The 72,089-nt window shown below is 43.3% G+C and overlaps 1 protein-coding gene across 1 annotated transcript; it reads left to right on the top strand.

Annotated features, from left to right (window-relative positions):
• The first annotated feature begins 5,752 nt into the window (after nt 1-5,752).
• Nucleotides 5,753-39,982, top strand: LOC132833751 (solute carrier family 2, facilitated glucose transporter member 1-like). Its single transcript, XM_060852281.1, has 10 exons — nt 5,753-5,973; nt 17,799-17,894; nt 21,761-21,921; nt 27,828-28,068; nt 29,068-29,230; nt 31,297-31,484; nt 32,568-32,672; nt 34,151-34,252; nt 36,812-37,015; nt 37,886-39,982. The coding sequence occupies exons 1-10, from the start codon at nt 5,959-5,961 to the stop codon at nt 38,087-38,089; spliced, it is 1,479 nt and encodes a 492-aa protein (XP_060708264.1). The 5' UTR covers nt 5,753-5,958; the 3' UTR covers nt 38,090-39,982.
• Nucleotides 39,983-72,089: the final 32,107 nt, after the last annotated feature.

Consider the following 72,089-nt stretch of genomic DNA (forward strand, 5'->3'; position numbering starts at 1 on the left):
TCAAATAACTCCAATAAATGAGTTAAATGTGATTTCCCTTTGACAAATCCATGTTGGCTCTGCCTGAATACCTTTGAACTTATCTAAGTGCCCTTTTATAAAGTCTGTAATCACAGTTTCAAACATTTCCTGATAACTGATATCATACATATTTGTTTCTATTGGAGTTGGCATTTCATCCATTTTGTAATTATTGTTTTGTGCATCTCTCTGTGTCTTCTATCCTTTTACTATTTTGCAAACTCTGGCCTTATCCGCTGGTGCACATTTCACTGTGTGCTGTCCTGCCACTCTCTGTTTCCTTTACTGCAACCTTGAGCTCTTGTTTGATTTGCCTATTCTAGCCTCATGTGATCCCTTGTCCCCAGTGTTTAGTTTAAAGCTCCCACTGATCCTGGAAACTAAAAGCAAAATACTGTGGATGCTAGAAGATTCTGCCTGACCTGCTGAGTTTCTCCACCAATTTCTGTTTTAATTTTTATTTAGGTAAAGACCGTCACAATAATACAGTTCGCAACTGAATGAGTACGGGCTAACAAGCAAGTAATGATAAAACAAGTATATTTGCCATGTTTGGGTCTTTGATGAGGCACTGTGGGGTTAAATAGAGTAAAGGACCTGAACATTATTTCATACGTTGAATGATTTATGGTGTTGCAATATTAAAATCAAAAATCCTAGTTGCCAGAACTGAATACTCAAAGATCTAATCTTTGTGAAGGCAAAGATCTTTTTAATAATTGAAACTGATGTTGAAGCATTTACTGAGGCTGTGGCCAGTTTGCTGAGACTGAGCAGTGAAATTAAATGCAGGATAATTCAATATAAGGGAAGGTTATGGTGAGGTAATGTCACTAGACAGGCTTGTCAAGGACTCAGATGAATATAATAAAGCAAAGAACTGTGGATGCTGGAGATCTGAAACAAAGAAAAACAGAAACTATTGCAGAAATGCAGTAGAATCTGGCAACATCTGTGGAGAGTGACAAGGGCTCAAACATTAACTCTGTTTCTCTCTGTGCAGATGTTGCCAGACTTGTTGTGTTTCCCCAGTAATTTCTGGTTTTGTTAGGCCCAGACAAATATCCTGGGGATGTGAGTTTGAGTCACTATAGCAGAGATCGAAATTTGAATTTTAAAAAATCTGGAATATAGAGCTGGCCCTAATGATGACTACCAATTTTTGCAAAAATAACCCATCTGGATCACTTATTTATTTTAAGCAACATAAAAGCAGAGTGTAAGATCTTCTATGCGAATGAAAAATGCAAAAAATTATTGAAGACAAATGCTGGCAACCATTCATCAGACAGTTCCCTAAGATGGCAGGTTAGTCAGGTGATAAGAGATTGGGCCTGTATTCACTGAAGGTTAGAAGTAGGAGACGGGACCTTATTGAAACGTACAAAATTCAGACAGGGCTGGAAGACAGGATGTGGGTATGATGTTTCCCCACAGCAGGGGTCCAGAACAAGAGACAGCATTCCCAGGATACAGGGTAGGCCATATCTGGGCAAAAGTGAGGTGCTGGAAACCAGAGTCTAGATTAGAGTGGTGCTGGAAAAGCACAGCAGGTCAGGCAGCATCCGAGGAACAGGAAAATCGACATTTCGGGCAGAAGCCCTTCATCAGGAATCTGACTGAATTATGGAGAAATTTCCTTGGTCATTGTGCGGTGATCTTGTGGAATTCACGACTGCAGAGGGCTGTGGAGACCTGAGTGAAATCATGAATGACTTTATTGTCACGTGTATTTTACAGTGAAAAACTTTTCCACTGTCATTACAATCTGATACCATTTTGAATAGTTTAAGACATAGAAAAAAAAGAAAGATATAGCTTAAAAAGCCAGCTCATCATCAACGACGCCTGCACCTCTGTCCCTCGGCCACCATCTCTCTGCCATCTACACTGGACCAAAGCAACATTGCAGTTGCTACTCTTCAGGGGCTATCTTTCACTGATGGGCTGATTGTCCTGTATCACCACCTCACCACTGTCTACACCTGACACAACCAACATCTCTCTCACTCATCAGTGTCGACTCAGCCCAACTCATCCATGTCACTAAGATGTCCTTCTACTTTACTGCCTGCAGTGCCAGACCCAATCAATGAGAAAGTTACTGATCCTCAGGCACTATCTTTCACTGCTGGGCCTATCTCTCTGATATCGCCTCCATCGACATGGACACTGCTGACTCTGATGCCAGGTCCCGTGCTGTCACTGGAATATAAAGTTGTCCACATTGCGTTCCGTCTCCACCACCGATGCCATCTGAACTCAGCACAGGGAGCAAGAAAAGGAAAAGAGAAGAAAAAAACACAAGAAAAGAGAAAGAAAAACAGTGATCGCTGATAAGCCCCAGCTCAGGAGCCATCTTGATACCAAGTCACTGAATATATTTAAGAAATGAATAGATTGTCCTCTGAAAGCCAAAGATGTTGAGGGGGAGTGGGATTATGACATTGAGGTAGAGGATCAGCCATGATCACGTTGAATAGTGGATCAGGCTCCTCCTACTCATATTTCTTCAGTTTCAGAGTTTCTGTGAGCCCTTGTCTTCCCAGGAGCTCACAACAGAAGCAGTGTCCTTGAGATCAGTGCCTCAGGGAGCTCGCAGCCTGCCAGTGGGACAGCCCCCACATTTCACAGCTGCAGCCTAAAGAGCATGTCACGTCAAGGTGAAACACAATTCCACTTCCTGATTCATAACTGCAGTATAACAGAGAAGGGGCAGGCTCACACATTGCCTCATGTTAGGGAAAGGTGAGGGGAAGCTGAGGAAGATGTACAGGATACACAGCCGGAACCAAAGGAATGAATTAGTATGACAACACCTGAGGAGGATTACTCGGTCTCCTCTGTTGAAATCTCAATCTCCCCTGCATTAATACCTCTGATAACCTTGGTTTTCAATCATACATTAATAAGATTCAGATTTGCTAAATTGCTTTTAAATCTCTCTGTAACCTCATTCTCCCCAACTTCGATAAACACATCCCTCTCCCAAATCCTCCAAGGTTTCTGCACTCTTCCAAATCTGACCTGGTGGTCATCCCACCCCCGATGGTCATCCCTCCCCCGATGGTCATCCTTCTCCTGATGGTCATCCTTCTCCTGATGGTCATCCCTCTAATTGTGTCTTTAGCCCCTTGTCTCTAAATTCTGAAACACTCTTGAAGCCTCTCCATCTCTTTATCTCTTGCTCCTTCTTTAAGAAGCTTTTTAAAATCTACCTCTTTGTCCCCATCCTAATCAACTCAAATTTTCTGTCCAAAAAGTGATGAGGTTGATGGGCTATAACTAACCAGTATCAAGAGTGTGGTGCTGGAAAAGCACAGCAGGTCATGGCAGCATCAGAGGAGCAGGAGAATCGGCGTGTTGGCTATTAGCCTTTCATCAGGAATTAGGCCCATTCCTGATGAAGGGCTTATTCCTGAAATGTCGATTTTCCTGCTCCTTGGATGCTGCCTGATCAGCTGTACTTTCCCAGCACCACACTCTTGACCCTGATCGCGCGCATCCCCAGTCCTCACTTTCTCCTAGTATGATTAACCAGGGGAAAGTTAATGTTAATGGCATAAGAATGAATCTGACCCAAATATATTGGAATTAAAGATTAGCAGCAAAACCATAATGGTTGCCTTTATTGAAGAGGTATACTCCTGTGATGAGGAAAGGTAAGCTCCCTGGGTGACAAAGATAGTAGAGATTAAAATGAAGGCAGAAAAAGTGTATTTATGTCAGATGTTGACTGGAGAATATGACTGTAAGTGGGGCTAAATGTAGAGGGTTCATAGTAGAATGGAAAACACAAACAACAGAAGCAAAGAAATAAGAAAAATGACAGCTAACATGACAGGGATCGAAATTCTTTTGTTAACTTCCAAATAAGGAAAGAGGCGAGATACCAATGAGCAATGACAATGAAGTTCCCACATGGAAGAGGGACCATGACTGAGTTATTAACTGGATATTTTACATCTGTCTTCACCCGAAGAAGAAGTTGCCCAGACCATGAGTGACAGAGAAGGTGCTTCAGACCTTTGAAGGGCCAGAAGTTGATGAGGAGAACACATTCAATGAGCTAAATGTATTTAATGCTGATAAGGCACCAGGAGTGAATGTGATGGAGCCCAAAACTGCTTAAAATATTCTAAATATAGCCTCACCAGAACCTTCCACAGCCTCAAAAGTACACTCCTGCTCTTGCACGTTCACCGTTCTGAAATGTATTTGCCTTCCTAACAGCCAGCGGAACCAGTGTGTTCACCTTCAAATAATCCTGAACCAGGACCACCAAGTCCCTATGTGCATCAGTTTCCAAAATCTTTTCTCATTGAGAAAATAGTCAATGCCTCTACTCTTCCCCCAAAGAGCATAACCTCACACTTCCTCACATTGTATTCCATCTGCTACTTCTTTGCTCACTCTCCCAGTCTGTCCAAGCCCTTCTGCAAGCTCCCCACTTCCTCAACACAACCTGTCCCTTCACCTACGTTTGTGCCATCTACAAACTTAGCAACAATGCCCCCAGTTCCTTTATCCAGATCATTAATGTATAACATGAATCGCTGTGGCCTCAACACTGAGCCTAATGAAACTCCGCTAATCACTGGCTGCCACTGTTGGAATATTGTGTGCAATTCTGGTCTCCTTCCTATCGGAAAGATGTTGTAAAACTTGAAAGGGTTCAGAAAAGATTTACAAGGATGTTGCCAGGGTTGGAGGATTTGAGCTATAGGGAGATGCTGAACAGGCTGGGGCTGTTTTCCCTGGAGCGTCGGAGGTTTACAAAATTATGAGGGACATGGATAGGATAAATAGACAAAGTATTTTCCCTGAGGTCGGGGAGTCCAGAACTAGAGGGCATAGGTTTAGGGTGAGAGGGGAAAGATATAAAAGACATATAACAGGCAACTTTTTCACACAGAGGGTGGTACGTGAATTGAATGAGCTGCCAGAGGAAGTGGTGGAGGCTGGTACAATTGCAACATTTAAGAGACATTTGAATGGATATATGAATAGGAAGGGTTTGGAGGGATATGGGCCAGGCGCTGGCAGGTGGGACTGGATTGGGTTGGGATGTCTGGTCGGCGTGGACAGGTTGGACCGAAGTAAAAACAATGTCTGCAGATGCTGGAAACCAGATTCTGGATCAGTGGTGTTGGAAGAGCACAGCAGTTCAGGCAGCATCCAACGAGCAGTGAAATTCGCTGTTCGTTGGATGCTGCCTGAACTGCTGTGCTCTTCCAGCACCACTGATCCAGAGGTTGGACCGAAGGGTCTGTTTCCATGCTGTGCATCTCTATGTCCCTATAACAAAGTTATGAAGAAGTTTTGGTGTGTGATTTATACTCAGGGAGTTGGCAGGCTAACCAGTTCGGATCAGAGTCTAAACTGAGAAGGACCAGGAGGCAGAAACTGGCCCCTCCATGTAATCCAGTGGAGCCAGTTCCTGGTCAGGTCTCATGTTTATAAATATATTGTACAATGACTTTCAGCAGCTAACCCTCATGATCCTGTAATTTTAGAAATGGAAACGGCTGCTGCCAATGGACAGTGTGTAAGGAGATCTGTAGTGGGGTTGGGGAGGGCGTGGGTGTGGAGGGTTTTGTCACAGTCACTGGAGACTGGTCCATGAGATCCTCAGCAAATAGTAAAGGGGCAAACCCTTCACACACCCCTCAGACGTCATCCATTGACATCCAATCCCATTCAAAGCACTCACACAAAGAGCAGTCCGTTCCTCTCAGCCGATTAATACATGAGCGTCATAGGAAGGAGGGACACAGAAGGAACTTTCAACACAGGGAGATTATTCTGTACTTTATTACAGATATTGGAGGAGCATTTGTGCCGAGGACTCAATCACAGAAGGATTTGAATAGCGTGACCCAGAGAAATCACCCAAGACCCAGCAATCCGCAGAGTCTTCATCTGAGAGAGAGCAGCATGGCCGCAGACAAGGTATAGTTTATAGTATTTTACTGGGGATCCCCTCCCCCACAACACGGTTTAAAAATCAGTGACCAGTTTCTCTGGACGAGACCTTAACCTGTTTGTAATGTTCTGGGGGTGCCGATCTTGCAATGCGGAAGAAGTTGGCATTTAATGTATTTCATTTCCAAAGTCCCAGGTTTGAGGGGGTTGTTGGTGTGTTACAGTTTGTAATGAGCTGAAGAATGAGGGTAGTCAGATAAACGAATGTTTAAGGTCAACCTCAGAGAATGCTGGGGAAGGATCTGTGAGAATTCGAGTGTGGTCAGAGGTTCTCAGAACAGGAACCGGCTGGAGGGGAACACTCTGATAGTTGGGGGCAGAGCTGAATCACACACACACACACAGAGATACACAGAGACACAGACACACACACACACACACACACACAGAGACTGGGGGAGGGAAATATTCACTGGGAGAAAAGCAAAGAGACCCGTGTGACCAAAACAATGGGTACAAGGCGTGTTTAAATGATACAGAATCAGGGCATGTTCTTTTCACAGAATTCACAGTATGAGGAAATGTTTTAACACTCAGTGGATCATTTGTCTCTCAGGCAAAAACAAAAGTCTGGATGTTTAAGGTTTTTCTGATTTCCCAAGAAGACATTGCCTGGGACAGTGAGGCAGTGTCAGATTTAAAACTTATTCAAATTAATCTTAATTTTCAACCGCTCCGGCCACATCTTGGAGTTGGGCAGTGTTTTAAAATAGGTTAATATCGCACTAAATGGAAAGAGTAATAAGTGTTAAACATTTATGTGAATTTCCACCGAAATTTAAACAGTGATCCCCAAGAACAGAGCTGTAAAACCAGTGAATACCCTCCTGCAATCATTCTATTCCAAATGTCTCCTGTACCCCTAACCACAGCCCGGCTAGATCCCCGGGCAGATCCAAAGTGGGTCCTGTAACTAAACCAGCAATGGGATTTCAAAACATCAACCATTTTACATTTTAAACTCCGCCAGGCAGTATATTGTTCGGACTGTTGTAGGGGATGGAAATGTCTTCAGATCCCAGCCCGCCCCCTGGAAGCTCAATAGTTACCAGGTGAGACTGCAGCCCGAATGTCTACATGACCCAGTGAACGTACACACCTCTCAGCTCGCCTGCATCCAGCTCGGGGGGAGCTGCTGATTTACGATGTGGATTTCAACAATCTGCAACTATTCTGTTTCCTCTTGAATAGTTAACACTTTATATCCTCCCTATTCTCAAACCTACTCGCCATTTATAACTTTCTCACACCAGGCTGTGTGTGTGCGTGTCTCTGCGTGTGTGTGTGTGTATCTCTGTGTGTATCTGTGTGTGTGTGTGTGTGTATCTGTGTGTGTGTCTGTGTCTGTGTGTGTGTCTCTCTATCTCTCTGTGTATGTGTGTCTCTGTGTATCTCTCTGTGTGTGTCTCTGTGTATGTGTGTTTGTGTCTCTGTGTGTCTGTGTATCTGTGTGTGTGTGTCTCTGTGTATCTGTGTGTCTCTGTATCTCTCTGTGTATGTGTGTCTGTGTATCTGTGTGTGTGTGTCTCTGTGTATCTCTCTGTGTGTATCTCTGCGTGTGTGTGTCTCTGTGTATCCCTCTGTGTGTATGTGTGTCTCTGTGTGTGTTTGTGTATCTCTGTGTGTGTGTCCCTGTGTATATCTCTCTCTCCCTGTGTACGTGCCTGTTTGTGCGTCGAGCAAATATCCCAAACTACATCACTAAATCTCTGATTTTGAAGACATTTGTTGTGTAAATCACAAGCAGCAGCGAATGCATCGGCTTTAATTTCCGCATCGAAAATGATTTTAATTATTTCCAGCATCAGCCCATTTTCCCATCTGGGGTTGGGGGTGTTGGTGGTGGTCGTCCGGTCACGTGGAAGGAATGAAAAAGCTGAAGTGCTTTCACGGATCTGTTGCTGTAGCAACAGTGAATATCTTAAATTCTTAATCAGCAAAATTCACAAACAACTGGACCAGCAAAAAAAACCCCTTAACTTCATTTAAACTGAAATAGCTTGGCAAAACATTAGAAAGGAGGAAAAGGTGAGGACTGCAGATGCTGGAGATCAGAGTCTAAATTCGAGTGGTGCTGGAAAAGCACAGCAGGTCAGGCAGCATTCCAGGAGCAGGAAAATCAACATTTTGGGCATAAGTCCTTCATTAGGAATGCCCAAGACATTAGAAGATGTTAAAGAAATTAAAGTTATGAGAACTATTTCCTGATGATTATCAACATTTGAATGTAACACCAATTAAAAATTAAAACCAAAATATGTTTGAATTCAACATTTGCTATTGCAGACTGGTGCCAGCTGTATTTTGTTGTATGACCAGTTTATGTTGAGTGCAGTGTTGGCAGAGACACATTCAGAAACCTTCCATAGATTCAGCTGCTCAGTAATACTCACAATGAAAAGCTCACATAGCTCCTTGGGTTTTCTTGCATTCCTAAAAAAAGCCAACAAAAAGTTGCATTTTTAAAGGGATGGAAACAAGGAGCAGGAATAGGCCATTCGGTCCACTCTCCCATTCTGTATGTTCATGGCTGATCATCCAACTCAATCTGCTGTTCCATAGAATAGAATCCCAACAGTGTGGAGACAGGCCATTTGGCCCATCATGTCCACTCCAGCCCTCTGAAGAGTGACCCACCTAGATCCATTCACCTACCCAATATTTAAGGAGAAAGTGAGGGCTGCAGATGCTGGAGTATCAGAGCTGAAAATGTGTTGCTGGAAAAGCGCAGCGGGTCAGGCAGCGTACAAGGAACAGGAAATTCGACGTTTTGGGCATAAGCTGATGAAGGGCTTATGCCTGAAACGTCAAATTTCCTGTTCCTTGGATGCTGCCTGACCTGTTGCACTTTTCCAGCTACCCAATATTTACCCCTGATTAATGCACCTAACCTACACATCCATGAACACTCTGGGCAATTTAGCATGGCCAATTCACCAAACCTATACATCTTTGTATTGTGAGAGGAATCCAGAGCACCTGGAAAACATCTGCACTAATACTGGGAGAGCATGCAAACTCAACAGAGTCGCCCGCGACTGAACTCGAACCTGGGTCCCTGGCACTGTGAGGCGTGCTGCCCCAGACCCTCTCTTCCCCCATAATCTTTGAAACATGTTGCATTAAGAAATCTGAGGAATTATCTTGGTAGCTGCTAAATACCGTGTGGTTGAAGAATAAAAAAAATCAAAACAGCTCAGTGCTCTTCAGCTGTTAATGAATAATTTATGTACTCAAAATCTAGCCGGCTTTAAAGGATCAATCTTATCTAATGTAAGGGTACACAGCTAACCTACACACATACACGCACGGGAGTTTTAAATCAGGAATTGCAAAAGGATTTGAGAAGAACTAAAGTGCAACCATGGATAAGAGAGCACTGAAAGTTATCATATTTCTGAGTGGCCGAAATAAAAGCTTGCAGGGTGTTAACAGGAGATAGAGGCTTTAGGCAGACTGCCTCATATACACACTGCTGGTTCTGATACTCGCTGCATGAACTGGCCAACACACAATCCCGCAGAACTAGAAATCGGAGATTGTGTTTTTCCAGGCTATACCTCTGTTCGATGGAATGGGTGTGGAGCTAGAAACAGCAGGAATTTGAGTTGTGGGTCAGTCCTTGCAAGTCTGCACTTATCAGTGCTGTGTGGTCTTTGGAAAGCAGTCTCACCTCAGAGATAGAAGATTGCAAGTTAATGTTCTACTGCAGAGACTTGAACCCATTATCCAGGCTGACCCTGCAGTGCAGCACTGGGGAAGTGTTACTGTGGCAGAGATGCCATCTTTCAGATGAGGTGTTAAACTAAGGCCCTCTCTGCCCTGAAGGTGATCTAAAACATCGCTAGGCAATATGTCACAGAAGACCAGTGGACTCCCCCACCCCACCCCCATGGCTGAGCCAATGTTTACCTTCAAAACAACTTCAGTAAAAACACTTCATCTGCTCAGTGTACTGCTGCTGCGGGATCAAACTTTGCACAAATTGGCTCTTGTGTTTCCTACATACCAGTAGTATAGTACTCCATCAGGTGGGAAGCAGTCTGGGTCTTCCCAAGTAAGTGGAATGTTTAAATATATCCAAATACTTTATTTACTGCATCACAAAATTGTGTTAAGATCATCAGAAAACTGATCACATGGGAGACATGTTATCTTAGGCATTTCTCCTGGGAAGGCTCTAAAAAAGACCCAGTCGATTTCCACAATTGAAGTTGTGATGCAATTTGTTGTCTATGTAACATGTCTTGTGATAAAAAGTGCTCGAGCCGTGAGTGACACTGAGTAATATCGGTTTGCCTGCTGCAGGGAAATCAGTTGACTCGCTCACATGCAGGGCACTGCCAAGGTTAAAAGGACAAGATAAATCAGGAGCCTGAGATTAGGTGACGATTGGGGGCTGTTGGGAGAACTTTATTTGGAACAGTTACTTAATGCAGTGTTTAATAATTCAATCGTGCATGGTGATGCAGCAATAAAGCACTGTACTAGAAAGATTTTTCATTGCCAGACGGTTTATAGAACATAGAACAATACAGTGCAGAACCTTCAGCCCTCAATGTTGCGCCGACCTGTGAACTAATCTAAGCCCATCCCCCTACACTACCCCATCATCCATGGGCTTATCCAACGATTGTTTAAATCTCCCCAATGTGGTGGAGTTGTCTACATTAGCAGGTAGGGAATTCCACTCACTGAGTAAAAAACCTGCCTCTGACATCGTTCTTAAATGATCAGTCCTCAATTTGTAGTTATGCCCCCTCGTACAAGCTGACATCGTCATCCTGGAAAATTCTTGGTTTCAGAAATGAAGTTGCTCGGTCTTATTAACATGTGAATGATGTTGGGGTTACTGTGGACCTCGGCGTATTTGATGAACGGTGGTTGTGTGTACTGGCAGTACAAGAAGAGAGTTTCAATGTGAGTCCTGCAGTAGTGATTGTGGCAAGGTGGTTTTAGGGAATAGGGAATGTGAGATAGTGAATAAATCAGGGCCCAGGTGAACTCCTCCTGGTCCCTGGACATATCTTACCCAATTTGTTTGCTTCTCTGTTTGCCTGGCTATTTCCTGGTGTGAGGGTCCGGCAAATATCCTCACTGGGGCTGAAGTTAGATTAGGATCCAATGATACATCCAACTTAGATCAGTATTATGTGAATTTTGCAACCATCAGTTCTGGTTTGTTGAGAAACATTTATTGAAATTAGAGACAGCACTGCCCCCCCGGTTCAGTACTGCCCCCGGTTCAGCACTGCCCCTGGTTCAGTATCCCAGGTTATTATAAGTGCCCATGAGCCTAGTTTCTGCCAGAAAGGTCAAGTTAAAAACTAACTTCTGCCTTTTCAACTTCTCAAACTTCCTGGATGTTGATGGGATATATTTTCTCAGGTCCTCATGCCTTCTCCCAGCACCTGGCATTTATGTTGCTGAATATATTCTCCATACTCGGCTGCAGACCCCACTAAAACTCTGTGGAGAGTGAGTTTGTCTCCAGTAATGGGTTCCAAACTCCACATTCACAGAACTTGAGACAGTTTAAGCTCAGTGCCATGTATCTGAGATTCTGTCTGTGCTTCAGAAATACCATGGAAGTAGGAATAACAAATGAGACATTACTTACATTACAAAACCCAGTTCAGGGAGGCATTATACAAACATGGATGCCTGTCATTTTTGTCTACTGCTGGTCGATGTTTATTTTTCTTCCTGCTCCTGCCTGTAATTAAAGCTATGATCATGCAATTTCACTGGCAAAACTGAGGAAACCTGGCTCCACAATTCAAGGTTGAACTGAAACCATGAAAGGCCCTCCATGATGACTCCATGGGATGTGGCTGCTCCTGGCTGCATGAGTTGGCTGTCCCTCGGTGCTGCCCTGGGGAAGGTGGTGGTCAGCTGCCTTCTTGAATGGGGTTTGCAGACAGACACCTGGTGCTATTAGAGAGGCAGTTGCATTGAGATTTCATTCATGGCTCTGATTGGTTGTGTCCTCGGGGACAATCCACACCGGCTGCCCCTTACCACGGACTTCATATTTACAATAACTCTTATCACCACTTTAACATAACAAAACATCCCAAAGTACTGCAGGAGAATATCATAAGCTAAAATATACCACATAAGTATGTTTTAGATCTGATGACCAAAGCATGTTGAATGAATAGGGTAGCACGGTGGCTCAGTGGTTAGCACTGCTGCCTCACAGCGCCAGGTACCTGCGTTCAGTTCCCACCTCGGGCAACTGTCTGTGTGGAGTTTGTGCATTCTCCCCGTGTCTGCATGAGTTTACTCCGAGTGCTCCGGTTTCCCCGCACAGTCCAAAGATGTGCAGGTTAGGTGAATTGACGATGCTAAATTACCTTAGTGTTAAGTGCATTAGTTAGGGGATGGGTCTGGGTGGGTTGCTCTTCGGAGGGTCGGTGTGGACTTGTTGGGCCGAAGGGAATCTAATCTATTCTGAGTCGTGGGAAGTGAGGTAGAGGAGGGTGCTGGGATTCTAAAGTTACTGTTTTAGATCAACTGAGGGCAAGAATAGAGTGATTCTCTAGTATGGGTGTCTTACAAAAATGTGGATTTAGAAAATTTAAACATAATGTTTTGGCTGCATTTTGAGACTTACACTTTAGAGGTGACAGCCTATTGGTTTTATCACTAGACTGTTAATCCAGAGGCCCAGGTAATGTTCTGAGGACCTGGGTTCAAATCTTGCTATAACAGATTGTGGAATTTGAATTCAATGCAATTCTGGAATTAAGAGTCCAATGATAATGATGTCGATTTTAGGGGAAACCTCCATCTGGTACATGAATGTTCTTTAGGGAACAAAACTGCTGTCCTTACCTGGTCTGGCCGATATGTGACTCCAGACCCACAACAATGTACTTGACTCTTAACTGCCCTCTGGGCAATTAGGAATAGGCAATAAATGCTGGGCCTAGCCAATAATACCCACACCCTGTGAGTGAATATAAAGAAATTGCCAGTGCTTGACCTGTAGCCCTGTGAGCTATGGGGTTCCAATTGCTCATCAAAATATTTTGCAGATTGGATTGGATACTGTCACCGAATGAACAAATGGTTGTCCACGATGTCAATGTCCTTTGATGGTCAACTGCAGTTCAAAGTGTTCTGAATCCTTTTGAATTATAACTTCAAACTGAAGAGAGATCTCTCTGGACCAAATAACTTCAATGATATTAACATTCAGATTTCCCTCTTTAAACCTATCTGTTGCTTTACCTACCTTTACTGACATCCCTCTCCTGATCAAGGTATTGATGACGTGGTAAAAACCAAAAGAACCGTGGGTGCTATAAATCAGACAATTAGAAATTTCTGGAAAAGAAGGGTCTGAGGAAGGGTCACACAACCCAAAATGTTAATTGTAATTTCTCCACAGATGCTGCCAGACCTGCTGAGTTTTTCCAGCAACCTCTATTGTTGATTGGTTACTCAGTTGCCCTTTGTAGGGATTGTGTTTGATTCTTGGTTGGGCCATCAACTTCAAATTGTAGTTGGAACTCAGCGATGTTATCAGGGATGGTCATGGATCTCTGACAGAAATCTTTGCTGGATCGATTATTAAACTCTTAACACTCACCTTTCTAACTGTTCCAGCCCAGCATAAAGAATGTTCCCCATAATATGCATTTGTGGAGTACCTTCAGGTTACGTACTCCAGGGTGTTGCACAGGAATGGTTTCAGTCAGCATTTGACACTGAGCCACATGAAGAGGTACAAGGATAAGTGACCCAAAGCCTAGTCAAAGAGACAAGGAACACATGAAAAAGAAGAGACTTTTCCACAGGAATTCCAGAGCCTCAGGCAAAGACGTAGCTCCAAGATTAGCGTGGTGCTGGAAAAACACAGCAGGTCAGGCAGCATCCGAGAAGCAGGAAAATTGATGTTTCGGGCAAAAGCTGTTCATCAGGAATAATGAAGGGCTTTTGCCCGAATGTTGATTTTTCCTGCTGCTCGGATGCTGCCTGACCTGCCGTGTTTTTTCCAGCACCATGCTAATCCTGACTCTAATCTCCAGCATCTGCAGTAACCACTTCCGCCTAAAGACATAGCACCCTAAATATTAAATAAAACTCTTCCTTGAGTCACCTTTTGTGTTTTCCTCAATGTTGTCATGAGGTGGGTTTTCTCTTCCTTCCCTGAACAAGGCTTAAGTCCCAAACCTGAAACCTTATCTCTCTCTCTTTCAAGATTTAATTTTACAGCTTCTGTTTCATGGACCTCAAAAGGACGAACTTCACACCCATCACATCAAATGGGACCTGCCCCTGTCCTTGTCCCTCCTTATTCAGACTGTCCCTAACCGGGAGATTCACCATCAGACTCCTGTGAGTGGGAAGGTCAGAGCCATTGTTAGTTTTATTATTTTAGAAAACAGCGTACTTTTTATCTGCATTGGAGCCACAGCTGCATGGTGGTCGCTGGGCAATTAAGTCTTAGTTTTGTATTTGTTTTATTTATTTACACAGGACCTGCTTTAGTGAAGTCCTCCTTATTGTGGTTATTCTGTTTGAGGTGGGTGGGAGAGAGTGTGAAAATTGGGGAAATAATAAGTACTCTGGTGTGTAATCAGGGTTTGGGGTCATTGTTGGACTCATTTGGAGATTAGTTCTGGGAATTTTGAAGTATGCTGAGAGGTATATTGGGTATATTCTCAAAATCTGTTTTTGTAGAATGTCGTTTGGGTGATTATTAAAGTGTTTAAGACCAGCATTTGTTGCCTAGCCTTAGGCTGAATAACTTGCTCGGTCATATCATAAGGCGTTTAAGAGTCAGCACATTGCTGTTGGTCTGAAGTCATATGTAGGCCAGACCAGGAAGGGGTGACTGATTCCCTTCCCTAAATGGCATTAATGAACCAGGTGAGGTTTTGACAGTAAGTGGTAGTTTACACTCATTATTCCTGAAACTAGTTTTTAAATTTCAAAATTATTAATTGAATTCCAGTTTCTACCCACTGTTCTGGTGGGATTTGAACACACAATCCCAGAGTATTATTCAGGACTGCTGACCTTCCCATGGTGCCACTGTTCAGAATATGAATGAGGGGAAGGACAATTGGTAGATAGCAGCAGAAAATATCCAATCAAACAGTAAAAACAATACAGAACGATTCAAAGCAATGAGAAATTTATCTTGTCTCACTATCCAGGACCCCAAATTCTCCCTTTGAGATGAAGCAATACTCAAACTTCCCATGTTATAATATTCTACTCACTCCAGCCATTGAGCTGTCCTCTGTGTTAGAGTTTTGAGAGCTGCATTTGGGTAACTACCTACTGCAACTCTCTTCTGAGTCCACTACGATGACCCTGAGATATTGATCACCTTGGAGGAGAAAGTGAGGATTGCAGATGCTGGAGATCAGAGCTGACAATGTGTTGCTGGAAAAGCGCAGCAGGTCAGGCAGCATCCAAGGAGCAGGAGAATCGATGTTTCAGGCAGTGAGTTCCTGAAGAAGGGCTCATACCCGAAACGTCGATTCTCCTGCTCCTTGGATGCTGCCTGACCTGCTGCGCACATTGATCACATTATCCCTTTCTGACTCTCACCCCTCTGAACTTTGCCCTCGTTTATTATTATTATTCAAGCTTGAGTTGAGCTTCATTGTTACAGCATCTCAGTTTTTACTTAGCACTTTACTGACTTCAGGTATAAATATCGAGGTTAACAACTTTACATGCCAAGCACCATCTGATTTCCCTTCAATAACAGGTGCTAAGGATGGACAAACACAAGGGTTATCTGGGGTGGTGGAGGTATGGGGTGATACTTGAGGTGGGGATATAGCCATCAGGATAATGTACGTGCCTCAGAAACTACTCTGTTTTCCTTCCCACAAAGTCCAGAGTAACACAAGCTTCCTCTTTACCAAGTTTTCCCACCCTTTGTTATAGCCATTTTCCCTTCCTTTACACCCATCTTTTGTCTCTTAATTTATGACATTTTCACCTCTTTTTGTGGAGCATCATCATCACCTCTTTAATTATTTATTCCCTCTATCTTTCCTCCCCTCCCCACCCCCACCTCCCACCTCCCATCTCTCACCTATTGTTCATCCCTGCCTCTATTTTAAAAGTTTCCCATTCTGATGAAAGATCATTGACTTGAAATTTGTTCTGTTCCTTTCTGCATCGCCTTCTGAATATATTCCTTCATTTTCACCTTTTTGGTGAACTTCGCCTCAGAAACTATTTGAGAGTTTTGGTTTTAGTGCAAATTAAAGAGCTCCTAAGTTAGATCCAAAGTTCATAATTCCAGCTATGGCCGCTTGTTGGTTTTGCATAGAGTTTGAGAATTTAAAATAAGCTGATTGCTTTACTTAAAAGGAAAAGCTTTTACATTTTGGTTTTGTCGATTTGACATTTTTAGGGTGGGGAGGGTTAGTTTTAATTAATCACTCAACTGCGTTTACTGAGTGAGGTTTAATCTCCTGTTTTAATCAATTCAGGGCTTTGTGTTACTCAGGAAGTAAAGAGAGCTGCTTAATGTACACACTGAAAGCAAGCGCCTCTGATTTTGAGAAGTACAAACAGTGGTGCCTACTGTCCCCAATCCATGACTTTCTGCTGAGTTGCAGGAAAGGGATTAAACAATGTGACCAGTGCCTGGGAAGCTCATGATTAATGTTAACAGATGAGTAATTGTTCTGCTAATGAAGTAGAATAAAATATGCAAATAGACTCTGTGGGAAGGCAATGGTCAAATGGTATTGGCACTAGACTTTCTCCAGAGTCCAGGGTAATGTTATGAAGATAATGTGTTCAATTGACAGTTGGAGGAATCTGACCCCAATAAAAATTTGGAATTCATTATCCAACAATGACTATAAAACAACTGTCTGGAAAAACTCTTCAGGGAAGGAAATCTGCCATTTTTACCTGGTCCGGCCCACATGTGACTCCAGACCCACAGCAATGTGTTTGATGTGTAAGTGCCCCCTGGGCATAAGGTTGGGTAATAAATGTTGGCCAAGCCAATACAGCCCTGTTCTGTGAATGAACAAAAATACAGCAGACGGTGGTCACTTGATTTGAAGGTGGGGGTGTACAGGTAGTTGTCCTAAAGTGCGATGGCTGCCTTCTTGTGCAACCCTGAATTATAGAAAAATCATCACGCTTTAGAAACAGTGCTTTAAAGTGTTATCATCGTAATCGCGTTACAGCCAACACATGTTTAAAAAGTTTGTGCTTTAGAAACTGCCTCCAGTTTGTCAATCGCATTACAGCAAATTATTTTTAATGAAACATGCGTTAACGCAGCCACCCTGTACTCGCTGAGTGGAGAACTGACGTTTTCTTGTTCGAGAATGATTTGGAGATGCTGGTGTTGGACTGGGTGTACAAAGTTTAAAAATCACACAACACCAGGTTATAGTCCAACAGGTTTAATTGGAAGCACACTAGCTTTCGGAGCTAGCTCTCACCTGGTGTTGTGTGATTTTTTAAAGTTTGTTTGAAAATAGAGGGGAATGGGAAAGATTGTTATAAAACATAAAATTATTTACAGCTTGAATTTTACTCAAACACAAAAAAAACTGTATCAGAGATAAAATAAAGAATGGGGGAAGGAACAAAAGAAAGCATTCACAAATCAAACATCTGCATTTAATGAAATGGTACAAGGGTGTCTCCAGGAACAGTTTTACCCTGAAATGCAGTCTGTTTCCAACTTTTTTCCATGTGTCTATCTCATTCTCTCTGGGTCTGTGTTTGCATTGGTCCACAAAAGTACAGAATGTGATCTTGGCCTCTTTCTTAATTTCTTTCAGAAAGTTACTGGACAGTTAATCCTCGCAGTGAGCACTGCAGTGCTGGGGTCCGTGCAGTTCGGTTACAACACTGGTGTCATCAATGCCCCTCAAAAGGTAGGACCAACTCTTTCAATATTTCTAAAATTGATCTGTTTTATGATGCGATTCCACACTTTGTGGAAAAGATTGATTTCTTGGCATATCTTATGGTAATTATTTATTCATATCAATGAGCATATTAGATGATTATTTGATTAGAAATAATTGTGCAGGTTTATGGGGAAATGCAGGAGAATGGCATGAAACCACTCTGCTCCCTCAGAGTCGGAACAGTCACAGAAGGCTGAATGGTCTTCTGCATTGTAACAACTCTGAGAGAAATATGGTGGAATTTGAGTAATAATTCTTTAATTTCAATGTAGACTAAATCAGAGTTGTGGAATAAATATATTTATTTTCACCTTGGGTTTGTCGTCAGTAACTCGAATTACATTGTACCTCTGATGGGGAGGTGCTGGTGTTAGAGTGGTGTGGGCAGTGTCTGATGGGGAGGTGCTGCTGTTAGAGTGGTGTGGGCAGTGTCCGATGGGGCGGTGCTGGTGTTAGAGTGGTGTGGGCAGTGTCTGATGGGGAGGTGCTGGTGTTAGAGTGGTGTGGGCAGTGTCTGAAGTCACATGACACCAGGTTATAGTCCTATAGGTTTATTTGAAATCACAAGCTTTCAGAGCGCTGCTCCCTCATCACATTGACAGAATTACTACGTTAGATATTTCTTCCCCAAATGATATGTTAATCACCCTTTCAAGGTCACAGTTCACTCTTGTCCTTCTCTGCTCAAAGGCTAAACTGAAAGTATGGGCTCACTTAGTGAATGCCTTGGATTTATATTCCCCTGTTCCACGTTCAACATTCACTCACTTCTGTACAGGAGTCGGTGACCAGCTATAGAGGGCAGGAACATTTCCCACTTTCCCCTCACTATCCCAGAAAGTTTTGACTTCAGTGGGTTAAATCAAGAGAGGTTAGGGATTTGACCAGGGTATATGGTTCACTGTGATGGCACTGTTCCTAACTGAACATTAGCTCCAGGACTGAGCTGTGTTAGTGGTAATCAAAATCCTGGGAACTGCTTGACCAAAAGTACGGAGTAGGAGCAAATTACTGCAGGTGGTGGAATCTGTACTGAAAACAACAAAATGCTGGAGATCACAGCGGGACAGGCAGCATCCATAGAGAGAGAGCAAGCTAATGTTTTGAGTCGAGATGATTCTTCACCAGAGCTTCATATCAGTTCTGATGAAAAATCATTTAGATTCAAACCATTAGCTTGCTCTCTCTCCATGGGTGCTGTCTGTCCCGCTGTGATCTCCAGATTTTGTTGTTAACCAAACGTTACACTTCCTTAATGGAAGTTTGCAGGTAGGATTTGTGAAAAAGTCCTCATCAAACCAGTTATAACAATTAAAAAGAATGTACTCCGAGGTCATTATTTCTGTTAGCACCTATCTAAAACCTTTGGAAATATAATATTTGGGATTGATTAGTTATTACTTAGGTATAAATTCACTGATTTAAAATTTGTAATGTTTGTTTCTTTAATATGTTGACAGAGCAGATAAAGTAACTGGTTATGTTTTTCTCCTGAAATAATATTTTTGCTGAATGTTTTATTCTATCAGCACGGCAGTGGGTTAACGATTGGACCAATTAGGTCTCATGATACACAAAGGACAGGGCCTCAAAATAGAATTTTGTAGATAAAATCAATGGGACACAATGTGTTCAGCTGTGCATGGAGAGAAGCTTCTAGATCTTATTGATCTGAGGTTTATCACCAATTTATATGATCTCTCATTTTAAAAAGATTGAAACATTCCTACTTTGAAAAATAAACTATTATTAAATTTATTACAGACTTATCGCAGCTTGCTGACGTTGAGAACAACATCTTTTGTCTAATACAGCAGCTGTTCAACTGTCTTTTGATGATCTGGACCTATTATTAGAATTTTGACTCTGAAAAGCAAAATTACTAAATAAAACAGAAAACCGTATCTTCCAAGACTGCCGAGAGCAAGAAAAAAATTGTTGTTAGGAGTCACAGATCCGTGGTAAAAAGCAAATTAACCTGTGTGCTAGAAACAATAGAGGAATTAGTTACATTAGGTTGGCAGCATGAGAGGGATTCACCTCAATATATTTATGAAATGGTGGCTGTTTTGGGGCCTGCAACATCACTTCATGTGGCTCATATTGTTTATGTCCCTGTGCATTCACAGTCACAGTCTCAGGTTGAAACTGCACACATCATAACTGGCCCCCTTTACTAATGAGAACAGTCAATTGGAAGCAATAGCTGAAAATGTACATTACCTCCACCAGGCATTGTGTCAACAGTAGACTATAGATTATCATAGTTTACAGAATGAGTCTCCACTATTGATTCAGAAATAACATTTTCCAAAGAAAACAAACATGCCTCCAATTGCAGACAGCAACTCCAAATTGATTTTCATTATTTTTCCACCAGGCATGTCCAATTATGGTCAGCTTTGAGCTACAAACACATTTGCCGGGTCTGCCCAAGTTTATATTCCTTACATTAAGCCTGGGCAAGATTCAAGTTCCTGTCCTGTGCACAAAAGCACAATGTCTCATCTGAACATGCTCATTCAAGTTAAACATCTGCACATAACTTTATAAAGGAGTTTATCTCTTTAACATAGATGAATATATACATGCTCAAATAGTACGCAGAAAAGTTTTATACAGCCTTGCTAAACAATTGGCAAAAGATTACATGCATCTTTTCTGAAGTGATGATTTCTGAAATACAGAAACCTCCAGTTTCCCTGGAAGCTTGCTGGTGATATCATAAAAAACAAATTCAATGTGTACACAATAAAGTTTTGGTGTATATACGAAAATCCAAACATTTATTTTCCAACTCTTTGACCAAAGGAAATTGATTATCTTTATTTCTTACAATATGAAAATATTTAGATTTTAAGAGTCACAAGTGTATATGAATATTTATGAGTAAGCGTGTCCTAGTGATTGTGTAGACTGCTCCATGTTACAAAGTAAACATTGTATTTGACTAGGAATTTTCCAAAGAATGCAAACAGTCCCATTCAGGCAGTTACCTGGAAACTAGAGGGAAAGACAAGAGAGACCAGTATAACCAAGATGACACAGGCTGATGAATTAAAATTCAGGGTGTGGTGACCAAGACACAGCAGTTCCTTCTGTTAAAGCAAGAATTGTTACTGTGTTAGAATAGGTGAGAGAGTGCACACAGTAATGGCAGGGAGTTATAAAAATGCAGCTGCCAAATGACAAGAGCTGCTATCTAACTGCCAACATCTTTGTGATGTTAAATCAGAACCTGACCTGAAACCAGAGACATTAGCAATGTGTCCCACTGGGGAGGAGTACGAAACCAAAATGGTAGCAACTGTATGTGACCTTTTTTTATATGAAATGGAAACTCAGATTCTGTCAACACAAGTAGATAAAGCACATAAGAACACGAGCTGAGCTGTGGGGAAAGACAAGGATCATTTTCAGCAAATGGCACACTTGTGCCACCTAGTGGGAGGGATAGGTTCAGGAAGCAGCATCCATTTTGTTGTCTTGCTACATATGACTTTCTTCATTAACCCAGCTCTCTCCTCACCCCTTCGAAAGGAAGAGTGTAATATTTGCATTTGGCTATTTGTTCAGCCTTTGGCAATCCTGATATACTTATATAAGTTTATCTCAAGATTTATTAAAAACAGGATGTTAGACATTGGCATAGCATTTATTTGTGTATGACCTCTTTTAATCAGACTAAAGTGCCATTGATTACACTTTATTCCAGATTTGAGTTGTCCACTTCCATTAATGACAATGAAATTCACATCAAAACTTCAAAAAAGAGTTAGTGTCTATAGTTCATTTGTTACATTCTATAATGTTGGTGATTTATCTTTCAGGTCATTGAAGGATTTATTAATCATACCTGGATACAACGACACGATGAATCTGTTGATCCATCAATGCTCACCACCATTTGGTCTCTGGCTGTCGCCATTTTCTCAGTGGGTGGTATGTGTGGATCATTTTCGGTGGGATTGTTTGTCAACCGATTTGGAAGGTAACATTTGCAATGCAATTGATATAGTTACAACATAGAACAGTGCCCCTCATGTCTGTGCCCATCATGATCAATGGTGGGTAGGGTATCTGCTCAGCATGGAGGAGTTGGACCAAAGGGTCTGTTTCTGTCCTATACAACCCTATGACTCTAAGGCTATATCCTAAACTGATCTGCCCTATTTACCAGCACTTGGCCCATATCCCTCTAAACTCTTCCTAAACATATACCCATCCAAATGCCTTTTAAATGTTGCAATTGTACCAGCCTCCACCACTTCGTCTGGCAGCTCATTCCATACACGTACCACTCTCTGTGTGAAAAAGTTGCCCTTTAGGTCTTTTTTATATCTTTCACCTCTCACCCTAAACTTATGCCCTCTGGTTCTGGACTCCCCCACCCCAGGGAAAAGACCTTGGCTACTCATCCTATCCAGGCCCCTCATGATTTTATAAACCTCTATAAGGTCACCCCTCAGCATCCGACGCTCCAGGGAAAACAGCTCCGGCCTGTTCAGCCTCTTCCTGCAGATCAAATCCTCCAACCCTGGCAACATCCTTGTAAATCTTTTATGAACATTTTCATGTTTCACAACATCCTTCCAATAGAAAGGAGACCAGAATTACATGCAATATTCCAACAGTGGCCTAACCAATGTCCTGTACAGCCGCAACATGACCTCCGAACTCCTGTACTCAATACTCTGACCAATAAAGGAAAGCATACCAAACGCCTTCTTCACTATCCTATCTACCTGTGACTCCACTTTCAAGGAACTATGAACCTGCACTCCAAGGTCTCTTTGTTCAGCAACACTCCCTAGGACCTTGCTATTAAGTGTATAAGTCCTGTTCAGATTTGCCTTTCCAAAATGTAGCAACTTGCATTTATCTGAATTCAACTCCACCTGCTACTTCTCAGCCCATTGGCCTATCTGGTCAAGGTCACATTGTAATCTAAGGTAACCCTCTTCGCTGTCCACTACACCTCCTCCAATTTTGGTGTCATCTGCAAACTTCCTAACCATATCTCCGATATTCAAATCCAAATCATTTATATAAATGACAATACTGATGTTCTTAAAGGTTCAGCCACTACTATACACTTTCCTCTTCCGTTTGACCTCCCAAATGCATCACCTCACACTTGTCTGGATTAAGTTCCATCTGCCATTTCTCTGGCCAACTTTTCAACAGATCTATAACATGCTGTATCCGTTGACAACATTCCACAACTCCACTAATACTCATGTTATGAAATTTCCAATTTCTAATACATTCAAAATGTCCCCTAACTCCTAATCTGATCACCCATTGTCTGATTTGTGACATACCAAAGCCTGAAGCAGTTTGAGGAAAGATATTTGCAGTTAACAAGTACATTTTCACAAAAGGCTGAATATTATCACTCTGGTGTGGCAACTTCTGACTATTCTCAATTATTCGCCATGAGAGATTGGTTCAAATTGTCCTGTATTTAAGCACGTAAAATTCAGACAGGAGTTGGCAGGGAACTGCAGGGTGGACCTTTCCATGGTTGAGGAGTCTGGAACCAGGAGTCAGAGTCTCCGGAGCTAAGATGAGGAAACATCTTTTCACATTAAAGAATAGTGAACCTGAGGAGTTCTCTGTCTTTGAAAGTTATGGAGGCCACGCCTCTCAATATATGAAAGAAAAAGATAAATGAGCTTTTAGATTTTAAAAGCATCAAAGAATATTGAGAGGAAGTGAAATGTGGCACTGAATTGGAGGATCAGCCATAACCATAATGAATGGTGCAGCAGGCTGGAAGGGCAGAATGGCCTACTTCTGTTTCTAGTTTCTATGTTTCTATTCCTAACAGAACACTAGAAAATGACATTGCTTTTGTTTGAGTAACTACAGTTCAACACATTGGAATTAGTTCCTCCAGGTTTATTCCGTCCAAATTGGGGGTTACACAGTTTTGCACAATCAGAATGAAACAGCAGAATGTTGTCAACAATCAAAGCCATCTCTCACCCATGAGAGAAATGGATTTCTCTGCTGTTCAGCATGATGTAACAGCTTTCAACAGTTACATCGTTCATTGTATCTTGTCCTGTTCAAAGACTGAGCTTGCAGTAAATCTGATGAAATGTTTATCTGGTGATAGTCAGACTCAGTAATGAACAATTACAGACCTTCCTGTAATTATATCTGTTATCCCTCATCCTAATAACTTGTTAAGTAGTTGTTACCTTGAGATCATTTTACCAATTTTGATCATCACCTTCACAAAAGATATTGGAAACCTAAAACAAACAGCGAAAACGCTGGAAATTTTCTGGGTCTGGCAATTTCTGTGGAAAGAGAAACTGAGCTAATGATTTAGATCAATAAGTTTCATCAGAACGCGAAAGAATTAGAAATGTGATTAGTTATATGAGCAAGACGAGTGTGGGGGAAGGCTGGAGGGGAGGAAAGAACAGAAGGGGAATGTCTGTGAACTTCAACTTTTATTGACCAACCTCACTATTAAATATTTATTTATTAATTATAAGTCGATTCATGATTAAGAAATCTTCATTAAGAGGATAGGAATTTTACTGGATGGTCATTATCCCGTCGTATCCATTTCTGACACATACATTCCTTCTGAATATCAATTCTGTTATTGAGCAATTTGACCTCAATTGGGTTTAAATTTAATTTCACTGAAGCACAACTTGAGCGTTCCCGCCCCATGATCAGCATAAAGGGCCAGTTTGGAAGAAGAAGCACAGGGCTCAAAACATTAGCTTTAGGTCCGTCTCCACAGATCCTGCCAGACCTGCTGAGTTTCTGCAGCACTTTCTGTTTGAGAAAGATTTTAATTTCTTTTCAATATTCTGTGGTTAATCATCAGTTATAAGACCTGTCTGCTCTGTTTTATAACACCATAAGGGACAGGAGCAGCATTAAGCCATTTGGCCCATTGAGCCTGCTCCCCCATTGGATCATGGCTGATATGTTTCTCACCCCCATTCTCCTGCCTTCTCCCTGCAACCCTTGATCCCCTTGCCAATCAGAAACCTATCTATCTCTGCCTTAAATACATGCAAAGACTTGGCCTCCACAGCCCTCTGTGGCAATGAGTTCCACAGATTGACCACCCTCTTGCTGAAGTAATTCGTCCTCATCTCAGTTGTAAAGAATCATCCCTTCATTCCGAGGCCACACCTTCTGTTCCTAGTTTCTCCTACTCATGGAAACATTTTCTCCATGTCCACTCTATCCAGGTCGCTTAGTATTCTGTAAGCTTCAATAAAATCCTCCCTCATCCTTCTCAACTCTATTGCGTACAGACCCAGAGTCCTCAACCACTCCTCAAAGACAAGCCTTTCATCCCTGGGATCATTCTTGTAAACCTCCCCAAACCCTCTCCAAAGGCAGCACATCCTTCCTCAGATATAGTGTTCAAAACTGATTTCTTCAAAGACCGCAATTTCCCCCCAGATGTGATCGATGATGCCCTCCACTGCATCTCCTCCACTTCCAGCTCCTCCGCCCTTGAACCCCGCCCCTCCAATTGCCACCAGGACAGAACCCCACTGGTTCTCACCTACCACTCCACCAACGTCCAGATACATTGGACCATCCTTTGTCATTTCCGCCACCTCCAAACGGACCCCACCACCAGAGATAGATTTCCCTCCCCTCCCCTATCAGCGTTCCAGAAAGACCACTCCCTTTGTGACTCCCTCATCAGGTCCACACCCCCCACCAACCCAACCTCCACTCCCGGCACCTTCCCCTGCAACCACAAGAAATGCAAAACTTGCGCCCACACCTCCTCCCTCACTTCCCTCCAAGGCCCCAAGGGATCCTTCCATATCTGCCACAAATTCACCTGCACCTCCAAACACATCATCTATTGCATCTGCTGCACCCGATGTGGCCTCCTCCACATTGGGGAGACGGGCTGCCTACTTGCGGAACGTTTCAGAGAACACCTCTGGGACACCAGGACCAACCAACCCAACCACCCCGTGGCTCAACACTTCAACTCCCCCTCCCACTCCACCAAGGACATGCAGGTCCTTGGACTCCTCCATCGTCAGACCATAACAACATGATGGTTGGAGGAAGAGCGCCTCATCTTCCGCCTAGGAACCCTCCAGCCACAAGGGATGAACTCAGATTTCTCCAGTTTCCTCATTTCCCCTCCCCCCACCTTGTCTCAGTCAAATCCCTCGAACTCAGCACCGCCCTCCTAACTTGCAATCTTCTTCCTGACCTCTCCGCCCCCACCCCACTCCGGCCTATCACCCTCACCTTGACCTCCTTCCGCCTATCGCATTTCCAACGCCTCTCCCCCAAGTCCCTCCTCCCTACTTTTTGTCTTAGCCTGCCTGGCACCCTCTCCTCATTCCTGATGAAGGGCTCATGCCCAAAACGTCGATTCTCCTGCTCTTTGGATGCTGCCTGACCTGCTGCGCTTTTCCAGCAACACATTTTCAGCCACAATATTCCAAATACAATCTGAGCAGAGCCTTATACAACCTCACCAGTACATCTCTGCTCTTGTATCCTAACCTCTTGAAGTTAATGCTAACATTACATTTGCCTTCCTAACTGCCAGCTGCACCTGCATGTTAACTTCCAGAAATCCTGAACTAGGACTCCCAAATTTCTTTGAACTTCAGATTTCTGTAGCCTTTCCCCATTGAGAAAATAGTCTACACCTCTATTCCTCCTACCAAAGGACATCACCTCACACATTTCTACATTGTATTACGTCTGCCACTTCTTTGCCCACTCTCCCAGGCTATCCAAGTCCTTCTGCAGCTTTCATCTTCCTCAACATGACCTGTCCCTCCACCTGTCCTTGTGCCACGTACAAACTTAGCAACAATGCCCTCAGTTCCTTTATCGAGATTGTGAATGTATAAGGTGCATAGTTTACACCAGACCTCCTGTCTGTCACTGTGCCTCTTTTCTAATTAAGTGTGAAAATAAATTGAAAAACATACCAAAACATTGCTGCTCTGTTTGTACGTCACTTGTGAATCTGAGTGAGTGATTGATTGTGAATTTGTCATTTCTTAATTACATTCAAAAATAAATCCCTACAGTGTGGAAAAAGGCCATTTGGCCCAACAAGTTCACACTAATCCTTCAAAGAGTAACCCACCCAAACCTATTCCCCCTAGCCAATTACTCTAGATTAGATTACTTACTTACAGTATGGAAACAGGCCCTTCGGCCCAACAAGCCCACACCGACCCTCCGAAGAGCAACCCACCCAGACCCACTCCCCCACACTTACCCCTTTACCTAACACTACAGGCAATTTAGCATGGCCAATTCACCTAACCTGCATATCTTTGGGCTGTGGGAGGAAACTGGAGCACCCAGAGGAAACCCACACAGACACGGGGGAATGTGCAAACTCCACACAGGCAGTTGCCTGAGGCGGGAATTGAACCCAGGTCTCTGGCACTGTGAGGCAGCAGTGCTAACCACTGTGCCACCGTGCCACCCTTTATTTCTTTTTTTTAAATGAAGTAGATTAGATTACTTACAATTTACTCCTGACTAATGCACCTAACCTACACATCCCTGACCACTATGGGCAAGTTAGCATGGCCAATTCATCTTAACCTGCACATCTTTGGATTGTGGGAGGAAACCCACGCAGACATGGGGAGAATGTGCAAACTCCATACAGACAGTCACACAGGAATTGAGCCCAGATCCCTGGCTCAGGGAGGCAGCAGTGCCAAATCAACTCAGTCATGAATGATCCAAAATATTCTGTGAAATCAGTGTGCAATCCACTTTCTAGTTAACGACAATTTACAATAATGAGTCCTGTTAAACTTCATCGGATAAGTGAACTTGTTCTGTTGCGTGATGAAGTACTTTGTAGACTGTAAGATCTATTTCTGTTGCTCTTTAACCCAGGCGGAATTCGATGCTGATGATCAATGTCTTGGCATTCATTGGAGCTGCTCTCATGGGATTCTCTAAACTGGCTAGCTCATTTGAAATGCTTATACTGGGACGGTTCATTATTGGCATTTACTGTGGTTTGACCACAGGTTTTGTTCCCATGTATGTCGGGGAGATCTCTCCCACAGCTTTGAGAGGAGCTCTCGGGACTCTACATCAGCTGGGAATTGTCATTGGAATTCTGATTGCACAGGTGAGCAATATAATCTGGACAATACCAATGTGGGACTGCTTCCCATTTCCTGTGATCCCTTATAGTCTTGGCAAACCATCCAGAGTATCACTGCAACAGTGTGGCAGTAGGCCATTCAGCCCATTGAGTCCATACTGACCCTCTGAAGAGAATCCCTCATCCCCACCCTATCCCTGTAACCCTGCATTTCCCATGGCTAATCCACCTAGTCTGCACATCCCTGGACACTATGGGCAATTTCACATCATCCTTAGACAGATTCCAATTTTGATATTTCACTGTAATTTGTTTTGAGCTCAGGTATTTGTTACCGACTAGTCACAAGCTCAAGAAGACTTAGCCACAGCTAAAATCACTGACCTATATTTGGCAATTACTGTCAATGTAAATTCAAAGTGTATTTTACAAATAAGTGACGCTTGTTTCCAAAGAATCCTCCCGATCTGCTGGCATGCCTGGCTGTCTGTTTCCTCTGGGATTTTCACTGACCACCCAGCGAGTTGTTGGGCGAGAGGGAAGAGAGAGATAGAAATACAAGAGAGAGAGAGAGCTGCCATAGAAATGTCACGAGAAGATAAATGGAGCAAGGGGATGGAGGTGTGTGTCAATACCAGCCCGGGATCAGAGATACACCTTTCCAACTTGCTGTCCTGTCCAGATTAGTTAACAGTGAAGATTTGCGCAAGGTGTGAGACTTTGTGAAAGTCTTCATTACTAACCCGTCCCAATTTCATTTTTCTAAGAATTTATTTGATTTATTATTATCACATGTACTGAAATACAGTGAAAAGTATTGTTTTGCTAACCAGATAAACCATACCTTACTTAAGTACATCAGGGTAATAGAACAGAATGCGGAACATAGTGTCACAGCTACAAAGAAGGTACAGAGACAGATCAATTCTAGTATAGGAGAGGTCCTTGTAAAATCTCGGAATAGTTTTTCCTCCTTATTTTCAGATGTAACTAAATTGAAATACTCTTTCCTTGTATTGACAGATTTTCGGGCTGGAGTCTATTATGGGAGGTGAATCACTCTGGCCGTTGCTGCTCGGGTTTATCTTCCTGCCAGCCCTGATACAGTGTATTGCTTTACCATTCTGTCCAAAGAGCCCACGCTTCCTCCTTATCAACAAGAATGAAGAGAGCAAGGCAAAGAACGGTGAGTTTAGTCTTTCACCGGTAAAGGGACTCTTATTTTGAGATCACCTATCCAAGCAATCAAACTATTTAACAAACTTACAGCAAAACGGCTGTCATCTGTTTATGCGTCACTGGGCAAGGTGAGAAAACACAGGTGACAGTTCACTAATGAGGGAGTGAGTTTGGCTGGTTGCTGTAGGAATGCCTAGGAACTTTACCAGGGTCTGGTGTCTCAAGGGAGAGTTGAGCCACATTTTTTTAATATTTATTCATTTGCAGGACATGGGTATCTCTGGCTGGATCAGTATTTATTGCCCGTCCCTAGTTGCCCCTTGAGAAGGTGGGGGTGAGCTGCCTTCTTGAACTACTGCAGTCCATTGTGGGTGGCCCACAATGCCCTCAGGGAGGGAATTCCAGGATTTTGACCCAGTGACAGTGAAGGAACAGCAATATATTTCCAAGTCAGGATGGAGTGGCTTGGAGGGAAACCTCCAGGTAATGGTGTTCCCATGTATCTGCTCCCCTTGTCCTTCTAGATGGAAGTGGTTGTGTGTTTGGAAGGTGCTGCCTGATGATCTTTGGTGAATTTCTGCAGTGCATCTTGTAGATGTCGTGCACAATGCTGCTACATTTCACTAGGTCTCGTGTTGAGGGATGCAGATTTGGGGGAGGTGTTTGATCTTGTGATAAAGTCAGATTGGCTGCTCATTATCACGGTTTGGGAGCTTGTTGTGTGTAAGATAGCTGCTGTCCTCCCAAAACGTCAGCAGGAACTAAGGGTCTTTTTCTCAGGATCGGGGAGTTCAAAACCAGAGGATAAAGGTTTAAGGTGAGAGGGAAAAGATTTAAAAGGGACCTCAGGGGCAATGTTTTCACACAGAGGATGGTTCTGTATGGAATGAACTGCCAGAGGAAGTGGTGGAGGCTGGTATAACATTTAAAAGATAAGGTAAAAACAATGACTGCAGATGCTGGAAACCAGATTCTGGATCAATGGTGGTGGAAGAGCACAGCAGTTCAGGCAGCATCCAACGAGCAGCGAAATCGATGTTTCGGGCAAAAGCCCTTCATCGGGCAGGCACATGAACAGGAAAGGCTGAGAGGGATATGGGACAAGTGCAGACTAATGAGACTGGTTTAGTTTGGAAACTTGGTCAGCATGAATGAGTTGGACGAAGGGGTCTGTCTCTCTGCTGTATGACTCTTTGATTACACTTCAAACCAGGCATTCTGAGGTTAGGAAAGGTGCTATGGAAATGCAAGTGTGTCCCGTTTTGCAAAAAAGATCCCAGCACTTGTTAGGGTGCATTGTGTACGTACATCTTCTGTGTTTTGGGCTTATACCAGGTACCTATTAGAAAAATACAGATGAGATAATAGTGTAATCAGAGTGCTGTCCAGCTGCTTCATAGCTGAAAGCAATAAAGTGCTAATTTGCACACTCTTATCAGCCAGCCATCCTTACTGTTGAAGTGGTGTGAGCAGGTAAATCAATCTGCATGTGTGGAATGAGCTTTAGTTTAAATGCTCATCCCAAAGTCAACAACCTGATAATGCACCTATCCTGGCCAGGGTGCTGACTTTGGAATGTGCAGAAAATGTCAAATTGGTTTCCCAAGATCTTGAGAAACGTATCGATGGAAATGTGAATACTGAGCCGATGTAATTCCAAGTCTGAGCTTTTGTACAGCTTTCAAGTTTTTAGACTGCAGTGTTGAAGTGTAAGAGCTGGGGGGGGGGGAGGTAAATCTCATCTGGGAATTCCTGAACCCTATTGGTGTCCATCAGTTCCTGCAAATAAAGGTATCTATGGATTGGTGACAGTGACTCAGTGGACACTTATGTTTAGGTTGAGAATGTTGACTCATCCTGGGAAGATTTGCACATGTCCTTGGAGCAGTCGACAGAATTTTCCCACTTTGACATTCCTGGGAAATTGGCCTAGATTTTGCTCATTTCCGTGTCAGCTGAATCCCCTCTCCAGTACGTCAACTTGAATTCAGTAAACATAAAGCCACTCTTGTCACAATTTTAATGGGTTAGTGAATTAATATTCCTGAAAATAACACTGTCAAATATTTTCAGTTCTGAAGAAGCTTCGTGGGACAACTGATGTGAGCAATGATCTGCAGGAGATGAAGGAAGAGAGCAGGCAGATGATGCGAGAGAAGAAAGTAACAATCCCTGAGCTGTTCCGCTCACCGATGTATCGACAGCCCATCATCATTGCAATCGTGTTGCAGTTGTCCCAGCAGTTGTCCGGTATCAATGCTGTGAGTATTCAGGGAGTTATCAATGGTGTTCAGTCCAGGGAGTCTGTCCTTTCCTGCTACCCAGCTCCCAATCACAGCCATCTCATCATTTCCTGGAATTCATTCTCTTCAAATGTCCATTTCATTGTCTCTTGAACTTATTTTTACTGCCTTCCTTTGTTTTACAAACCTGTTTGTAATTTCAGTTTCCACATTAATATTGTGTGTCCTTTGCCTTTGTATTCTTTGCTAGAACAATCCATTCAGACCAGTCACTTCATCATCTGGAAAACCTTTGGTAGCTCAAAGTCTCCCTTTTCCAAATGGAGCCAGCTTCCCAAAGCTTTGAATGATCTTTCTTGCCCTCAGTCAAGAGACATAATTGGTTAAGGAAACTGGGTAATCAATCTCTGAACTCTGAATGGTGTCTGAGCTGCTCCGTACACAATGATACACACAGGCCAGGCTGTGTTAATGTTACAGTGCCATAGGGAGAGTCCCTGGTTTATGTTGGTGACTTGGTCAGTGAGGGGACCACAAAATAATTGGTAAATGTAACAGCCCACGGAGTTCCTGACCCAGATTCTTGGGCTGTTTCTGGAGCCACTTCTGTGAAAATAAGAACTTGGAGTAGGCACAAAGCCTCTGAGCTTCACTTTCCTGTTACAAGGCTGTCTTCTGATCATGTCCTGCATTAACTGAAGTTCTGTTCCCAAAGTGCTTGCTTTCTCATTATTTATTTGGCTTGTGCAAATGATTAGAATTTTGCTTGATTCACAAAATAACTCCACAATCGCCAATACCCCATCACCAAGTCACTCTTTATTTCCACATGGAGACTCCTTAACTACAGTATTACCTCATACAGAGTCAGATACCCGAGTGCCAGTACCCCTGACCCTCTCCTTTTCATCTGCCTGTCAGCCAGGGCTCCATGATTGCACTAGATGAACAGCTCCAATCGGGGAATTCCTATTCTATGATGTCCAGCTGGCTAACCACTACAGCTCTCTTCTGAAAACATGTGATTTTGTGGTTGTAAGTGCCAAAAGGACCATCATTGATGTCAGTTTTTTCTCAATATGTGTTTTATTCTTTCTATAGATATTCTATTACTCGACAAGTATTTTTGAAAAAGCTGGGGTTGAGAAGCCTGTCTATGCCACGATTGGTTCCGGTGTGGTGAACACAGCTTTCACTGTTGTATCGGTAAGTACTCGGTCATGCTTGAGTTCCCCACCTGTACTGTGCTGTAAAGTTAAGAATTAAACTCCAGCATGGATCAGGATGCTGTAAGGGTACCACATTGGTCAGTCAGTTCAGAGTGGGTCTGGACCACAGAAGCTCACTGACCTTTCAACTGTTCTCAGATGGGATCACTCAGGTTTGGGGAGATCCTCATTATGATATAGGCAGCCTCACCTTGTTCTTACATGTGAACGGACACAAGGTGAGGGGCCAGTTGTACTCCCGTTGACTTTACCATTAGCATTAACGGTCCCAGGCTTCATCTGTGAAGGTTCTCCCTAAAGTGAGGGCTGTCAGACAGTGCATTATATTGCTTCAGTATAAGTAAATGGCACCAGATGTCAGAGTCATCAAGAGACAAAAAGAAAATATTTCTTCAGATGTTGGGGAAGATTAAAGTGCTTCTTAGGAAGTTAAACGCATTACGTCTGCTCATTTTTAGCAGAATGAAGGAAATAAAATTATCTAGTGTAGGAGTTGATTCCTGCAGTGATGTTTTTGAATGTAGAATGGATGTAGAAATCCTGTTTCACTGTGCAGTGTCCTGTATCCCATACCCAGTGCCGTATGGGGTCCGGTGAGGTTTTGACATTCCCAATGGCTTTCCCCAGTCAGATATTAGACTCCCTGGTAAACGGAATATTTGGCTAGCTGCTGGTTCAGGGTGGGGACTCATTGGGATTGAGCTACAGGGGCACATTTTAGGCTTTTCAGCTCTTCCTCTGGACATGCTGATGGCTGTGCAGTGGTCTCTCAACCTCCAATGAAACACCTTGGTCTGTATTCACTGCCACATGGTATTGGGGTGGTGCTGCTACTGTACCATGGTCATGGCTGGCACAGCCTCACCCATCTCCCGGAGATTGTTCTTAGCCCACATTAGACGCTGTTTACCCTCTGGGCACCCGAATCACATTTGCAGCTTGTGGGATGAGATACATCAATGAGATCTGAGGACAGATTTGGCTCAAACATCTGGCTCCTTGCCTGAGGCCACTCTCCCAGTCTGTACAGCACACTGCGCTTGTAACATGGAAACATAGACATTAGGAGCAGGAGGAGGCCATTCAGCCCCTCGTGCCTGCCCTGCCTTTCAATACGATCATGGCTGATCATCCAATTCAGTCCCCTGTTCCCACTTTCTCCCCATTCCGTTTGATCCCTTTAGCCCTAAGAACAATCTCTAACCCCTTGAAAACATTCAATGTTTTGGCTTTGACCGCTTTCTGTGGCAGAGACTTCCACAGGCTCCCCACTCTCTGGGGGAAGATATGTCTCCCAGGAGAAATGGAAAAGGACACCACGGGTGGTCTCACCAAGGCCCTGTACAATGACAGCAAATCAACCTTGCTCCTGTATCCCAATCCTCTCACTATAGAGATGAAACCGATAGTTTTTCTCGGCCGTTGTTTTCATTGTGATGTCTTTATTTCCTGCAGTTGTTTGTGGTGGAACGCGCTGGGCGACGCACACTGCATCTGATTGGCCTGGCGGGGATGGCCATCTGTGCGATCCTGATGACGATTGCACTTGTCCTTCTGGTAAGAGACTTGTATTGAGTGATTCATCCCTATGTGTGCACGAGTGTGTGGGTGTGTGGAAGTGTGTGTCTAAGTGTTGAAAATGTGTTGCTGGAAAAGCGCAGCAGGTCAGGCAGCATCCAAACAGCAGGAGAATTGAGGTTTCGGGCATGAGCCCTTCTTCAGGAATGCCCGAAACGTCGATTCTCCTGCTCTGTGGATGCTGCCTGACCTGCTGCGCTTTTCCAGCAACACTTTTTCAGCTTTGATCTCCAGCATCCGCAGTTCTCACTTTCTCCTGTGTCTAAGTGTGCACGAATGAGTGTGTGTGAATGTGAGTGTGTGTTTCCGTGTGAGTGAGTAAGTGTGTGTGTGAGTGTGAGTGGAGTATGTGTGTGCGCATGAGCATGCATGAGTGAGAGTGTTTGTATGTGTGTATGAGTAACTATGCGTGTTTGAGTGTTGGAGTGTGTGTATGTGAGAGTTTGTCTGAATGTTGTGTTTCTCTGTATTGATTAACGAGGCAATTAATAGAAATTAATTTAACAAATGTTCATGGTCAACAACTGTATTTAAAAAGGATTTAAATGTTCACTCTAAGTTAGCTGTCACATCAAAAGAGATGGATTTTGAGTAATTGGCTCAATTGTGCAATTATGTTCCAAGTAATTTTTGAAGGAAAAGAGAATGTGTGGAACAAAATAAAGCTCATTAAACCCATCAAATCCCCCCCTTGCACAGAATGTGACACACTTCTCCAATTGTGGATTTTATCCAATTTATTTCACTATCAGTCCAGTGGCCTTGAATTTCCAAGAATAAAATTCTATAAAATCATTGTATCCTTATTAGCAAACAACCAAATGACTGATTACAGAATACAACTCCTCTGTGTCCTGATTTACTGAGTGCTGTTTGTGAAATGGGAATACTTCCAAGATTTAATACAAAAAGGGAATTGAAAATGTTCCTGATTCGGCAAATGTGGTGAATCCACAGGAAACGAAATGCAGATGGGGGTGGGGTAAGAGCTAGCACAGACAGGAAGGGTGGAGTAGCCTCTGCACTGTATGATGTGAAGAAAATAGATTTTCTGTGAGGTAGATCACAAGGTGTAAAATGTTTGAATCATTTTGAGAGAACTCTTGGCTGCAACATTTCTTCACTCATAGATTTTAGTTGTAGCTTGTAATAGTTGTGGTTCCTCGCGGTTGCGCTTAGACCTTTAATCATTTGTGAAAATATTTATGGGAATGATCCCAGGGCTAAGATGATGAAGACCGGTTCATGCACTTGGCCTGTATTCCTTTGTCAATAGATGGCAATGGAATTGGAATGTTTTGATAGTGTAGATGTAGATGTTTGTTTGGATGATGATGGAACCTCACATTAACAATTAGAGCAGGGCCTTTAGGGGATGTCCAAAAGGGGATTGGAAAGCTGGAAAATTCCACCCTCCCCCATGAAATTTCTGAGATTGTCGATCAATTGAAAATTGAATAAAATAAATTGATGTTGGGTCAGGGATTCTAGGGAACCGAGGTAGTAACTGGAATTGCGGTGCAGCTCTTACAAATCTTCTCATAACCCAATCAAACATGGTCTTATTGAGACAGAATGTTAGTGGGAACATGTTAGGTTTACAATCATGGGGATCCAGATATTGATTAAGTTTGAGTTGGGAAAGGTTCCACTGGCACAGATCCACTGCTGCAGAACATCGACAACTTGATGAGGTCTTTTGAAGAGAAACTTTGAATCCATCAGGATTTTCGATATGAACATCATAGTAACTTAATTGTGCTAAGGGTTGTTAATTTTTCCATAAGACATGGGAGCAGGAGGCCATTCAGCTGGTTATTGAGCTCTGCTATTCCATGAGATCATGGCTGATCTGGTAAACCTCAACTCCACTTCCCTGCCTTTTCACCATAATCCTTGCTTCCATTCCTGAGTAAAAATCTGTCTCTCTCAGCCTTGGGTAGGTTTAATGATCCAGCCTCAATAGCCCTCTGCGGCATAGTATTTCATAGGTTCACTATGTTCTGAGAGAAGGAATTGCTCCTCATCTCTGTCTTCAATGGGTGAGCCTTTATTCTGAGATGATGCCCTCTGCTCCTAGATTCTCCCACAAGGGGAGACAATGTCTCCACATCACTGTCAAGTCCCCATAGAACCGTGTATTGCCTCCCATTCGTCTGTATCCAATGGGTTCAGGCCCAATCTACTCAACCTCTCCTTTGTAATACAGCCCTCCGTTCCTGGTATTAGCCAAGTATGATTGACACGTTCTCAAGGTTGTCCTGGGGAACTGAGTAGAGGGACGGGGACTATTAATGAAAGTCTTGTTCCCAGGAACAATGACGTGCTGCAGCACAGAACCCCAACTCAATGGCTTCACTTGGGTCAGAGTTCACAATAGAAGGAAATCTCCGAAACACAACAAGGAAATGGTGAAATCAACTCTGATCTGAAAGAAAAATCACCACTTGCGAGATTTTGTACCAGTTTATATTTTGAGAATGAGTTTGATCGTTGTGAGCATAAAATATTAAAAGTGCTGTTTTTGTTGTTGTGCAGGACCAGCTGACTTGGATGAGCTACATAAGCATTATCGCCATTTTTGGGTTTGTGGCCTTCTTTGAGGTTGGACCTGGCCCAATCCCGTGGTTTATTGTTGCGGAGTTGTTCAGTCAAGGACCCAGACCAGCTGCTATTGCAGTGTCTGGTTTGTGTAACTGGACGGCAAATTTCATTGTTGGCATGTGTTTCCAATATGTCGAGGTGGGTGCACTGTTTGTTTAACCACAAATGACAGAGATGGGAGGGGAGGGGGTGCTGTAGTTTAAAAAAAGGATTATTGTCTGAACTATTAAAACATGAGTTAAAGTGTTACCAAACAGTGACACATGCTCAAAACTCTGGATTTGTCTGGAGAAGGCACTCAAATAGCCACCTAAAACTAATGGGCCATGGCTTCAGGAGCATGGGTGTTAGTCTGAGGTGATGATTTGAAGATCAGCACAACACAAATGTGTATTGATTAGGCGTGATGTTTTGTTTCACTGTAATTTGGAACCTTTGTGGCTTAGCTCCTGTGGATCTGAAAGACTGTTTGTACAGTTTGGGCTCCCATTGTGTGAACCTTTCACACTGCCCCTGAGGGAGCTTTCAGGAAGCGTATCTCGCAGAATGAGCTTCACTCTAACAAAGAGGCCCAGTGACAACACCAACCTGGTATCGCCATCATGGGGGCAGTGGGTGTGGGCACACTGACACATATACCTGCTCAAAGTCTCCACTCTGTAACTGCTGTGTGCAGTTTGTCAATAAAACGAGGACCTTTTCCTAAGCTCAGGCATTCCAGCTGATTATTCCTCCTGTTAACAGGAGACAGAAAGTGAAGACTTGATTAATTAAAGTTGCAGGGGTGACGTGACCTTGTCTGAAATCAGCTGAGTTTTTAAATTGGGTAAATTCAGAACAACACAAAATAGCCATCTTGCTTTCTATGATTATTACTATGGAGATAGAAACCTGTTAGCATTATTTGTGTGATATGGAGGTTGTTCCTGATAAACAGTAACTGCTGATTATAGTATCAAAAAATGTCTAACTTCCTTCATTCAAAATATTTCTTTTCCTTTTTAACAGCAACTCTGTGGACCTTACGTTTTCATCATCTTCACCGTACTCCTGGTTCTGTTTTTCGTATTCACCTACTTCAAAGTCCCTGAGACCAAGGGAAGGACATTTGATGAGATTGCCTCTGGTTTCCGTCAGGGTGCAGGGGTTAACTCACCAGAAAAGCACAGTCCAGAGGAACTCAACAGCCTGGGTGCGGACTCACAGGTTTAAGTGGGAGCAGTGTTGGAACAGCCGAATAGAAGCCAATGGGACTAGCTTATGCCCACACTACTGACAAAATATGTAACAGGGTGGAGTGTCTGGCCTGTCAGCAGATTCCTGTGAATGTACAGGAACTAAGCTCTGATTGTTTACCAGTACACATCTCCATTTGTTTAAAATGTTATGGTCAGTAAGCAGAACTAACCTTTTTTGACTATCTTATGTGTTGACTGATATAATTATTAATTAGCATTTCAAAGCTTTCCGTGTATAGCGTTGAGTATTTATATGTTGAATATGTTTATAGTGTTTATAGGAAATAAATTATAGAGGTAAAGTTAATGTAAATATAATGAGCTACATGTCACATGTAATGTATAAACACAGAATATGGTCTAGTTTCTGTAGAAATGGCTAGTTGTAAATGATAGAATAACTTTTTGTACACTTCACATTGTAGAAAGCTGCTCCTGGTTCACTGGATCAGCCCTTAATATTTTTTTTAAAAAATAGTTTGTCATTATTGGAGAACATTTTAAATCATCTAGAAATCTGTGATATTTTAGTGGGCGAATGTTCTCCCACGTTTGAATACAGTTTCTCTGTGATGTTGCAGAAGAGCTGATAACCCAATAAGTGAGCATACTCTCACTCACATGGCCAGCACCAGTGTCCAGGCTTTTACTGACCAGCCACCTATCTCCTACACAACATAAATACTTTTGTACTGTAATTTATAAGTAGCTTTTCCGAAACACTGGTAGTAAGTAATGTTGTCACTGGAAAGAGTTTGGTGTGAGCCATTATCACTTCTATACAGATGTGCCAAACATTGCTTTTGCAATTAATGCAATGTATTCACCGAATTCAGCCACCACACAGTCATGTGATATTGATGGAGAGGCTGGTGAGGATGCTTGGCTTGTGTTGCTACCAAATCTGGCAAATATTTCCACCCCTCCCCCTACCTCCAAAACATTTTTGGTGAGTCAATACTTAAAGTATGGACGCTGCCAAAATGAATTGAGTTTGTTTTCCCTCAAAGTACCTATCTAGGGGCCCATTTTCATTTGAGCATATTATTTTATTCCTGGTTATAAAATGTAATCATGTGAAGCAGTCACCTGTTAGATACAACTGTGTCATCTGTCCAAATATTGGTCACATGAAATCCACGACACATTCTTTCATTGTTCATTTTTACCAACTTTATGTAATCAATTTTAAGATTTTACAATAATTTCTTTCAGAATTAATAGACTTTCTGGATTTCTCAGTATCTTTTCCTCACCCTTTTTCATTGCTGGGGTATTATTAATATTTGCTTAACGTCCAATACCCAGCCAAGGATAGATGTCAAAAAGATCATGATGGTCTCTTTGCTACTTTCTGAAACCTCCCATTCAGATTTCCAAACTGTTTGTGATCTTTGCCTCCATTTAGTTTTTTTGCAAAAACCTTGGAAAACTGTACATTCTTCACAATATTGAGCTGGTTTTGGATATGAGCTCAGTATTTCAGATAGTGCCTTGTGTGGTTGTGGACTCTGACATTGCACAGAGTGAAAGTTAGGGAGTAAGCATCTGTTTCCATCTCTGCCTGTTATTATTTCCTCAGTTGGAAATAAAAGGCAGGAGGCCTGTAAGGAAAGTTAACATTTTAGAGGATCTGAGAAACCCAGGCCTCCCCCTGGTGTTTGAGCCCCTCACCAGCAACTGAAGGCTCTCTTTTGTTTCTTTAGAGAAACCTTAAACAACAATTATTCATCCGCAATAAAGAATAAATAGAGAATTGCTTTATTTTAGTTTAGGCGGTTTTTATACATATTTTAATCTGGGAAAGAAAAGTAGAAAGAGATGTAAACTGAACAAAAATTATATAAAATACATTTTCTCTTGGTAATGTTTTGCTCGAAATATTCTTTTTGTATTTTAAATAGTAGAAGTAAAAGTAGTACCTGTACAAAAATAGCCTGTGCAGCAGTTAACATGTGACTAATAGGGGTTAGATGAGACTAAACCCTGAATGGGAATATCAAACAGGTTTTGTTTCCCTTCATTCCCAGTTTTGAGACATTGCTGCTGATGATGACCTGGCTTCAAAGGTCATCACCTTGATCATTGCTGACTTTGTTAGCAGCTCACCTGTTTAAGATTCACAGAACAATAATGCACTGAAGAAGGCCATTCCATGTGTCAAACCCATACTGGCTGACAGGAGAGCAAGGCAGTTAGCATCCCATACCCCTACATCTCAAACTCACTCTGTCCCAGTATCTCTGCAAACTGATTGCCCTCAGCTTACCTGCTGAATTCCTTTTGAAATTGTCCATCGTTTCTCTTACTCCATCCTCATGGGCAGTGATGATTGAGGTAATTAATTGGCAGAAAATAGAGCAGCCACCATGGTTTCTGGTTTCCTTAGAGTCTGGCAGAGGAGGGGGAAGTAGCAGGCGGGCTTTGTGAGTTCAAAGGGCTGGTGTTGGTGAAACTTTGTTGTCGTCGGTAATTGAATCAGGAAGTCAAAGGTGGGTCAGAAAGTGAACCAGGAACAGGTGAGCCAGCATCAGGAGGGGTGACAGGCAGTGCAGAGCTGGGTGAATGTTGTGAGAGTGTCAGGTAAATGTTTGAGAATTGTCTTGGTAAGGAGGACCAAACATAAGAGGGGCCAGTGAGGCCTGGGATCAGGAGGCCAATGATGTTGGTAAAGTTGTCAAACATTCACAGAAGACCCCTTTTGTTTATTGCCATTCGGATTTGCTGAACTGCAGGGGGTTAACTTAAACCACTAATTCGCATGGTGCCAGTTTAAGTACTTGAAGGGTGTGAAAACAATGGGTCAATTTTAACTTAATGCACCTGAAGTGGAACCATAGGATTAGGTGAAACACTAGCGACACACTGTGTTCAATAGCACTGTCCAGGGATTTCAATGGAGACAAAACCAAGTGGTAAAACAGCATGAAAGCTGATCCTGTCCCTGTGCTATTAATGACTAAATTGTGTTAATTAGTTTCCAGCCGGGATCTGCCTGTAACCAGCTGCTGTGCTCACTCAGTCAGCATCACACTCGGAGATCTCCTTGAGAAAAACCATTCTTTCTGGAAAATGAAATATTCCCCATGGTTGAATAAGCATATACAAGTTGTTTTTTTTTAATAATATGTTTTCTTTTGAGTTTGTAAATATATTTCCTGAAGAAACATCTTTCGGGAAGTTGAGAATAAGAAAGTGAAAACACAGATTGACTTGAGCAGTGAGTGTGGTCACACTTTCAGTGAGACCCCACTTTGTTTGGATAGAGATTATGCACAGATTTTGTACATATTTCTTGTGAAGCTCACCTTAGTGGCAAGTTGAAAATAAAAAAAAAATCTGAACAATAAAATGTGTGGTTTTGTATCTGAATTAACCCACTAATAATCTAACTCTAAATATAAGTGCCTTAAGTTTCCTTTCTTTGTGAACCTGATAGTTACTCCATCCTGTGGCCAAGATCCTGATAATCAGTAAACCGCCTTGGAATTTCTGAAAGGAAGATTCATTCCACTGGATGTTAGTGCAGGTGGGAAACAGTGAAATGTCTACATCAACAAGAAGAGTATCTAAACGGTGTTGGGTTTCTGAGATGCAGAGGGATCTGGGTGTCCCACTGCATGATTTACACAAGGTTAATCTGCAGGTAATGATGGCCAGAAACTGAATGGTATTTTTAGATTTAGGGTTTATTGTCACGTTTACTCAATACAGGGTACATGACTAGAGTAAAAAGTGAATAATGTTGATGCATTGTACCATCTCAGGTACAGAGTACCTCGGTTCAAAATCTTAGTTACAGAAATCAAAAAATATAGAAATAAGTTTAAAAATTCAGCACCACAGGTTTCTTAGTATAAAATATCAAACATTACATTCTGTTCTGAAGCAATGGGCCTGTGGCTGCTCCAAGCACAGTGTCCCCAAGAGAGCTCACTCCCACCCCCGTCCCCCCAACACTGGGCTCACTCTCCCGGCGTGCTGGGCTAAGACCCACCCATGGATGCCAGACTACACTGCTGCTCCCAAGTCTTCAGCCCTGCCCCACCATGTCACTGCTGCATCCCCGTTTCACTGCTGCCCCCTGTCTCACTGCTGTCCCCCGTCTCACTGCTGCCCCCCGTCTCACTGCTGTCCCCCGTCTCACTGCTGTCCCCCGTCTCACTGCTGTCCCCCGTCTCACTGCTGCCCCCCGTCTCACTGCTGCCCCCCCGTCTCACTGCTGCCCCCTGTCTCACTGCTGCCCCTCTGTCTCACTGCTGCCCCCTTGTGTCACTGCTGCCCCCCGTCTCACTGCTGTCCCCCGTCTCACTGCTGCCCCCTGTGTCACTGCTGCCCCCTGTGTCACTACTGTCCCCTCTGTCTCACTGCTCCCCCCTGTCTCACTGCTGCCCTCCTGTGTCACTGCTCCCGCCCCCCACCCCCTGTCTCACTACTGCCCTCTGCTGCTGCCATCCTTCATCGCTGGCACCGTTCAGGGTCCGACTGGGCCTGAGGGACTGTGACACTCCCTGGCCCCCAAAGGTAATTAAACAACACCAAACTAAACAAAGCCAGATGAGTAAAGGAGGGAATAGGAAGGTTAAAAGGAAAGTGGGCAGAATGGATGAGATGGGGATTGAGGGACAAATAAGGCTTTCATACTTAAGTTATACAGGGCACAGGATGCTCCCACAGTGCTTCTGCATTGGCAATTTTAGTCACGGTAAGATGGGAATGAGCTGGGATCAGCTGAGAGAAGGTTTTGCTGAAGTGGCTAAGGGGATTAGGGATGTGGACTGAGACTGGGTGGGCTTGGATTCACTGCAGCTTCAGAGAGCAGGAGGGGACTTTTTTTTACTCATTTGTGGGATATGATCATCTCTGCCTGGGCCAGTGTTTATTACCCATCCTTCGTTACTCGTGAGAAGGTGTTGGTGAGCTGCCTTCATGAATGGCTGCAATCTATTTGGAGTAGAGATATCCACAATAACATGAGGGGCTTTCCAGGACTTTGACCCAGCTGCAGTGAAGGAATGACAATATATTTCTGAGTCAGGATGGTGAGTGACTTGGAGGGGAACATGCAGGGGGTGGTGTTCCCATGTATCTGCTGTCCTTCTAGATGGTAGAGATCACCAGTTTGAGTATCCTGTCTAAGGAGCCTTGGTGTGTTTCTTCAGTGCTTCTTGTAGTTGGTACACACTGCTGCTCCTGACATTGGTGGTGGAGGGAATGGAAGTGGAGCTGATCAAGTGGGCTGCTTTGTCAAAGTCAAGTGTTTGAATCATGCAGCATGGGAACAAACCATTTGGTCCAACCAGTCCATACCAATAACATTCCCAAACTAAACTAGTCCCACTTGGTCCACATCCCTCCAAATCTTTCCTATTCAATTTCTCCAAATGTCTTTTAAACATTGTAACTGTATCATTCCATACACGAATCACTCTCTGTATAAAATATTGCTCTCATTTCTTTTTTAAAATCTTTCTCTTCTCAACTTAAAAGATATGCCCCCCAGTTTTGAACTCCCCCACCCTTTGGAAAAGACTCTTTGGGGACCAGGCTTTGGGGAGCGAGGAGGTGAGTTATATGTCACTGTATTTCTAGCCTCTGTCTTGCTCTTACAGCCACTGTATTTATATTCACTTTAAATGTGCTCCTCGTAATTTTATATACCTCAACCTTTTACACTCCAGTGAAAAGTCTTAATCTTTCCAATCTATTTTTATAACTCAAACCCTTCATTTTCAGCAATGTCTGGTAAATCTTTTCTGTACCCTCTCCAGTTTAATAATATCCTTCCTATAACAGGGTGACCAGAACTGCAAACTGTACTCCAGAAGAGGCCTCACCAACATCCTGTACAACCACAACACGACATCAACATGTCCTGATGGGTATGTCAAGCTTCTTGAATGTTGTTGGAGCTGCCCCCATCCAGGCAAGTGGGGAGTATTCCATCACACTCCTGGCATGTGCCTTGTGGATGATGGATCAGGCTTTGGGGAGTCAGGAGATGAGTTATATGCCACTGTATTTATATCAGATTTGATTTGATTTAGAGTCATAGAAACAGACCCTTTGGTCCAACTCGTCCATGCTGACCCAGTTTCCGTAACCAAACTAATCCCATTTGCCAGCATTTGGCCCATATCCCTCTCATCCTTTCCTTTTAACTTACCTGTCCAAATGTCTTTGAAAAGTTCTAACAATATCAACCACTTTAAGAGGGGTGTTGAGGGTATAATGTAAATATAAGTCACTGTGCCCCTAATAAGCATTAAAATATCAGCACAAGATGAAAATAAAACCAACTTAACATGTAATTATAGGCTTGTGTAAGTATCACTCCTTAAAGAACTAGCCTGTTAACTGAACTCATACTAGCAACTTTACATAGGGATATCACTAATAGACAACAACATGAATTTCAATATTCTTAAATATGCAGATAATTCTTGACAATAAATACATTTTCCACTGCAGTTTTAAATGTGTAGAGCAAATTAAATTTTTACAGATGAACTAATAATATACTGAAGGGTCAATGCAGCAAATAATGCAAGACCATGCAGCTTTTGTAAAATTCAAGGTTGATTTTAAAGTGCACAAGGTACAGAATGTAATTACAGAGCAATAACATACCAACACAAGCTGAAGTTAGAGGGCTGTCTATGAAAATCCAACTGGTATCAGGTTAGGACTCGAGGAAATCAAACAAAACAAGTTTGAAAGTGGAGTCGCAGGTTGATAGGATAGTGATGAAGGCATTTGGTATGCTTTCCTTTATTGGTCAGAGTGTTGACTACAGGAGTTGGGAGTTCACGTTGCGGCTGTACAGGACATTGGCTAGTTGAAATATTGTGTGCAATTCTGGTCTTTTTCCTATCCGAAAGATGTTGTGAAACTTGACAGGGTTCAGAAAAGATTTACAAGGATGTTGCCAGGGTTGGAGGATTTGAACTAGGGAGAGAGGCTGAACAGGCTGGGACTGTTTTTCCTGGAGTGTCAAAGGCTGAGGGGTGACCTTATAGAGGTTCATAAAATTATAAGGGGCAGGGATAGGATAAATAGACAAAGTCTTTTTCTTGAGGTGGGGAAGTCCAGAACTAGAGGGCATAGGTTTAGGGTGAGAGAGGAAAGATAAAAGTGGGACCTAAGGGGCAACATTTTCACGCAGTGAGTGGTGCGTGTATAGAATGAGCTGCCAGAGGAAGTGGTGGAGGCTGGTACAATTGCAACATTTAAGAGGCATTTGGATGGGTATATGAATAGGAAGGGTTTGGAGGGATATGGGCCGGGTGCTGGCAGGTGGGACTAGATTGGGTTGGGATATCTGGTCGGCGTGGACGGGTTGGACCGAAGGGTCTGTTTCCATGCTGTACATCTCTATGACTCTATGACTCGGAGAAGTTCTCTTATTCAGTCAGTGACAAGTTTATATCTTTATTCGTAAGGTTAGGTACTTCAGCCTCACCATGGCATGAGATCGTAAATACAGCAATGCCTCATTGGAAGAGGTCTCGTCTTTTAGACAAGTGTTAAACTGAATTTGCCTCTGCCCACTTTGGGTTCAAATCCCACCTGCTCAATAGAATCTAGAAGGATAAAAGGGGAATCTTAATGAAATGTACAGAGTACTGAGAGGCCTGGGTACAGTGGATGTGGAGAAAATGCTCCCACTCGTAGGAGAGATGAGGACCTGAGGGCACAGCCTCAGAGAGAAAGGACGACTCCTTTAGAACTGAGATGAGGAGGAATTGCTTCAGGCGGGGGGGTGTGAATATGTGGAATTCTTTGCTGCAGAGGGCTGTGGAGGCCACGTTATTGAATTTATTTAAGACAGAGAGGTTTTTCATTAGTAAGGGGAAATCAAAGATTACAGGCAGAAGGCAGGAGAATAGGATTGGGAAACATATCAGCCAGGGTTGAATAGTGGAGCAGACTCAATGGGCCAAATGGCCTAATTCTGTTGGACCTACAGGCAGATTGTAAACCTTGGAATCCAGAGAGGAGTGTGGTAGTGCAGGATACAATGGGTGACCTTTTGTGATGGAGAAACTGGTATGTTGGAACACTCACTCCCCCCCCTCCCCTCACTTCCCCCCCCCCCCCCGCCCCCCCCCCCCCCCACACTTCCCCCCCCCCCCTCACTTCCCTCCCCAAAAGTGTCTCCTGCCAGAGGCTGGAGCAGCACGGTTAGACTGGCTCATCCTTCTCTCTCCCCCTCCCCATCCCCCCCAACCAACCTTGGACAAAATATTCATTGCCAGACAGAAGTGGCCAAACATGTCAGTATGAGCCATAAATGGGACAAAGACCATAAGCTACCCGAACTTTGTCTGCTCCTAAAGTGGTTAGGTCAGTGGCACTTGGGAATGCAATAAGGATTAAAGATCCATTCACTTGCAAAACTGCTGAGAGGTAAAACTTCAGTCCTGTATGATTTGTAGATCTGTAGTTGCCCCAAAGTAGTGTTTATGTTCATACAGGGCAATAACAGTCTTTTATGCCTGACTGTGGGAGGAGATCTTGTGTCTCTGGAACATTATAGTACAGAACTAAAGTTTTAACAAAACATGTGAGGCTATCATGTCCAAAAAAAACTGAATAACTGCAGATGCTGGAAATCAGAAACATAAAAACAGAAATTACTGGAAAAACTCAGCAGGTCTGACAGCACCTTTGGGGAGGAATCAGGTCCAGAGATCCTTCCTCAGAACACATGTACCATATTTACAAAATACTGTCATCCTTGTGGATCAGCACTGAAAATCTTATGCAAATAAACTTTCCAAATTTGGTGCAATTAATGATGAGTGATTTAATGTTTCCGATTGAGTGACCCTCCCTCAGAACAGCAAAAACCCCATTTCTGAGGAAAGGTCACTCAATCTGAAATGTTAACTCTGACTTCTCTCCACACATGCTGCCAGACAGACCTGCTGAGCTTTTCCTGCAATTTCTGTTCTATTTTCTGAGTTCATTTGTTTTTTTTATGAATGAGAGATTAATTTTCAAACATTTATTATACTGTGCAATTCACAGATCTAAATATATTTCTAGCCTATACATTTGGTACTGACATACAATGAGCAAAGTTAAAAAGTAACATTAGTTATCTCCAAGTGAACAACAGTTTAGGTAATATTTGTCCCTCACTGGGAAGTGTGGTGAAAGGCTTATGCCCGAAACGTCGAATTTCCTGCTCCTTGGATGCTGCCTGACCTGCTGCGCTTTAACCAGCAACACATTTTCAGCTCAAGTGTGGTGAAAGGTCAACATCCTTGAGCAGGAACAGACCAGAATAAAAGTCATTTGGTAATTGCACTAGTTTTAGTTACCAAACATTTCTAAAACAAACATATACAACGTAAGAGTTGAAAAATTAATCTACAACCTGCCATATAAAATGTAGGATTTCAACAGTGATAATGCAGAGGGGATGACTTACTGGAACCACTGGTCACCATATAAGCATGAGAATTCTAGTCACAGTGGTAGTAAAATGAGGACAAGTAGTCCATAATAAAAAAAAGGACAATTAGACATTGAAGAGCTGCACATAAAATGATAGAATCTTTCTCTGAGTGTTTCCATATACTAAAACACATCAGAGCCCAAGGCAGGATTGTACTTCTGACATGGAAGGAAGAAAACAAAGTCACTGAATAGAAAACATCTTTGAAGAAAGCTTTAACAAACCAAGAAGCTATTAGGATTTAGGGTGACCATTCAAGCAAAATTCAGCCTGGAGCTCGGTCACCAGTGGTGTTCCACAGGGATCGGTTCTGGGACCTTTGCTCTTTGTCATTTTTATAAATGACTTGAACGAAGAAATGGAAGGGTGGGTTAGTAAGTTTGTTGCTGACATGAAGGTTGGTAGAGTTGTGGTGGATGGTGTGGAGGGCTGTTGTAGGTTGAAACGAGACATTGATGCAGAACTGGGCTGATAAGTGGCAGATGGAGTTCAACCTGGAAAAGTATGACATCATTCCGTTCGGAATGTTGAATTTGAATGTAGAATACAGGGTTAAAGGCAGGATTCTTGGCAGCGTGGAGGAACAGGGGGACCTTGGTGTCCACGTCTATAAATCCCTCAAAGTTCCCACCCAAGTTGGTATGGTTGTTAATAAGGTGTATGGTGTGTTGGCTTTCATTAGCAGGTTATTGATTTTAAGACCTGCGAGGTTTTGCTGCAGCTCTATAGAGACCTGGTTAGACCACACTCAGAATATTGTGTTCAGTTCTGGTTGCCTCATTATAGGAAGGATGTGGAAGCTTTAGAGAGGGTGCAGAGGAGATTTACCAAGATGCTGCCTGGACTGGAGGGCATGTCTTATGAAGAAAGGTTGAGGAAGCTAGGACTTTTCTCATTGAACAAAGAAGGATGTGAGGTGGCTCGATAGAGGTCTACAAGATTTTGAGAGGCAGAGATGGAGCTGACAGCCAGAGACTTTTTCCCAGGGTGGAAATGGCTATCAGGAAGAGACATAATTTTAAGGTGATTGGAGGAACATTTAAGGGAAATGTCAGAGATATGTTCTTTACTCAAAGAATGGTAGGTGTGTAGAATGCACTGTCAGCAGTGGTAGTAGAGTCAGAGATATTAGGGACATTTAAGAGACTCTTGGATAGCACACGGATGATAATACAATGAAGGGTATGTAGGTTAGACTGATCTTAGAGTAGGATAAAAGGCTGGCACAACATCGAGGGCCGAAGGGCCTGTACTGCTCTATGCTCTATGTTCTAAAGTGAAAGAACTCTGCAGAACAAAACAGAATTCTGGATCAGTGGTGCTGGAAGAGCACAGCAGTTCAGGCAGCATCCGCTGCTCCTCCAGCACCACTGATCCAGAATCTGGTTTCCAGCATCTGCAATCATTGTTTTTACCCAGAACAAAACAGGATTTTATCATTCCTCCTCATAGAGGCTTAAATTGTTTGTTATAGATCCAAGCTCCAAATGTCTTCTGTATCAGTACATGTAACTAATAAACAAACAGGGAAATGAAGGTAAAATATCACAGCCAGCTGCTTATACCATGGAATAGGAGAAAGGCAGCCAGCATTATTCCCAGGGTAGCTGAATTTGTAATGGCATTGTTACTGGGACTAGTAATCCAGAGACCTCATTAATGCTGTGGGACTTGGGCTTAAATTCCACTACAACAGAATTCAATTCAATTGGGAGTGCATAGAACTTTAAAAATATAAATAATTACTATGTACTCTGGGTGGAAGACATTGACTTTCATCATGAGGGAGGCTGTCCAGCACTATCACCGAGTTGGTCATGTTCGAAAGAACATGGCAGCTAGAGGAGGTCTGTGTCAAAATAGTGAGGGAACAAAAAAGGGCAAAATCTTAACCATATCCTCACCATAGTGGTTGTTGTAGCTGCAACTATCCACAACAGCCTTGATAAGAGTAATCGCCACATAACTGCTGTGGAGACTAAGTCCCATTTTCACAGAGGATACCCTTAATTGTGCTATGGGGCACCATCATTCGTGAGAATGGGATATATTCTGAACAGATCCAACAGCGGCACGGTGGCACAGTGGTTAGCACTGCTGCCTCACAGCGCCAGGGACCTGGGTTCGATTCCCGCCTCAGGCGACTGACTGTGTGGAGTTTGCACGTTCTCCCCGTGTCTGCGTGGGTTTCCTCCGGGTGCTCCGGTTTCCTCCCACAGTCCAAAGATGTGTAGGTTAGGGTGGATTGGCCATGCTAAATTGCCCATAGTGTTAGGTAAGGGGTATATGTAGGGGTATGGGTGGGTTGTCGCTTCGGCGGGTCGGTGTGGACTTGTTGGGCCGAAGGGCCTGTTTCCACACTGTAAGTAATCTAAAAAAAAACTCATAATTGGACATCCCTGAGGGGGTGTGGGCTTTCAGCAACAGAATTGTATTATAACAAGTTGCAAACTTATGGCCTGGTACATCTCACTCACCATTTCCAATTAAACCAGGGAATCAACCCTGCTTCAAAGTAGAGTATAGGAGGACAGCAGCACCAGGTACATCCAACAGTGAAGGCATCCACCTGGTAGAGCTACAAGATGAGACTAACTGCAACTCATTGAAGGAGGTGGATCTACAATGATCCCATTTCTGAAATGATCACTGCAAAAGACAAGGCTGAAGCGTTTGCAATCGAGTGCAAAGGAAGGACTCCCTCTATCTATCTCCACCAGGATCTGGGCTGGAAGATGGGGAATTCCCCTTCGGCCCGAGTCAGCAGACCTCACAAAGAAATTATGGTTATGGTTCCTAGGAGTCACTATGAACCAACTCAGCCCCACCCACTCCAAGACATCACCCAGAAATAAGGAGATTTGAGATAGACATCTGGTAAAATAAACTGTCAAAGTATTGAGTACAGGAGTGGGGAGGTCATGTTGTGGCTGTACAGGACATTGGTTAGGTCACTGTTGGAATATTGCGTGTAACTCTGGTCTCCTTCCTATCGGAAAGGTGTTGTGAAACTTGAAAGGGTTCAGAAAAGATTTACAAGGATGTTGCCAGGGTTGGAGGATTTGAGTTACAGGGAGAGGCTGAACAGGCTGCAGCTGTTTTCCCTGGAGCGTCGGAGGCTGAGGGGTGACCTTATAGAGGTTTACAAAATTATGTGAGGCATGGATAGGATAAATAGACAAAGTCTTTTCCCTGGGATCGGGGAGTCCAGAACTAGAGGGCATAAGTTTAGGGTGAGAGGGGAAAGATATAAAAGAGACCTAAGGGGCAACGTCTTCACACAGAGGGTGGTACGTGTATGGAATGAGCTGCCAGAGGATGTGGTGGAGGCTGGTACAATTACAACATTTAAGAGGAATCTGGATGGGTATACGAATAGGAAGGGTTTGGAGGGATGTGGGCCGGGTGCTGGCAGGTGGGACTAGATTGGGTTGGGATATGTGATTGGCATGGACGGGTTGGACCGAAGGGTCTGTTTCCATGCTGTACATCTCTATGACTCCATAACCATTAGAAGACCTGAACAAATGACTGTGTATGCAGAGACTGATGAAACTGGGACAGACTCCTCAGGGTAGTGTCCAAACTTGGATCAACTTCAGCTGCTTCAGTGACCTTCCCTCTATCATGAAAGATTAGAAGTGGGAATATTTGCTGATGACTGTAAAGTGTTCAGCACCATTTGCAGCTCATCAGATACTAAAGCAGTCCATGTGTACATGCAGAAAGATCAGAAAAGTATCCAGGCTTGGAGTGACAAGTAGCACACGTGCCAGGCAATGACCATCTCCGAATGACATACACTAATCAATTATTCCTTAATATTGCCATTGCTCAATCCCCCACTAATCAACATCCTGGGGTTATCATTGACTGGAAACAGAACTGGACCAGCCATACAAATACCTTGGCTACAACAGCCTGTCACAGGCATGGAACCCTGCAGTCAGCACCTTACTTCCTGCCTTCAAACCCTCTTCACCATCTCTAAGGCACCAGTCAGGAGTGTGATGCAATACTCACACATTTTGTCTGAATGCAACTTCAACACTAGCCAGCTGCAACATTCACTCCCTTCACCAGCTTCCGTCTTCATTCCAAGTTCTTTTGTCCTTTATAAAGCTCATTGATTAATAACTACCTCACTTCAGTTGATGGATATTTGTGATCAAAGAAGCATTTGATGTTATGCAGCTGCTTTCAGGCAGACTGCAGAGAAACATCTGCACCAACTCCCCTTCCACCTCACTATTCCTGTTGGTCACACGAAGACAGCATACTCTCCAGTCTGTTTTAATAATCAAGCAGGTTAAAATTTAATCCCGATTGCCTGACTATCTCAAAACATAATTTCAATCCAAGTTATAAATTCTCTTCATTCAATCTTATAATGCGAATTACTTTTCTCGTCCCATTTCATTTTAGGATCCAAACTGGTCACCTGTGGTTCTGCAGCTTCTTGTTCTCAGTATAGGCTTTCATAGCTTCTGTTTCTAATCGCAAAAACACTTGCAAATCATCGGAGTGGGACAGGTCAACGTAGTGTCCTTACTGAGGCACTTCTATCTTTTAGTTTGAAAAAAAAGATGTTTTATTTGCAATTACAGGCAACATTCCCCCAAGGCTGAGTGCTGTAGAAACCTGCAGCAAGGCAATGGTTTGTGAATGTAGGCTGTAAATTCCATGATGAAAATGTCCACTAATGAATGTCTCGAGTACTGTATATCCATATTTCTAACTCTGCACTCCCACTGCATGCATGATGTTTCAAAATGTTGCTCTCATGGTGTATATTTGATCAAAGGAAGAGGCTTATCTTCCAGATTTAATGTTGCTACTGCATTGACAACTTCTGGGGCATATTGAGCTGCGTGATAACATGTTAGCAACACGTATGTACCTCATTTCACATTCAAAATAAATATATTTAGCAAACAATTAAGAGCAGACAGAAGCAGTGAGGGTATCATGTGCTGAACCTCCCAATGCTATTCCTATAGCTTTGTACAACAATCATAGTTCAGTTTGCAGTATTACCAAATGTTTTCCTTACGTTATAATGTGAATGAGGGTCAGTTAGTTCAGTGGCTGGATGGCTGGTTTGTGATGCAGAGTGACACCAACGGTGCGGGTTCAATTCCGACACTGACTGAAGCTATTGCCAGGAACTCTCCTCAATGTCTCCCCTTGTCGGTGGGGCCTGGTGACCCTCAGGTTAAACCCCCACTGGAATGATTGTAATGAGGTCAGTAGGTGGGGCGATGGGATACTGGCCTTGGTAGAGTTATTTCAACCCCCAACCATCTCTCTCCAATATCGTCTGGTAAGACTATGGCAACTTAACCTTATACAGGGGAACCAGTAAATTTGTCTTTGGATTTCCAGAAGTCATTTGACAAGACACCTTTCAAAAAGTATAGAACCCAAGAGATTGGAGGTAGTACATTGGCATGGATAGTGAATTGGCTCACGGACAGGAAACAGTAGGTGGGGATAAGGAGTTCCGGTTCTGATTGGTGACCACTGGGGTTCCACAGGGATCACTGTAACTCGTAAGAGGACAGATAAGAACTTAAGGAGCAAGGTTCATAAGTTAGCGATGACACCAACATTGGTGCTTATAGTGGCCAGTGAAGAAGATTATTTAAGATTACAAAGGGATCTTGATCAACTGGGCCGATGGGCTGAGGAATGGCAGATAGAGTATAGTTTGGATGAATGTGAGCTTTTTGCATTTTGGTAAAACATAAAAAGAGCAGATCTTAAACAGTTAGTGGGAGGGCCTTCAATAATGTTGTAGAACCGAGAGATACCTAGGAGTTCATGTACATAGTTCTTTGAAATTTGCTTCACATTATTATCAGATGCACTGAGATACAGTGAAAAGTATTGTTTAGCGTGCTATCCAGACAAACCATTCCTTACATAAGTACTTCAAGGTAATTGAACAGAATGCAGAATATAGTGTCACAGCTACAGAGAAGGTCCAGAGAGAGAATCAACTCGAATATATGAGAGAGGACTGTTCATAAATCTGATAACAGCGGGGAAGAAGCTGTTAAATCTGCTGGTATGTATTTTCAAACTTCTGTATCTTCTGCCCGATGGAAGAGGGTGGATGAGAGTATAACTGGGGTGGGAGGGGTCTTTGATGATGTTGGCTGCTTTCCTGAGGCAGTGGGAAGTGTAGATGGAGTCAATGGATGGAAGGCTGGTTTTTGTGATAGACTGGGCTGTGTTCACAACTCCCTGATTTCTTCCAAGTCTTGATCAGAACAGTTGCCAGACCATGCTGTGATGTATCCAGATAGGATACTTTCCATGGTACAGCTACAATATTGAGTAAGAGTCCTTGTGGACATGCTGAAACTGCAAAGCCTTCTGAGGAAGTAGAGATATTGCTTCCTTGGCTGGAGCACCAACGTGGATGAACCAGGACAGGTCGTTGGGGATAATTCCTCCTGGGAACCTGAATCACAACCACCTCCACCTCAGCACCATCGATACAGACAGGATGGTGTCCTCCACTCCGCTTCCTGACCAGGTCTTTCATTTTGCTGCCATTGAAGGAGAGATTATTGTCCTTCCTGCAGTCTTTCTTGATATTGAGAACTGACCCATGATGATGGTATTATCAGCAAATATATAAATGGTGTTTGGCTGAAATGGGCCACATCGACATGAGTGTATAACGTGTATAGAAAGGGGCTGAGTACGCAGCCTTGTGGGATGCTAATGTGGAGGAAGAGTTATCACCTATCCTTACTGATAGTTGTCTCTGGGTCAGGAAATAGAGGATCTAGTTATGGTGAGTCCAGTTGAGTTTCTGGTTAATGGTAACCCCCAGGATGTTGATAGTGGAGGATTCAGTAATGGTAACGCCATTGAATATCAAAGGTCAATGGCTAGATTCTCTCTTGTTGGTGATGCTCATGGCCTGGCATTTGTGTGGCACCATTGTCACTTGTCGGCCCAAGTCTGGATATTGTCTAGATCTTGTTGCATTTGGACACGGATTGCGTCGGTATCGGAGGAGTTGTGAATGGTGCTCAACACTGTGCAATCATTGGTGAACATCCCCACTTCTGACCTTATGGTGGAGGGAAGGTCATTGATGAAACAACTGGAGATTGTTGAGCCTAGGACACTCCCCTGAGGGACTCCTGCAGAGATGTCGTGGAGCTGAGATGACTGACCCTCCAACAACCACAACCATCTTCCTGTGTGCCAGGTATGACGCCAACCAGTGGAGACATTGCCCCCTAATAATCATTGGTTCCAGCTTGGCTGGGGCTCTGTGATGCCACACTCGGTCGAATGCAGCCTTAAAGTCAAGGGCTGTCCCTCTCCCCTCCCCTCTGGAATTCAGCTCTTTTGTCCATTTTTGAACCAAGGCTGGAATGAGGTCAGGAGCTGAGTGACCCTGGGGGAATCCAAACTGGGCGTCACTGAGCAGGTTAGTGCATCTGATAATATTGCTGAGCAGGTGATGCTTGATAGTACTGTTGATGACACCTTCCATCATTTTATTGATGATTGAGAGTAGACTGATGGGGTGGAAATTGGCTGCATTGGATTTGTCCTGAATTTTCTGTAGAGGACATTCCTGGGCAATTTTCCACATTGATGCCAGTGTTGTAACTGTACTGGAACAGCTTGGTTAGGGGAGCGGCAAGTTCTGGAGCACAAGTCTTCAGTACTATTGCAGGAATGTTGTCAGGGCTCATTGCGTTTGCAGTCACCAGTGTCTCCAATGGGTTAGCACTGTGAGGATGTCATAACAGAGGGTTGTCACACAATAGGACTGTGTGCCAAATATCTCCATCAGCTGCCTCATGTCACTGCAGCACTGTGCTGGTACCCAGTGATACTGCCTCCTACAGATCCGCCAGAGCTTGTTCTTCAAACAGAAAAGGAGTTTCAGCAGCTCTGACACCTTCAGCTCACTCAGCTTTTGTTTCAACCCGGACTGTGGACACAGTTTTATACCAAAGGTGTGTGTGAGGCAAGGACACAACCATAGGAGATGGTTTTGGGAGGAACACCTCAGAGTTACCTCAGTCACACTCAGCACATGACACTTTATTATTTTTCAATAAAGGTTTCTTGTTAGCACTTTGATGGCATTGAGCTAGCTTTCATTTTGAACTATCCTAAAATATTCTTCGTCCAAGTATCATGCCTGGCCGATCACGTGTCTGACTGTATCTATCGAACCAGGCAATGTGTCCATGTGGATGTCTCTTTATGCACCTCTTCTTCTGCAGGAGAGGACCGTGCCTGAACAGCAGAGGGGAGGTGGGGGAGATGGGGGAGGGGAGCAGAGGGTGTAGAGGATGCCCGACAGTCTCCTGACAGCCTCCCTTGAACAGTTGGACCCCGAACTGGCAGGAGAACAAGGGTTTGTGCTGAAGGTGAGAGCCATCATCATTGAGTGGTCCACGATTGGTCAGTTACCTCAGTGTCTGTCATGGGGAAGGTATTAGACTTGGTCATAAAGAGGTTATAATTATGCAATTTGAAAAACTCAAGATAACCCTGTAGAGTCAGTGAGGTTTTATCAGAGGGAAACCAGGTTTAACCAATTCTTTGAAGGAGTTACAGGTGTTATGGATAAAATGGAGCCTGTACGTGGATCTTGAGAAAGTATTTGACAAGGTGCCATGTAAAAAGTTATTGTACAAAGGAGGATTCTATGCCATTGGGAGTAACATTAACATTGAAGATTGGCTGCCTGGCAGAAAACAGAGGGTATGCGTAAGGAGGTCTTTTTCTGATTGGCAGGAAATAACGAGTTGAGTCCCACAAGAGCATATGCTGAGCCAGCAACATTTTACAATTGGCTGGTGGTTAGGTTTGCAATGGAAGCTGTGATTGCTTGGAAAGTGAGCTGTGAGTCAGGGTCCCCGTGAGTCCAGTACACTACTCCCGGCAGACTGATTGGAGATTCTATCCGATAACATCAGTCCTTCAGTGTCTGTTCCTGACAGCATTGTGGATCCCGCACTCTGTGAGCAGTTCAGATGGTCAAGAAAGCACCTCCTGGAGGATGTTAGGGATAGAGTATAAATATGGAACATTAAACACCCATAATGTGAATATATTTATAAAAGAGCAGCCTCTCATTCTTCCAAAGTCCAATGCGTATCGGCCCCAACTTGCGCAATCTTTTCTCACAAGATGAACCCCCTTCATTCTCAGAATCAGCAAAGTAACCCTTCTCTGATTTGCCTTCAATGTAAGTGTGCCCCTTCTTTAAATCCAGAGGCTGGAATGTTTTCTGTAACACACTAAATCTGCATAATCTGACAGCAAGATCTGTCACAGCCAGAACTAAGCAGTGGTCCCCAGTCAGCTGTTTACACTGACCAGACGGATAGCTCGCCTCCAATGGTCACCTTTAGGCTCATTTCTTATTGAAGTTCAATTTCAGCATCTGCCAATGCGGAGTTCTGGATTACTAGGCTAGTGACATCTCCCATATGGATATGGATCATAGAATCCCTACAGTGTGGAAACTGGTTCTCTGGCTCAACAAGTTCACACTAACCCTCCAAACATTAACCCACCCAGACCCATTCCTCCAATGTATTAACCTACATTTACCCCGATTAATGCACCTAACCTACACATTCCCGAACACTATGGGCAATTTGGCATGGTCAATCAATCCACCCTAACCTGCACATCACTGGATTGTGGGGAAAAACCGGGAGGAAACCCACACAGACACGGGGAGAATGTACAAACTCCACACAGACAGTCACCCGAGGCTAGAATCGAACATGGGTCCCTGACACTGTGAGGCATCACTGAGCCAGGGTGCCACCCCGGAGGTGTTTTACACCCCATTATTACATTGTTTGGATAATCTTTTATACCTCCAGTTAACTGCAGAGTGTAAGCTAATAAATAAAGAGTTAATTAACACAGCTCTGGTTACAAATTGAGCACATTGTATCCAAGTACTTGGTCAAACATGTTGGACAGGGATCCAGCAATACATAATTTCCTTATTTGAGGAAGTTTGGGATCAGCTGTCTGAACAATTTGTGAAAATTCCTTCCTGAAGAAGTAACATTTGGTTGCGAAGCTGAACGATTGAATCAGTGCTGTGTTTCAGTTACTGGGAATGGAATGATGTTATCTATGTCCTATGGGTTATATGTAAAGATGATTTCACCCATCCCAAGAGCAGGCAGGTGGGACAAGTTTAATTTAGATTGTGGTTGACATAGACTGGTTGGGCCGAAGGGTCTGTTTCTGTTTCTGTGCTGTATGACTTTGTGACTCTATCCTGTAACCCCAGGGAACATGATTCTTGCTGGAAAGACAGCTAGAAACTACATTGCAACATCTTATCAATTGTAGCTCCCACTTATTGAACCCGGTTCAATCCCTGCAAGGAGAGGAGGATTTCTGAATTTACTCTTTGTGATCTTCATCTCCCCTCTTTATTGTATTTTAATCTGTCTGCATTTTACCTTCCACCAATGTTGCAGCTTTTAACTAGTATTCCAAAAATTAAAACCAGTGCAAATTGTCTCAATTGCATATCTTCATAATGTAACAAATGTTTAGATGCTGTACCTAAACAAGTTCATCAATGTATAAGCAACAAATTCTTTTCAAGATCTTGTTAACATATTAATGCAAGTTTTGAAGTTTTATAAACTCAGCCCTGCATGTGCACAGAATTGAATAAACAAGTAGCTGTTGTCATTCACAAACTGCACAGTAAAAAAAGTCAAATAATTATGATGTGGAGGTGCCGGTGTTGGACTGGGGTTTACAAAGTTAAAAATCACACAACACCAGGTTATAGTCCAAATAAACATGTTGCACCATAACCTGGGTGTTGTGTGATTTTTAACCTCAAATAATTATGAACTCATTTTACAATAAAAGAAGTAATTGTTGGAAATTCTTGACAGGTCTGACTGTGGAGAGAGAAACTAAATTAATTTCAAATCAATAACTTTGTCAGAACTCAAAGTTATGTGAGATGAATAATTTAAATCCAATGTAAATTCAGGAAATTACAGCAAAAGGGGAGTGAACTGTGAGAGTCAGAATTCAGGCTTTTCTTAATTCATTTCTGGTACAAACTCATATGCCATTCAGATGGCGTTTTCACCTCTTCATTCTCTGATAGGGATGTAAATATCTGACTAGTTCTATCTACTAATTTTGTTTGGATCAAAGTGCTCAATGGCCATTTAATTTGTTTGGCTACTTTCACAAATAAAATGAAAAAGGCTTCTATGTCCGTCTCTTCGAACTATGGTTATGCTTGGATATATTTAAACAGATCCCCACCAGACTTTGGCTATGACGGTTTTGCTCTTCATCACTGTCCTTGTCACCACTCCCACTTTCAACCCTAAACTCTGCCATTTTAAGACTACTTTCCTCTTTCATTGTGAATTTCTGAAGTTCAAACCCACTCTCCTCCCTTTCTTCTGCTAGGGCCATCATTTCCTCTTCTGTTTGTTCTGCCGGGGTTAGTCTTTACTTCTCTTTTTCCTCTTCTTTTTATCATAATTCAAACAGTTTCATTTTGTTTTCTCTTTTCTTTCTTCTTCCCTTGTTGTTGCCTCTAATTCCAACTGCTTCATTTGCGATTGAATTTTAGCCATTCCCAATGATTCTGTTTGCATTCCTGGCCATTGTAAATGTTGAGCTATTGCCAAAATTATCTCCCCTTTCCTCCCTGACATATGGAACTCCAACTTGAACGTTTTTTTTTGCCAATTTTAGACGTTTTGCCTTTCTCACCTGATGTAAAACACCCAAAGTGACGTCTCCCATCCCCAGGAAATTCTTCATAACTGGAAAAGCCATTACTACACAAGACACACACTGAGTACAGCTCTCCAATCACCACTCACTGCCTTTACATCCAATAATTCCAAACTCAATCTGGAACTAGATTTACATATCCCAACAAGAGGCCCCCAGTTGTTATGGCTAAACCAACCCCCCCTCAAGGAGGTAGCCTTGACCCTAACTTTTATCTCGTTTAAAGGCAAGTGTAAGGTGCTGTGTTCCAGATGTAACCTAAATGGTTTAAGCAAAATACACTTTATTCTTATCCTGAGGTCAAAGTACAAACAAAGAGGAGCTGTTTTCCCTGGAGCATTGATGGCTGAGGGTGACCTTATAGAAGTTTATAAAATCATAGAACATAGAACATTACAGCACAGTGCAACAGCTTGTTGTTGGGCTGCCCTGTGAAACCAATCTGAAGCCCATCGAACCTACTCTATTCCATTCTCATCCATATGCCTATCCAATGACCATTTAAATGCCCTTCAAGGTGGTGTGTCTATTACTGTTGCAGGCAGTGTGTTCCACGTCCCTACTACTCTCTGAGTAAAGAAACTACCTCTGAATTCTGACCTCTATTTCTCACCCCTCAATCTAAAGCTATGCCCCCTCTTGCTAGCCATCACCATCCGAGGAAAAAGGCTCTCACTTTCCATCCTATCTAACTCTCTGATTATCTTATATGTCTCAATTAAGCCACCTCTCAACCTTGTCTCCAATGAAAGCAGCTTCTAGTCTGTCAGCCTTTTCTCATAAGACCTTCCCTCCATACCAGGCAACATCCCAGTAAATCTCCTCTGAACCCTTTCCAAAGCTTCCACATCCTTCCTATAATGCAGTGACCAGAACTGTACACAATACTCCAAGTGCGGCCACACCAGAGTTTTGTACAGCTGCAGGATGACCTCATAGTTCCGAAACTCAATCCTTTTACCAATAAAGGCTAACACACCGTATGCCTTCTTAATAACCCTATCAACCTGGGTGGCAAATTTCAAGGATCTATGTCCATGGACACTGAGATCCCTCTGCTCATTTACACTACCAAGAATCTTACCATTAGCCCGGTACTCTGCATTCCTGTTGCTCCTTCCAAAGTGAATCACCTCACACTTTTCTGCATTAAACTCCATTTGCCACCTCTCAGCCCAGCTCTGCAGCTTATCTATGTCCCTCTGTAACCTGCAACATCCTTCATCACTATCCACAACTCCACCTTCCTCCAGGTCGTTTATAAAAATGACAAACAGCAGTGGTTCCAAAACAGATCCTTGTGGTACACCACTAGTAAATGAACTCCAGGATGAATATTTCTGATCAACCATTACCTTCGGTCTTCTTTCAGCGAGCCAATTTCTGATCCAACTGGTAAATCACCCCAATCCCATTCCTCTGTATTTTTTGCAATAGCCCACTGTGGGGAAACTGATCAAATGCCTTACTGAAATCCATATACACCACATCCACATCATTAGGGGTATGGATAGGGTAAACAGAAGGGACCTTGGAGTGCAGGTTCATAGCTCCTTGAAAGTGGAGTCGCAGGTAGATAGAATAGTGAAGAAGGCGTTTAGTATACTTTCCTTTATTGGTCAGAGTATTGAGTGTAGGAGTTAGGAGGTCATGTTGTGGCTGTATAGAACATTGATTAGGCCACTTTTGGAATCCTGTGTTCAATTCTGGTCTCCCTGCTATCGGAAGGATGTTCTTATGCTTGAAGGGGTTCAGAAAAGATTTACAAGGATGTTGTCAGGGTTGGAAGGTTTGAGCCACAGGGAGAGGTGGAATGGACTAGGGCTTTTTTTCCCTGGAGCATTAGAGGCTGAGGGGTGACCTTATAGAGGTTTATAAAATCATGAGGGGTTTGGGTAAGGTAAACACACAAGGTCTTTTCCCTGGGTAGAGAGTCCAAATCTAGAGGGCATAGGTTTAAGATGAGAGGGGGAAGATTTTAAAATGGAGCTAAGGGCCAACTTTTTCGCACAGAGGGTGGTATGTGTATGGAATGAGCTGCCAGAGGATGTAGTGGAGGCTAGTAAAATGACAACATTTAAAAGGCATCTGGATGGGTATATGAACAGGAAGGGTTTGAAGGGATATGGGCCAAATGCTGGCAAATGGGACTAGACTAATCTTGGATATCTGGTCAGCATGGATGAGTTGGACTGAAGGGTCTATTTCCATGCTGTATATCTCTATGACTCTGTGACTGTAATTGGTATAACTTTAACTCCATTGGAAAACTTAACAGAATAATAGATTATTTAACAACTAAACAGCAACTGTTCCAATATAGTCACACTCCATATACACAACTGTGGCAAAGGCAAAGTCAATAAAACAGATAATCTCACACATGATTCTAGCAACAAAGAGAGAACCCCAGCTTTCAGCTGTAACAGAGAGAGACAGAGAGAGAGAGAGGGAGGGAGAGAGAGGGAAAGAGAGAGGGAGAGTGGGGGAGAGAGAGAGATAGAGAGATTGTCAGCTTCCACAGCTAGCTTCAAAATCTGAACAAAGACTGAAAGCTCAACTAAAATCCCGGGCTGTGTGGGAGCCTCACTCCACCCATTCAGGCTCCATCTATTGTTCTAACTTTGAAAAATAAAGACCCTCACAAACCGTTCACTTTATTGGCTTGGAAAGACAGCATTTCATCGCTAACTCAAAACCTCTCTTCAAAATAAAGCAGGACAAAATACACCTCATAAAGCCATAGGATTATCACAGGAGCAGAAACATTTCTTATCGTTTGATTGGGATGAACTGTCTCTCTCTGTCCTCTGTAGTGTATAGAGGTGCTTCTGTAAAGTGAAACCTATTCAGACCAACTCATTCACTGCAGCGGAACCAAACATCAAGGTCAGGTTGTTGGACACAGCGAACACTGTACTCTCTGTCCTTGCTGCTAATTTCACTAACTGTTGGTAAGTATTTTTAATTACCCAGCCTGGACTGGTTATGACACATCTCTAGGGCAGGTGAGGCTTGTAGCCTGACCTTCTGGCCCACAGGTAAGGACACTACTACTGTCCCACTGTACTACTGCATGCAGTTTCACTGAAAACAAAGGCCAGACTAATTCACCACCAGAGGGCACTGCCTCCCAAGTGCATTGTTGTATATGTCCAGCTCAAATTACCGAAGGGGAGCTTTGTTCACACATTCCAACATTAAAATGCTGATTTTCTGACATCGTCCTTCCCCTTTCTGTTTTCTACAGTTTCCCAATTGTTGCCTGTAGCTATGCCCAGAGCTTTCTAACTAATGAGAGGTGCTGGTTTAGATCTGCGGATATTTCAATGCTAATGGTTTGGTTTGGGTTAAAGTTGCTGTCCCCATGGACTGGACTCAGACCTGCATTGTTCTATCCTCAGGGCTCTACCCTCCATGGGCTCAGGGCTGAGTGTCTGGGCTGCACTCTCGAGACTGCTCTGCTGAACTAGACTGTCATCTTCACCTGATCTCGGAGTCAGCATTGTCTGACTCGCAGTATGTCCGATCAAAATCTTGCTTTATAATTTAACATCCAGCAAAGTGATTACAGCTCTCTCTGATACAACTCTTCCCCTCCTCCCTCAGAGCATGAGTGTTAATGTCAAATCTCTAGTACTATAAACATCATTGTCATTCAGATATCCATCTCCAAAATACCAACTGGAAAGGAGTAATAATCCTGTCCACTCACTGCCCATTCAATGTCCACTCATTATCCATTCACTGTCTACCCCCGTCCACTCACTGTCCATCACTGTCCATCACTGTCCATCACTGTCCACTCACTGTCCACTCACTGTCCAATCACTGTCCATCACTGTCCATTCACTGCCCACTCACTGCCCAATCACTGTCCACTCACTGTCCAATCATTGCCCAATCACTGTCCACTCACTGTCCACTCACTGTCCAATCACTGTCCACTCACTGTCCAATCATTGCCCAATCACTGTCCACTCACTGCCCAATCACTGTCCACTCACTGTCCACTCACTGCCCATTCACTGCCCACTCACTGCCCACTCACTTCCCAATCACTGTCCACTCACTGCCCAATCACTGCCCACTCACTGTCCACTCACTGTCCACTCACTGCCCACTCACTGTCCAATCACTGCCCAATCACTGCCCACTCACTGTCCACTCACTGACCAATCACTGCCCACTCACTGCCCACTCACTGTCCACTCACTGCCCAATCACTGCCCACTCACTGTCCACTCACTGTCCACTCACTGCCCACTCACTGTCCAATCACTGCCCAATCACTGCCCACTCACTGTCCACTCACTGTCCACTCACTGCCCACTCACTGCCCACTCACTATCCAATCACTGCCCACTCACTGCCCACTCACTGTCCACTCACTGCCCAATCACTGCTTCATTGATTGTCCACTCTCTCAATGGAAGAATCCTATTTACAAAGTGATTACATTTGATTATTTTGCTTGTTGTGAATTTGTGGAAATGATGTACGTTTCTGGCTAACATCAAAAACTAAATGGCTGTGTTTTACAAGTTATTGACAATAAACAGAGAAATTGATCTTATCTCCTGTGTCCAAACTCAAATCAATAACCCCAGTAACCTGTTCACCCAGAACCCAGGATGCTCATGATCTCCACTGGCTCCCAGTTAACCTAGATTTTAAAATACTTATAAACAAAAATAAACATAGAGCATTATAAGGTAGTACAGGCTCTTCGGCCCTCGATATTGCGTCAACCTGTGAAACCAATCTGAAGCCCATCTAACCTACACTTTTCCATTTTCATCCATATGTTTATCCATAAGAACCATAAGAAATAGGAGTGGAAGTAAGGCCATTCGGCCCATCGAGTCCACTCCACCATTCAATCATGGCCATTTCAATGCCACTTACCCACACTCTCCACCCCATCCCTTAATTCCTTGTGAGATCCACCCAATCTAACTCTCTGATTACCTTGTATGTCTCAATTAAATCATCTCTTAACCTTCTTCTCTCCAATGAAAACAGCCTCAAGTCCCTCAGCCTTACCTCATAAGACCTTCCTCCATACCAGGCAACATCCCAGTAAATCTTCTCTGCACCCTTTCCAAAGCTTCCACATCCTTCTATAATGCAGTGACCAGAACTGTACACAATACTCCAAGTGCGGCCGCACCAGAGTTTTGTACAGCTGCAGCATGACCTCATGGCTCCGAAACTCAATCCCTCTACCAATGAAAGCTAACACACCGTATTCCTTCTTAACAACCCTGTCAACCTGGGTGGCAACTTTCAGGGATCTATGTACACAGAAATAGTTGTACATGGAAGTTGCTGGAAAAGCTCAGCAGTTCTGGCAGCAGATCTGTGGGAAGAAATCAGAATTAACATTTCGGATCCAGTGACCCTTCCAGAGAACTGATGGTCGCTCGGGAAATGTTAGTTTTTATGCAGAAGACAGAGTGGGGGAGGGGCCAAGGAGTAAACGACAGATGAGGATAGGGTCCAAAGAGAGAGAGAGAAAACAGTTGGACAGAGAAAGGAATGGCTAAAGATCTGGCTGGGAGGGTGGATAGCTGTTAGTGGGGACTGTTAGTGACTAACAATAGATCGACTGTGTGATCACAAGGCCTGGTGTGTGGGGAAGAGGGCAAGGACATGAGGGAGTTCAGGCCCTAAAATTATTAGACTCAATGTTGAGTCCGGAGGGCTGCAGGGTCCCCACGTGGAAAATGAGGTGCTGTTCTTCCAGCTTGCACTGAGCTTCGCTGGAGCCCTGCAGAAAGGCTGAGACAGAGACGTTGGCCTGGGAACAGGGTGGGGGGTTAGAGTGGCAGGCACCTGGAAGCTCAGGGTCTTTTCTGTGGACAGAATGTAGATGTACTGTGAAGCAGTCACCCAATCTATGATTTGTTTCCTCAAGGTAGAGGGGACCACATTGTGAGCAGCAAATGCAGTAGACCAGATTGTGAGAAGTGCAGATAAAGTGCTGCTTCACTTAGATGATGTGTTTGGATCCTAGGACACTGAGAACAGAGGGGGGGGAAATGGGCAACTACACCTTCAGCAATTGCAGGAGGAAGTGCTGTGGGACTGTGGAGGGGGATGTTGGGAGTGAACGAAGAATAGGCCAGGGTGTCCTGGAGATAATGGTCACTATAAATACTGGAAGAAACATCACAGCAGCGCTTCACAGGAGGCTCCAATAGCACTGATGATGTTCCCTAGCCAGGGAACGAAACGTTTGCAGCAAAAACTTCCAGCTCGGCGAACAGAACCACAATAACGGTCACTGCCAAAGATGGACAATGGAGGGGAGGGTAATATGTGTCTGGTGATGGCATGTCACTGGAGGTGGTGGAAATGGCCACTGGTGATCTTCAGGATGTGGATGCTGGTGGGAGGGTAGGTAAGGACAAATACTCATTCTTGTTTTTAAATCCCCCACAGACTCACCCCTCCCTATATCTGGAATCTCTTCCAATACCATGAAGTTTCAAGATGCCTGTGTTCCTCAAGTTTTTGTTTTCCATTTTCACCTGACTGGACCCTAAAACTCCAAAGTTCTCCCCCTACAACCCTCCATCTTACCTGAAGTGACTGTGACTTGACCATTTAAGGGTCTTGATTGGTGATGGGGTGAGAGGATCCCAAAAATCTACTGTCAAGAATTTAATCAATGAGATGATGAGTTTGAGATATGTAACTGGCAAGATTCAACTCACTTCCTCTCTTGCCATCTCCAGGGAGAGGGAGATAGAGTCATAGAGATGTAGAGCACGGAAACAGACCATTTAGTCCAACTTGTCCATGCTGACTAGATATCCTAAATTAATCTAGTCCCATTTGCCAGTACTTAGCCCATATCCCGATAAAACCTTCCTCTTCATTTTGTGATGATGCTGTCAATTGAACCAGCTTATTTTGTCCTTGGGGGGTTTTTAAAGAGAGGTTGTACAGGTAGAGATACTGAGGGATTGAGAGTGAGCCTAGTCTATCAAAGGCAGGAGAGTGGCCAGCTCTCCTCGTTTAGGTTTTTTCCAGTTTGGTTTAGTTGTGACAATCACAGGATGCTGGAGTCCACGAAAGGTTGCACACTTCAGTGAATGTTTTCTGACTGACATTCTCTCTGAAATCTGGTTGGATGCTGTTCCCTCCTGCCTGTAAGAATCTGTGTTTCAATTTACCTATTTGCTAAGGGATATGTGTTTATGGGATGTTACTGGATCAGAATAGTTCCTTAGATAAGTTGCTCCATCAGGTCAATTAGGTTTCCAATAGTTAAGTTATTCTAAATTCTGTTTCTCTTTTGTGTTTCAGCTGTCGCTGTTTTGGTTAAAGTCGAGTGGTTTGACTTGCTGCATCTACTTTTAAAATAAGAAAATAGTTAGAGTCTAGGCTACCTTCTTAAAATATTTGGAAAGGATCATAACAACATACCCATCCAGAAGCCTTTTCAACGTTGTAATTGTACCAGCCTCCCCTACATCCTCTGGCAGCTCATTCCATACACATACCACCCTCTGCATGAAAAAGTTGGCCCTTAGCTCCATTTTAAAATCTTCCCCCTCTCATCTTAAACCTATGCCTTCTAGATTTGGACTCCCTATCCAGGGAAAAGACCTCGTGTATTTACCTTACCCAAACCCCTCATGATTTTATAAACCTCTATAAGGTCACCCCTTAGCCTCTAATGCTCCAGGGGGAAAAAAAAACCCTAGTCCATTCCACCTCTCCCTGTGGCTCAAACCTTCCAACCCTGACAACATCCTTGTAAATCTTTTCTGAACCCTTTCAAGCATAAGAACATCCTTCCGATAGCAGGGAGACCAGAATTGAACACAGGATTCCAAAAGTGGCCTAATCAATGTTCTATACAGCCACAACATGACCTCCTAACTCCTACACTCAATACTCTGACCAATAAAGGAAAGCATACAAACGCCTTCTTCATTATCCTATCTACCTGCGACTCCACTTTCAAGGAGCTATGAACCTGCACTCCAAGGTCACTTCATTTGGAACCCCTCCCCAGGACCTTACCATGAAGTGTATAAGTCCTGCCCTGATTTACCTTTCCAAAAACAATCACCTCACATTTATCTAAATTAAACTCCATCTGCCACTTCTTGGCCCATTGTCCAATCTGATCAAAATCCCATTGAACTCTAAGTGAACCTTCACTGTCCACTACACCACCTATTTTGGCATCATCTGCAAACTTTCTAACCAGATCTCCAATATTCACATCCAAATCATTTATATAAATGATGAAAAGCAGTGGACCCAGCACCGATCCTTACACTACTGGTCACAGGCCCCCAGTCTGAAAATCAACCTTCCACCACCACTCTCTCTTTTACCTTCAAGTCAGTTCTGTATCCAAATGGCTAGCACCCACTATAGCCCATGTGATCTAACCAGTCATCCATGAGGAACCTTGCTGGATGCCTTGCTGAAGTCTATATAGACGATATCTACTGCTCTGCCTTCATCAACCTTCTTCAAAAACCTCAATCATGTTAATGAGATGGTGCCCACTATTTTAATACTGCATGCCAGTGTTGTAACCTCATGGGTGAAGGTTTTCAGTAAGGTGCACATATTGGAAGAGAGTCTGCCATTTGGAGGTTGGGTCTTTTACTGTGTCAGTTCATGCAGCAGAAAGTAATTGTATCATCATTTGAAGATATAACTACAGCGCTGAGAGAACAATCTTCACTGGCACTCAGTCTTGCACGTTCAAAACATGTTTAAGATAGCACAGAGCAAAAAGGAATGATTAGAAAAGAAATAATTTCATTAAAACAATGTATTGAGTGAGCTCCAAGTATTGCTTGTGTCTTCTTCTGAACATATTCTTGTTTAATTATCTGTTTATCGCTATTTGTTCAGTGATGTCTGATTTGTAATTGTGGGGTTAATTCAGGTTCAACCTATTTAAGCTGTAATTGTGAATGAGTTGAAATGTTATTTACAGTGGGACTGCCGACTTGCTTTTGTTTAAAAGAGCAAAGTGACTGAGTCACAAATCCTTCATCTCTACACTGTGATTATTCAGATCTATTCACTTTTTCTTTGGCTGTTAACTTGTTTTTCTCCCCCACATCGATGTTTTGGTTTGTGGAGTGTTCAAAATACTCCTCTCAGTTCTGTCTCAATACTTAGCCTTGTGTCAGTAATTTGGAAAACTGCTCAAGTTCTGCACATCTCAGCTTGGAGCTGAAAATGTGTTGCTGGAAAAGCGCAGCAGGTCAGGCAGCATCCAAGGAACAGGAAATTCGACGTTTCGGGCATAAGCCCTTCATCAGGAAGGGCTTTTACATCTCAGCTTGGGTCGATTCTGTATTCCTGACCTGTCACCTTGCATCAAGAAACACACCCACGTGGCTGTCCTCTGTTGTTTAACCCTGTTACCCACCACCTCTGCTGTACTGATCTATTCTGCACTGGCTTCGCTCCCGATTCCAACAATTGGAATTGTTTTGGAAAACCCTGAGCAGCACAATGACACCACACTGTAAGATCAGAAAGTAATGTTACCCCAAAGGTAAACGGAGTGTGCTAAGGGTTACCCCACAATCAGAAGCGACTCAGCTCCTGTTAGTCTTTCCTTTAGCTTGTCTCTTACAGATTGTCTCTGATTCCTGCAGGAGAGGGACAAGGGTGAACACAGAGAGAGGCAGTTGGATTGGATAGGGAAAAGCAGAAAGAGGATTGAAAATAGTGAAATGTGGCTCAGATTCAATAAATATACATCAACACTACTCTTTCATCATTTCACTGCTTTCCCAATAACTTGTATCTCAGAGCTCAAATGTAACTTCCTACAGGAGCAGCATCCAGGAACACAGTCCCTCGAAGCCTGATTGATCGTTCAAAATTTCTAATCAATAGAAGAAATAATTGGGAGAGTAATCACAAACTCCAGAATTACACTTTATCTCCATACATTTTCCTCTGATTTGCAAATGTTAAATATTTTGGTGAAGGACCACACTTTGTGGCCCACCTTGGTCCTGCAGGAGACTTGAGTGTGAAACAGAGTCCGGATCTGCAGAAAGACCCAGCTGCCCCTGGTCCCGATGTTTGTCGCTGTAAACCTCAGTGATGTGGTTCCAACCTGCAGTTACTGCATTGTAGAAAATCACATTGATTAAATTATCTTCTGGAATAAACCCTCCTAGCTTTCCTTGAAGCAATTTAACAGACCTGATAAATTCCGTCATCTTTTCAAAGAGTTGTAAATGAAAAAGTTCACATTCACTTTCGACCTTACCGTTACCAGTAATGCAATGGAAATTACAGACTCACGATCTGACTCATTCTGAAAGTGATGGGTAATTCGAAGATTTTACATTAGCTCTGATCCTCCCCGTGACCTTCTCCTGTTGTACAGCTGTTTATACGGAGAATTTAAATCAAATAATCCCACATTCAGAACACAGACAAAGAAAAAGAAAATGCAATTAATGCCTCATTCAGGATTTCTTCAACAAAGGAAATTGTGTTGGAAAATGGGACATGGACAATGTTTGCAATGTGCTAACCTGGAATTTGTTGAGCAGTGAGATATAACAATACAAACATTAGCACGCTGTTAGATGATGAAGTTTCTGTGAAAGCCAGTTAGTTGATCCATTATTCATGAAGAGACACAACAGAAATGCAACTCAACTTCTCAAAGACTCCCAAGATGGCGGTGAAGGAGGATTCCTGATCTGGAGCTCATCCACTCTGTCTGTTACTTTTCTTTCTTTCTCACTTTTTGTGCCTTTTTCTCTTCTTCTTTTTACCTCCCACCAGTGGGCGGCATCGGTGACTTCCAGGCTGAAAGCCAACACAAATCCGTAGCCTCAGTGTGGACCCAGACTCCCGGCTTCAATGTGGACTCAGACTCCCGGCCTCAGTGTGGGACCCAGACTCCCGGCCTCAGTGTGGGCTCAGACTCCCGGCCTCAGTGTGGACCCAGACTCCCGGCCTCAGTGTGGACCCAGACTCCCGGCCTCAGTGTGGACCCAGACTCCCGGCCTCAGTGTGGACCCAGACTCCCGGCCTCAGTGTGGACTCAGACTCCCGGCCTCAGTGTGGGACCCAGACTCCCGGTCTCAGTGTGGGCTCAGACTCCTGGCCTCAGTGTGGACTCAGACTCCCGGTCTCAGTGTGGGCTCTGACTCCCGGCCTCAGTGTGGGACCCAGACTCCCGGCCTCAGTGTGGACCCAGACTCCCGGCCTCAGTGTGGACCCAGACTCCCGGCCTCAGTGTGGGCTCAGACTCCCGGCCTCAGTGTGGACCCAGACCCCCGGTCTCAGTGTGGACCCAGACTCCCGGCGGAGGAATTATTTTCTGAACTCTTATTTCTCTATCTTTAGTGTTGGATGTTTTATTTCTTCATTTTTATAGATTTTTTTTCCCTAAGAATTTATACTAAGATTCAATGCCCAGGTACATTGGTACCTCAGAGGGTGCCGTAATTGATGACTTGTCAACTTTTTACTGTACTCATGTGAGCACCTGTGATGATAAAGCTAATACTAATATTAATTCTACTCTTGCCAGAAAATGTTTGAATACAACACCAGTCCAGAAATAACGATGAAGTGAATGGCCAGGTCTGTCTTTATGTGTTACCTTCCAAGATAAGAGGTAACCAGTGCATTGGCAGAATATATTCCCAGCTCTTCTTCAAGTAATGCAATGCTGGATCAGGTCGATAGGTATTTACAATACATTGCAGAAATGTTGCACTCTGTTGAAACAGCACTGACATATCGGCCTGTCATTTCTAACCTCTGAGGTGGAGGTGTTCCTCCTGATCTTGGCTACTGGTTAAATTGTGTATAGAACTTGAAACCCAACTCTGTGTTGAGTGATAAGTGTTACAAGATTATATATCACATGAACCATCCCTCATTCCGTCACAAGAGAAATCTATTTTTTGTGTTTTGTTGAGGTTTCCAGAATTGACTCAGTGGATTCACAAAATTGCTGGCAACTGGAATCAAAACAAAGAACAAAGAAAACTACAGCTCAGGAACAGGCCCTTCGGCCCTCCAAGCCTGCTCCGATCCAAATCCTTTATCTAAACCAGTCACCTATTTTCTAAGGGTCTGTATCCCTTTGCTCCCTGCTCATTCATGTATCTGTCTGGATACATCTTGAATTACACTATCGTTCCCGTCTCTATCACCTCAGCTGGCAACACGTTCCAGGCACTCACCACTCTCTGCGTAAAAAACTTTCCACGCGTACCTCCCTTAAACTTTTCCCCTCTCACTTTGAACTCGTGACCCCTAGTAATTGAGCCCCCCACTCTGGGAAATAGCTTCTTGCTATCCACCCTGTCTGTACCTCTCATGATTTTGTAGGCCTCAATCAGGTCCCCCCTCAACCTCCGTCTTTCCAATGAAAATAATCCTTATCTATTCAATATTTCTTCACAGCTAGCGCCCTCCATACCAGGCAACATCCTGGTGAGCCTTCTCTGCACCCTCTTCAAAGCATCCACATCCTTTTGGTAATGTGGCGACCAGAACTGTACACAGTATTCCGAATGTGGCCAAACCAAAGTCTTATACAATTGTAACATGACCTGCCAAATCTTGTACTCAATACTCCATCCAATGAAGGAAATCATGCCGTATGCCTTCTTGACCACTCTACCAACCTGCCCTGCCACCTTCAGGGAACAATGGTCTGAACACCCAA

Source organism: Hemiscyllium ocellatum, chromosome 37 (assembly GCF_020745735.1).
Source record: "Hemiscyllium ocellatum isolate sHemOce1 chromosome 37, sHemOce1.pat.X.cur, whole genome shotgun sequence".
Classification (NCBI taxonomy): Eukaryota; Metazoa; Chordata; class Chondrichthyes; order Orectolobiformes; family Hemiscylliidae; genus Hemiscyllium; species Hemiscyllium ocellatum.

Bases quoted from the DNA above. Each gene is read 5' to 3' on its own strand.
- LOC132833751 (XM_060852281.1), top strand. The intron at 29,231-31,296 runs GTGAGTTTAGTC...AAATATTTTCAG, and splicing joins AGAGAGCAAGGCAAAGAACG to TTCTGAAGAAGCTTCGTGGG. The intron at 34,253-36,811 runs GTAAGAGACTTG...GTTGTTGTGCAG, and splicing joins CGATTGCACTTGTCCTTCTG to GACCAGCTGACTTGGATGAG.